General features: G+C 32.4%; 3 protein-coding genes and 2 long non-coding RNA genes across 5 annotated transcripts; 4 read left to right on the top strand and 1 right to left on the bottom strand.

Moving 5' to 3' along the window:
* Nucleotides 1–18,130: 18,130 nt before the first annotated feature.
* On the top strand, nucleotides 18,131–18,565 carry LOC139500200 (toll-like receptor 4). The gene has a single exon (XM_071288939.1). It carries the CDS (start codon nucleotides 18,131–18,133, stop codon nucleotides 18,563–18,565), a length of 435 nt encoding a protein of 144 aa, XP_071145040.1.
* A 12,288-nt stretch (nucleotides 18,566–30,853) lies between these two features.
* Nucleotides 30,854–34,755, top strand: LOC139501142 (uncharacterized). The gene is made up of 3 exons (XR_011658470.1): nucleotides 30,854–30,940; nucleotides 32,544–32,701; nucleotides 34,622–34,755. It is a non-coding gene; the product is annotated as an uncharacterized lncRNA (long non-coding RNA).
* Nucleotides 34,756–38,516: 3,761 nt separating this feature from the next.
* Nucleotides 38,517–46,291, top strand: LOC139500199 (BTB/POZ domain-containing protein 2-like). Its single transcript, XM_071288938.1, has 5 exons — nucleotides 38,517–38,542; nucleotides 39,050–39,140; nucleotides 40,698–40,769; nucleotides 44,147–44,394; nucleotides 45,970–46,291. Exons 1-5 carry the CDS (start codon nucleotides 38,517–38,519, stop codon nucleotides 46,289–46,291), a joined length of 759 nt encoding a protein of 252 aa, XP_071145039.1.
* A 14,926-nt stretch (nucleotides 46,292–61,217) lies between these two features.
* LOC139500198 (toll-like receptor 4) lies at nucleotides 61,218–63,167 on the top strand. Its single transcript, XM_071288937.1, has one exon. The coding sequence runs from the start codon at nucleotides 61,218–61,220 to the stop codon at nucleotides 63,165–63,167; it is 1,950 nt and encodes a 649-aa protein (XP_071145038.1).
* A 5,022-nt stretch (nucleotides 63,168–68,189) lies between these two features.
* Nucleotides 68,190–71,183, bottom strand: LOC139501404 (uncharacterized). Its single transcript, XR_011658550.1, has 2 exons — nucleotides 71,089–71,183; nucleotides 68,190–70,364 (listed from the first exon to the last, which is right to left on the bottom strand). It is a non-coding gene; the product is annotated as an uncharacterized lncRNA (long non-coding RNA).
* Between the last annotated feature and the right edge of the window lie 906 nt (nucleotides 71,184–72,089).

Genomic DNA, 72,089 nt, shown 5'->3' with positions numbered 1-72,089 from the left:
GTAGTGGTCAATTATCTGAAATGATTAGTTAACAAAGTCATATCACTAGCCTAGGGTAGTGGTCAGTTATCAGGAATCACCAGTGAACAAAGTCATGTCACTACCCAAAGGTAGTGGTCAATTATCAGGAATCACCAGTTAACAAAGCCATGTCACTAGCCTAGGATACTTGATCAATTCTCTGGAATGACCAGTTAACAAAGCCTATGGTAGTTGTCAGTTATCTGTCATATCGCTAGACTATGGTTGTTGTCAGTTATGTGCCATATCACTGGACTATGCAAGGCCGTAACTAGGCATCTTATTTTAGTGAGGCAAAATAATTGAGCCGAGCGAAGCGAGGCGAAACTTATTTTTGGAGAGTATGAAATGAATTGTGCAAAATCCTGCATTCTAGGCATTTTTAGAGAGTTTGATAATGTTTTGAATTTGGACACTTTTTATATAAATTTTTCATATTTTAAGACTTTTACTAACACCAAATTTTTAACAACTTTATTTAAATTTATATGTAAGATAATCATCCAAATATCACTGATTTGAGTCTGCTGCCAGAACATAGAACATACATCGATTCAGTAGAGTTTTCAAAATTTTTCTATGGACGGTTCAATCAAATCGTTTTAGAATCATAATTTGGTCTGCTGATATCCTTATCGCGATGAACATGGAGCATGACAAGACCGCACAATCTCTCGACACTCATGCATGCTCTTTTCCAAGTTTTCAGTTGTTCCAGGGCAGTCTGTGTTTCTAAAGGTAGCACATCATCATCAACACAATGATCAATGTCTTCTTCCAATTCCTTCTCCATCAGCAATTCGGTAGCAGCATCGGTAGTAACAGTTTTGTTTGCAAAAGGGAATTTAGCTTTCCTGTAAGCACCATCATACGTGGTATTTTAGTTCCAGAATCTATAAATTTAGGGGTTAGGGTTTGGGGGTGTACGATTCCGAAACCCCGAATATAAAGAAATGAAATTCCGTAGTCCCGAATAAGTAAAGAAAAAATCCTGTGTTAAAGGTTCTTCGATTCCTCAATAATATCAAATTGGAATATGGGATATTCTTTCAACTTTTAAGGTTAAAGAAACATGGATAAAAACTAATCCATGCATTCATGTTTCATATTATTTATATTTCATTTATCTGTAAAGAGAAAGTTTAAAGTTCGTGAAATGAATACGCAGACAGGATTTGCCCCCTTGCGATGCCCAGTACTTGATTTGTCAAAAGTTGGTGAAACGGAGAAATGAATGCGCAGACAGGACTGCCCCCTTCCGAAGACCAGTACTTTATTTGTCAGTCTACTTATCGTTTTTTGATTGTTCTAATGAAGTTATATGCAATACTCAGACTCTGTTCACAAAAAAACTAGTTTACTAGAATTATTCCTTCTTTACCTTCCTTTTTCTGCAAGAGCCTGTTTTAACTAAAGATCCATGATGATTATCGTTACTAGGTTAATGTAATCGAGAAACATCACCCGTTGAGATGCTGAATTATATACAGGAAGAATAGTTTAAAAGGAATGATGACAAGTTATAGAAATTAAGGTTGAGACAGAACAACAAATGACTATTATATTTATATATATATGTATTAAAAAAAATAATCATTGTCGAAATTTTAGTGAGGCAATTGCCTCACTTGCCTCAAGGGTAGTTACAGCCTTGCTATGGTAGTTGTCAGTTATGTGTCATATCACTAGATTATGGTAGTTGTCATTGATGTCTCCTATCACTAACAAGGGTAGTTTTCAGAAATGTGTCATATTACTAGCCCATGAAAGTTGTCAGTTATGTTTCATATCTCTTACCCAGAGTCATTTTACACTTACTTAGGGGAGTTATCATTTATGTGTCATACCACAAGCCTAGGCATGTTGTCAGTAATGTGTCATTAGCCTAGTGGTGTTGTCAGTAATGTGTCACTAGCCTAGGGATGTTGTCACTTATGTGTCATCAGCATAGGGGTGTTGTCAGTAATGTGTCATTAGCCTAGTGTGTTGCCACTAATGTGTCACAAGCCTAGAGATGTTGTCATTAATGTGTCACCAGCCTAGGGGTGTTGTCAGTAATGTGTTACCAGCCTAGAGATGTTGTCATTAATGTGTCACCAGCCTAGAGGTGTTGTCAGTTATGTGTCACTAGCCTAGGAATGCTGTCAGTGATGTGTCACTAGCCTAGTGTGTTTTCAGTATTGTGTCACTAGCCTAGGAATGTTGTCATTAATGTGTCATCAGCTTAGGGGGTGTTGTAAGTTATGTGTCACTAGACTAGTGGTGTTGTCGCTTATGTGTCACCAGCCTAGATATGTTCCCATTAATGTGTCACCAGCCTAAGGGTGTTGTCAGTAATGTGTCACTAGCCTAGTGGTGTTTTCACTAATGTGTTACCAGCATTGAGATGTTGTCATCAATGTGTCACTAGCATAGGGATGTTTTCACTTATGTGTCACCAGCTTAGGGGTGTTGTCAGTAATGTGTCACTAGCTTAAGGATGTTTTCACTCATGCACCAGCCTAGGGATGTTGTCAGAAATGTGTCACTAGTCTAGTGGTGTTGTCACAAGCCTAGAGATGTTGTCAATAATGTGTCAGCAGCCTAGGGGTGTTGTCAGTAATGTGTCATTAGCCTAGTGGTGTTGCCACTAATGTGTCACAAACCTAGAGATGTTGTCATTAATGTGTCACCAGCCTAGGGGTGTCAGTAATGTGTTACCAGCCTAGAGATGTTGTCATTAATGTGTCACCAGCCTAGAGGTGTTGTCAGTTATGTGTCACTAGCCTAGGAATGCTGTCAGTGATGTGTCACTAGCCTAGTGTGTTTTCAGTATTGTGTCACTAGCCTAGGAATGTTGTCATTAATGTGTCATCAGCTTAGGGGGTGTTGTAAGTTATGTGTCACTAGACTAGTGGTGTTGTCGCTTATGTGTCACCAGCCTAGATATGTTGTCATTAATGTGTCACTAGACTAGTGGTGTTGTCGCTTATGTGTCACCAGCCTAGATATGTTGTCATTAATGTGTCACCAGCCTAGGGGTGTTGTCAGTAATATATCATTACCCTAATCATTGAAAAAATGTTGTAAATAATTAAAAAAGATAATTTTTTCTCAGTTTTAGACAAGTAGTATGGAAATATGTTTTCCAAATATTTAAGCAGATGAATACAATACCCTAGGATGGTGATATGGCTTTGATAACTGATCCATTGCTGATAATTGTCGATTACCCTAGGCTAGTGACATGGCTTCGTTAACTGGTGATTCCTGATAATTGGGCACTACCCTAGGCTAGTGATATGACTTTGTTAACTGGTGATTCTTGATAATTGACCACTATCCTAGGCTAGTGACATGGCTTCGTTAACTGGTGATTCTTGATAATTGACCAATATCCCTAAGCTAGTGATACGACTTTGTTAACTGGTGATTCCTGATAATTGGGCACTACCCTAGGCTAGTGACATGGCTTTGTCAATTGCAATAAATTGGTGATTCCTGATAATTGACCACTACCCTAGGCTAGTGACATAGCTTTGTTAACTGCTCATTCCAGATAATTGACCACTACCCTAGACTAGTGACATGGCTTTGTAACTGGTGATCTCTCATAATTGGGCACTACCCTAGGCTAGTAACATGGTTATGTTAACTGGTAATTCCTGATAATTGGGCACTGCCCTAGGCTTGTCACATGACTGTTAATTGGTGACTCCTGATAATTGACCACTACCTTAGGCTAGTGACATGGCTTTGTTTACTGGTCATTCCAAATAATTGACCACTACCCTAGGCTATTGACATGACTTTGATAATTGGTGATTCCTAATAATTGACCGCTACCCTAGGCTCGTGACATGGCTTTGTTTATTGGTGATTCAAGATAATTGACCACTACCCTTGGCTATTGATATGACTTTGTTAATTGGTGATTCCTGATAATTGGGCACTACCCTAGGCTAGTGACATGGCTTTGTTAACTGGTCATTCCTGATAATTGACCACTACTCTAGGCTAGTGACCTGACTTTGTTAATTGGTGATTTCAGATAAGTGACCACTACCCTAGGCTAGTGATATAACTTTGTTAACTGGCGTTCCCTGATAATTGGGCACTACCCTAGGCTAGTGACATGGTTTTGTTAACTGGGGATTCCTGATAATTGGGCACTACCCTAGGCTAATGACATGGCTTTGTTAACTGGTCATTCCTGATAATTGACCACTACCCTAGGCTAGTGACCTGACTTTGTTAATTGGTGATTTCAGATAATTGACCACTACCCTAGGCTAGTGATATGACTTTGTTAACTGGTGTTCCCTGATAATTGACCATTACCTTTGGCTAGTGACATGACTTTGTTCACTGGTCATTCCAGATAATTGACCACTACCCTAGGCTAGTGACATGGCTTTGCTAACTTATCATTTCAGATAATTGACCACTACCCTAGGCTAGTGACATGGCTTTGTTAACTGGTGATCCCTGATAATTGGGCGCTACCCTAGGCTAGTGACATGTTTTGTTAATTGGTGATTCCTGATAATTGACCACTACCCTAGGCTAGTGACATGGTTTTGTTAACTGGTGATTCCTGATAATTGGGCACTACCCTAGGCTAGTGACATGGTTTTGTTAATTGGTGATTCCTGATAATTGGGCACTACCCTAGGCTAGTGACATGACTTTGTTAATTGGTGATTACTGATAATTGGGCACTACCCTAGGCTAGTGACATGGTTTTGTTAACTGGTCATTCCAGATAATTGACCCCTTCCCTAGGCTAGTGACATGACTTTGATAATTGGTGATCCCTGATAATTGACCACTACCCTGTGCTAGTGATATGACTTTGTTAACTGGTGTTCCCTGATAATTGGGCACTACCCTAGGCTAGTGACATGGTTTTGTTAACTGGTGATTCCTGATAATTGGGCACTACCCTAGGCTAGTGACATGACTTTGTTAATTGGTGATTCCTGATAATTGACCACTACCCTAGGCTAGTGACATAGCTTTGTTAACTGGTCATTCCTGATAATTGACCCCTTCCCTAGGCTAGTGACATGACTTTGATAATTGGTGATCCCTGAAAATTGACCACTACCCTATGCTATTGATATGACTTTGTTAATTGGTTATTCCTGATAATTGGGCACTACCCTAGGCTAGTGACATGACTTTGTTAATTGGTGATCCCTGATAATTGACCACTACCCTAGGCTAGTGACATGGCTTTGTTAACTGGTGATCCCTGATAATTGGGCGCTACCCTAGGCTAGTGACATGTTTTGTTAACTGGTGATTCCTGATAATTGACCACTACCCTAGGCTAGTGACATGGCTTTGTTAACTGGTCATTCCAGATAATTGACCACTTCCCTAGGCTAGTGACATGACTTTGATAACTGGTGATCCCTGATAATTGACCACTACCCTATGCTATTGATATGACTTTGTTAATTGGTGATTCCTGATAATTGGGCACTACCCTAGGCTAGTGACATGGTTTTGTTAATTGGTGATTCCTGATAATTGGGCACTACCCTAGGCTAGTGACATGACTTTGTTAATTGGTGATCCCTGATAATTGACCACTACCCTAGGCTAGTGACATGGCTTTGTTAACTGGTGATCCCTGATAATTGGGCGCTACCCTAGGCTAGTGACATGTTTTGTTAACTGGTGATTCCTGATAATTGACCACTACCCTAGGCTAGTGACATGGCTTTGTTAACTGGTCATTCCAGATAATTGACCCCTTCCCTAGGCTAGTGACATGACTTTGATAACTGGTGATCCCTGATAATTGACCACTACCCTATGCTATTGATATGACTTTGTTAATTGGTGATTCCTGATAATTGGGCACTACCCTACGGTAGTGACATGGCTTTGTTAACTGGTCATTCCTGATAATTGACCACTACCCTAGGCTAGTTACCTGACTTTGTTAATTGGTGATTACAGATAATTGATCACTACCCTAGGCTAGTGATATGACTTTGTTAACTGGTGTTCCCTGATAATTGGGCACTACCCTAGGCTAGTGACATGGTTTTGTTAACTGGTGATTCCTGATAATTGGGCACTACCGTAGGCTAGTGACATGGTTTTGTTAACTGTTCATTCCAGATAATTGGGCACTACCCTAGGCTAGTGACATGACTTTGTTAATTGGTGATTCCTGATAATTGACCACTACCCTAGGCTAGTGACATGGCTTTGTTAACTGGTCATTCCAGATAATTGACCCCTTCCCTAGGCTAGTGACATGACTTTGATAATTGGTGATCCCTGATAATTGACCACTACCCTATGCTATTGATATGACTTTGTTAATTGGTGAATCCTGATAATTGACCACTACCCTAGGCTAGTGACATGGCTTTGTTAATTGGTGATTCCTGATATATGTCCACTACTCTAGGCTAGTGACATGGCTTTGTTAATCTGTGATTCCTGATAATTGACCAATATCCTAGGCTAGTGACATGGCTTTGTTAACTGGTGATTCCTGATAATTGACCACTACCCTAGGCTAGTGATATGACTTTGTTGACTGGTGATTCCTTATAATTGGGCACTACCCTTTGCTAGTGATATGGTTTTGTAATCAATCATTTCAGAAAATTGACCACTACCCTAGGCTAGTGATATGACTTTGTTGAGTAATCATTCCAGATAATTGACCACTATCCTAGGCCAGTGATATGACTTTGTTAACTGGTGATCCCTGATAATTGGGCACTACCCTAGGCTAGTGATATGACTTTGTTAACTGGTGATTCGTGATAATTTGATCCTACCCTCAGCTAGTGGTATGACTTGTAACTCATGCTTATTCAGTTATTGACCACTACCCTAGGCTATTCATATGACTGATGGCTGATGACTCATGCTTATTGACCACCACCCTAGGCTATTCATATGACTGATGTCTGATGACTCATCCTTATTGACCATTAGCCCATGCTATTGATATGACTTTGAAAGCTTATATGACAACCTGAATCTGTGTACCTTCAACTGCAGCTGTCTAAAACCATTACGGATGTCTCCAGTTTCTTTTTCTATAGATGAATATTATCAACCTATCCAGTTACTCAAAAGTGTTATAGTCAATTGCAAATAAATACACAACACATAATAAGTAACTGGAAAGGTACAGCAATTGCTGAAACAAGAAATGTAGAAAAATAAATACATGTACTCCTTCATCTTAGTTTTTTGTATTAACATGATTAAGTGGACTAGTGAAATTGATATATTTGACATAAGGTTGATTTTTTATTTTGAAATTGTCTGAATTCCCTTACTCCTAGTTTTTCTTAGAACTAAACAAAAAGTGATCAGCCTTCTTTGAATACAATATATCATTTGGTAAATTTATATTTTAAGAGCATATATAAATATATTTAAACTATTAATAAAGATACTTCCTTCATTCACAAATTTAGAAGGACAGAATAAACTTAAAGCCATAAAGGGTATATATGGGACCAGGTAAATTTTAACCAACAGGCTTGTGGTGCATTTCCTGTTTAGTTTGCACACCTCGTAGCAGATTTCTACTGCATTATGTCTTAGTTTTCAAGTAGACTGTTTAAACCTTAAATATTTGGTAATACTGATAAGTTTTGCAGTCACATTTGTAAGGCCACACTTAAAAGATATTTAAGGTAGAGTCAGTGGGTAGGTTGGTAGGTACAAATGTATTTTCTTTTTTCTCACAGCAAAGGGAAATTGGAGTGTCAGATGTATTTTCAGTCTTCATGTCTATCAGATTAAAAGAAAAGAAAATCACATCAGAACAATAAAAGTATTTGAGTAGGCAGCTATACATGTATATATACATATGGATTTTTACATACAAAAAATGAATGTAAAATAGATGTATATTTTATGTCTGGTTTACAACAGCCAGATGTCTGTACCAAACCATGGTACCAAAACATTTAACTGTGCACAAGATGAAACAAACACTGTAGCCCCCATCCCCTTTATTATATGTTTATGATTGAATCATTAGTAGCAGTAGCCTTTCTAGACATCATAATTATTGGTCTAATTAGTTACTGAGTTAGGCTAAGGTTTAGTTCTAATTACTTTATTCTGAGATAAAGATACAAGTGTATAAATTATGTGTCTCTAACACTGATTTAAGGGGCGAGCAGGGTGCATTGGTCACCCTTCTAGTGGGGAAAATTTGGTGGTCTATAAATTATAAATAAGAATCAACCAAACATGACTGGAGCATATGGACTGCACTACAGATCAGACAAATAGCCAATAAATCGTATGCACTAGTGCCAGAGGCAAACGTTTTTTTAAATGGATGTAGACGATTGACATGGACCACAGGGGCTTGTTACAATTGCCGGGTTTACTATCCATACGAACCCCTAAAGTGTTTTTTTAGGGGTTCGTATGGATAGTAAACCCGGCAATTGTAACAAGCCCCTGTGCATGGACTGGAGCTACTCCCCCCACCCCCCCCCCGCCCGTTATGAAAATTTCTGCATGTTACTGTCGCTCATTTAATATAGCTCTTCTGTATGTTTTCATGTGTAACAAAATGAATAGCCCTCAATTTGGCGCAAATGCATGTACACCCCCCTTTTTTTATAATCGCCATTTGAGTGCCTATATGCCGTCTCTGTACAGGCTAATTCAGTATTCAAATTACTGAATTTCTAATTTTTGTATTGTCTCTGTTCCAGTGATATATGTCCTACATCTTGGGTATTATTTAAGAACTTCTGATATTCGTTTGTTTTCCGCTATCTGCAAGTTCTGGGAGATAATCGCCCCAATGACGTGATCTCGTATCTCGCGTTGCTTTATATGGGGACGAAGTCCCCAATAACAGTAGAAAATTCAATAAAAAAAAAAAATTCGGGAAAATTTCCCGAATTTTTCATTGTACTAATGAACTCAAAATCGTTCAATTTTTTTTATGTCATGTTTTGAAATCCCGGACCTGCGCAGAAATGTACAATATACTTCCTTTTTCCGGTCTCGTTTGTATGAAACTTTGAGTAAAATATATATTTATCAGTCTAGTATAAAATAGGAAAAAACGCGCAATACCAATTTCATTTTTAATAATTCCTTGATATGAAAAAACGTTACCTAATGATAGCGTTTCTTTGTTTACATTGCATATGACGTCATAATTTAAATAACGTCACAACTAAAATCCCTAACAACAGAACCAAACTCGGAAACGTTACGGTATTTCCGTTTCTTTTTTTTTTTGACAAATAATTAAGTTACAAAAAAATAATTCATACAGACTTCGTCCCCATTTACAGGTAATGCCTGCCTCATATTAAAACTCATGAATATTCATACTACTCTAGGCTAGTGCTACGTAGGGCTTACCACATTTTCGGCGCCGGAAATTGACAACGTTGATCTATGTATTGACACAACATCGGATGGGGTCGATTCCGGCATATTCTGTTAAAAAACCCAATAGCACTTAAAATTTATTGATGTTTAAAATATATTCATTTTGTTTCAATGATATTTAGTTGATAATTAATTTCGAGAGATGAATACCTATCGTGTACTTCAGAAACAAGTGAAAGGAGGACCACGCCCCCATAGTGGGGACATACATAATAAAAATGACCGTTCTCCATTTCTACTCGATAGAAGTGCCTAATTCTTTCATAACATCTGCATTAAGTACCAAAGATTATAAAATGAAAGTATAAAAAAAATCGAGGCGGAGATTTTTTAGAATCATCTAATAATTATAGCAGACCAATAGAAGTAATAGAGAAATAGGCGAAAATGGCGCCGTCTTCAATTTCGAAAAAAAAATCTATAATTTTACAATTTATTGACACATATTGATATTTTTATAGGGGTTACACATATAAGGATTTAGCTATTCTTGATAGTTGAATGAATATTTACTTTAATAACAGAATCTTTTCCAATTTCTAATTCTACCGGCCATTCAAGGAAAAACCTTCAAAAAATGAGACCCCTACTTTAAAATGGGTACAATTTTTTGCCCTACTTTGGACACCCCTTTTCTTAACGGATTTCGATGTGAAAAACTAGCGAAATTTCGATGTAAAAATTTTAGGGTAATTGAAGGATATGCTTTTTTTTTGTACCCCTTTTTAATATCGCTATTTAATTCTACAGTGCAGAAAATCGAAATCCGAAATTCTATGTTCAGATGTGAAAAAATAAGATTTTCTTTTATTTTTTTGTTCAAACATGAAAATAATAAGTAAACTGATATATTTTTCTCTCATAAATGTGTTTACAATCAACAGCATTTACCGCCGGTACTTTACTGTAAACGAATGATTTTTTTTTACAAAAGAGCGCCATTTTACAGCTGACGTCGGCCGACGCAAAAAAGTGCAATTTTCGGCGTAGGACTACTGAGCGCCGCCGAATCACATTTTGGCCAAAAAGGCACATCCGGTTGTCCTACTGTTGTTCTAGTTTCTTTTACTACAAGAACTATGATATCATTCAGTACTTTGTGTCTTTAATGTTTTTGTTAGTTTTTGTGCTTTGTAACGATCAGATGAATTACGCCCTTATCAAATTGCTATACAGTTTCCCTTATGGAAATATAAGCCCTCTGGCACATAGTTGCGGCAGCAGTATGGATATGCTGCGGCTTTGTTGCTGCAAACTGTTGCGGCTTCGATGCAGCGATAGCATATTTCGTATGCAAATTAGTTTTCTGGCACCATAATTGCGGCTATATTCTGGCACCGTTGCGGCAATATTCTGGCATCATGTTGTGGCACTGATGCGGCTATAGCGTATTTCGAATGCAAATTAGTTTTCTGGCATTATGATTGTGGCGCTGTTGCGGTGCTAATACGGCTATATTCTTGCATCATTTTAGTGACAAAACATGCGAATAGGCCGTGCTTTGTATAAAATGTATTGTGCCGGCAAAAACAAGTTGTCAATGCATATATATGACATGCATTCATGCATTATAAATTTGTATGCACACATGCAGGCACATAAAATAAATGTCAGCGGTATCTGCATAAAAAATAATGAAAATTTTTAATGTGCCCTAAGTTTAGCAAATAATATTGTGTTTTTTACCAAACTACAAGTATGCAATTAAACTGCTGCAAAAAAAACCAACACAAACTTCACCGATACATGTATAGTGAACTCAGATTAGGCCATGTTATTGAAATACACAATGCAAGATTGATCTTTTCTATACATGCAATTACTTGATATGAGTTTACTTACAAGTCTTCAAATCTTCCCAAAAAAACCAGCTAGAACACCAAATTCTTCAATACAATTATAATCACAAGCAACATGGTGGATTTCTAACACCTTAGTACAGGGAATAGCTAAAAACGCAGGAAAATGACATCATCAAATTTTCTGGCTATATTGTGGTGCTCATTAATTTTGAAAGGAATAAGTGTCGCAATGATGCCAGAACAATGCCTCTAGAAGCATCATTCGGCACTACTCCGGCAACAATCCTCTGGCAACCTGATTAGGTTGCAGCTTTAAAGCCGCAACGCTGCGGCAATGCTGCAGCAACATTTTAAATTTCATAAGGGTTACACTTTCGATGTACTGTTTCACCAATTACGCAGATTCGACAGAGGGATTTGCGCGAGCAAACATGCTAGACTTCTTAAAACTCTGTATGTGCTTATCCCAAGTAAGAAGAACATGATTCAATCATACGTGATGACTCGGTACTTTTCGGACTTTTACTGAAACCACATTGTGATTTTATTCATGTAGATTTAAAATATATGCATACTCACTCAAAGCATACCAGTACTTAAAAATGTTTATAAATATAGATTGCAATAATTTATAAGACATTTGTATAGTACCCTTCGATCATACAAAATACTAATAATTGCGGTTTCAACTACAACTATTGTTTCGATTACTGTTGTCGTAGGCTTGGAACTCGAAAACAACGTCATCGTTACAAATATTGGTAACTCGTATGACCGACGACACGATTACGTCGATGTTTTTATAAGAGAAATATACCTACTCGCGTTTAAAGACTATCAATCAATACATATCGAATCGGTTCGAAACGAACCTCTTCAAATAAGATTGAACTTGCCTAGTGGCCAGTCGTACAATTTCATTTCGCAACCATGACATTTGCGAAAAGGAAAATCATACTGTTTATCAATATAGGGAAACTAATATAAAATAGTTAGTTACATGTAACTCAAAATGACATAAATGTTTATTTTTATGCGGCACTGTTCAGTTTTGTCAATTTGCAAATTACGTTACAAAACAAGTAATTAAGAACATTACAAATAAATAAATCAAAGCAACGCTAGCTTTAAAATCATCTATAAATCGATTTATTAGAACAATTATACACTAAAAACACTAGACGTGAAATTGTAGGACATCTATTCCCGTTAGTTTTGAGATGCGTGTGTATAAATTTTGCTTAAGGGGGTACAGAACACCTAAGAAAAGATAACTCTTACTCATAGTCTGATTCATTGCTACGTTTTAAAATTATGTGCAATATGCACGCTTTTAAAAGATCGTGATCAGAATGTTAACATTATTGCTGTACACCCTTTGTTATTCGTTTAATCTTTTAATTCATTTAAAGTTACATATTCCATAAATGAATCTTCAATGAGACATAATAGGTAAATTTCAAAGTGAAATAAATTTACCAAAAGAAAACCAGGACGTTAGAAAAGGAGAGAAACAGAAAGAGAAAGGACCATAACTGTTATCGTTTTTTACTTGGCAATGCCTAGGTCTTAAATAAAATGAAATAAAGTACGAAAAGTCAGAAGTCTAAGGGTTCTACCATTTGATTTTAGGGGGGGGGGAGGACTAGGATTTAAAATGTTGTCCTGCATTTTTTTTTTATAGTTGTAATCATCATTATTGTCCTCCATTTTTTATTTTTCATTCTTTACGGACCTGCAATTTTCATTAGTTTACTGAAATTGTTTTCATAAATTGGCATCCTGCTTGTTATGCCAAATTCCTGATCCTGCCTTTGTTTTTCAAATTTCATCCAAGCCCCCCTCCTCAAATGAGGGTGATAGGACCTTTATCGGGACTCCTGGGTCGAGGTATTTTAAGGTCGGGATTTAGGGATTGACCCTTTCCAGATCCGGAAATTCTTTTTTCGAATTTCGAATTTATTTAAATTCGGGACCTCGGGATTTCTTGTTTTTAAGTCGGGATTTCGGGATCACGACCCCTCCTACACCCTCTCTCCCTCCGACAATAAAATTTTAACCAAATAAATAAGAATCCCTGGACAATTACACAAAGCTTATGTTCGTAGATCTTCTTATCAAATTGATTAAATCAAAACTGAATTGACTCCACAATACTTTTTTTTAAACGAAACATGTAGTTTAATTTTTAATGAAATACACTATGGCCTTAGTAATATATGTAGTAATGTAAAAAAAATTACGAATAATTTATAATTTTATAATTGCTGTCATATTTTTTAAGTGCAATTGAATATTTCATTGCATGATTTATATTCATGTAAAAAGATACCCAGAGGGATAATCAATCACCAGTGCATCATTTACATGTCACGGAACAAGGCAAAAAGAAGAAAAAAAAACGTCCGATTCAGTCCAAAAAAACACTACACATATTTTTGCTTTCTTAATTCATCTGAATGAGAAAAAAAAAAATATATATCTTTCTAGCATCTTTTTCCAACCTTTATCCTGACAGGTGTACAAAATTAACGGGTGTCTTCTATTCCGTCCGCAATTTTAAGGAAAGTAAAGTCTATATTTAGAATTATAGTTGAAACTGTAACTACACATGCATGACATGTATGATATAAATAGAACATGTCATTTTCGCTTTATCAAATTTAAATTTCGAAGGGATAGCAAAATTTGTTATTTTCTTTTGTTGTGCTTTTGTCATGTTAACTTGTGTATCTTTCCTAATTTTTTTTATCAAATGCAATTTTGAAATAAATATAAAACAGAAAGTGTGGTGTTATCGCAAGTGACAAGTGAAAACGTTTCTTCTCAAGTCTCAATTCAAGATTATTACTGAATAGAATAATCATTCTTTATAATAATAAGGGCCCCCAAAATAATGTGAAACTTGTAACTGCCGTGCTTTTAACTAAAAACCAATTGTATCTATTTTTCAGAACCTCTGCAGAAATAACTAAAAAAATTCTATGTTTAACGAACTTGATTTAACAGTATAAGGATTTTTTCACAGTCAGCTCTATTTCATCTCTCATGAGCCGTGGTTCTTTGCACCAATGGTTGTGTCGTTAAGTTTTGAATTGTATATTTTTGAATCTGGCCAAAAGATCAATAAATTGAATATCGTGATCTGCCAACTTTAAAGCTTTTCCCTGTGTATCATGTGTATTTTTGGCGTGTCATGCTTTTAATTTCAACAACTCGTATCACAAATCAAAAATCATTCTACATCCTTTTTTTGCCCTTGCAACTGACAGTCGAGGGGGGGGGGGGGGTATTGTTTTACCCCTGTCCGTCAGTCCTTCCGTCCGTCCCATTATTGGTATATAGTTATTTGGCATAACTCCTCCTACTGTTTGATTCCTAGGAAGTTTTCACTTTGCTGTCTGTTGAGTAGTTAAATACGTACACTGCGCTTCAATAGAAACGATTCCCTTTTCAAACAATTTTATGTGAATACATGTCCATTATGTATTCCGTGTGCATTGAATGGGGTGACATGTCAAAAATGTGTCTATATTGTTGTATGGTCGATAAAAGCTTGTGTAATATGATTTTTTTCAAATAAATATGAATTCATAACCCTGTGATGATACATCCACATGCCAAATAGCTAAGGCCTAGTTCATATTTACGAACAAAAATATGGCCATTATATACTTTTTGAATAGATTTTGCTCTTATTTAATGAACCAATTTGAGGGTGGGACGTAATTTAAACTTAAATACCAAAAAATCTAACGGCTATTTTTTTTTTAAATTTGCAAGAACAACCGACTAGTATAGCACTCCAAATGCTTAGTTTTATGAAAAAATTAAACGACACATTTTTTTCAAAAAAAAAAAAATCCTCTTCAAATACTAGAAGAACAGCATTCACCTTTCGGGGCTGATTCTATTAAAGTTCTGGCAAAATTTTAAATCCGGAATACAAAACTTACAAGAAAGGGGTATCAGTGAACTAATATTGACCTCAGCTATCATTATTAGCTATGCTATTGTCAATTTAGGATTAAATTTTATCAATTTTAACAAATTCAACCCTATACCCATATTTCAGAAACTTCAAATTTTGGTCGATACTAGTGTGTAAAAGATGCCATATTTGAGTTGCCAAATCTTTTAAACCTATGGTTCAAATCTTTTAAATTGTTTACAAGATGTTTAGGTTGGCTTAGTTTATCAATGAAAAAAAAAAATAAGAAAAATCAAACGACAGGATTTTTTTGGGGTATAGTGTTGGGTACCCCCTTAATATATATGTGTACAAATGCAAGTTGGTCAGTTATGGAAGGATCAGTCTGTATTATTTCGTAACTTCCTACTAATTTATTCAATTGGAAGTTTGCGTCCTGTAGAATATTTGTTTCTTAACATACCAATTATCGTTTATAAGATGCAAATAAACTCATCTTAAATACCATGATTGAAATTAAGTAATCGCGCCAGACGCGCGTGTTGTCTACAAATGACTTATCAGTGACGCTTGAATCCAAAAATGTTAAGAAGGCCTAATAAAGTACGAAGTTGAAGAGCATTTGCAACCAAATATTCGTAAATGTTTTGCCAAATACATATAAGGTAATCTATTCCTGTATCAATTCATTCCGTAATTGTGATATATATATAAACATATGAATAATATAACGTTTGAAAATATTGTTATTGTACTGTATAAATTGATTTCGATTGCTTGGTATTTTTCTGTAATTAAAGTTCAAATATTTCCTTATTATAATAACTCTATATATTACTTGTTTGTCTCACTAAATGCACACAGTGAGGAAGTTTGTGGCTGTGAACGTTAATTTTTATGCGGTAGGTTTGTTGTTGTATTTTCGTTGAAATTTCACCAAACAAATAAATTACTATAATGTATTATTTATAATTGTTAATCAAGAAATTGTATGCTAGTTATAAATTAAAAATTTGGCTTTGATTTAATTCGATAATATATAGAAGTTTTAAAAATTAACTTCGTAATAACTCTAAAGTGTACACTGTTGTAAAATCATATTTGACATTTATAAAGCAGATAATTGAAAGAACAAAACTGCAAATGCCGCCGGTTCATCTTAATTTAGATAGGGGAACTTAATTTGATCAATTCGGTGCAAGTATTAGCTAACCGACAACATTATATTTATATTTGTATAAACCTAAACATGAATAACCGTGTTTCTGATTTCAGTGTTTTTGGTTTAATGGCGATTATCAAGTGGATACATGTGTTGGCAATTATTCAGTTCGGACGAGACGATTTGGTTAATTCAAACAATTGTGATTTTGATAAGCAATGCCGATGCGTGCTTAGGAAGGATCGCTTAAATGTTGATTGCTCAAATAGTGGGAAAATGTCAGTTCCAGCTGTTCCGACAAATGTGTACACATTCAATGTATCTCATAATATTATTCTAAGAATCCGAAATGGAACTTTTAAAAATCTTTCTCAGCTAGTTACACTCGATTTGTCTTGGAATAATCTTAACACTTTAGAACCATATGCTTTCATTGATCTTCACTCTTTGAAACAATTAATACTGCAAAACAATCAATTGCGATATGATCATGCTGTATTTCCAACACACATCTTTAGACCATTAGTCCGTCTTCAATCTCTCAATGTCAAACGCAATAGTATGCTACATGAACATACCTTTCCTGACGATCTCATATCTGATATTTTAACCTTAGAGAGTTTTTATGTTGATGCTTTTTTTGTTAGACGGGTTCTATCGTTTGGTGAAGGCTATTCTCGGTTGCAGAATTTGACAAAGATATTCCTTGGATATTGCTTATTGACTGAAATTGACAAAACAACATTCGTAAATGTACCTTATTTGGAGCATTTGCAAATTTCGAGATGTTCGATTAGAATTTATAATCCGTCTGCACTGCAAAGTTTGTTCAGAATGAAAATTCTAAATTTATCAAACAATGAGATGGACTTCGTAGGGTTTTCAAACTTGGTTAAAGATACAGGGGAAATGCGACTTTTAGAAACACTGATATTAACAAACACATTTCCATACCAAATGATTTTACCGAAGCTGTTTTTCTATTATTTAAGTTCCACCAAAATACGTGAATTATATATTAACGAAAATTGGTTTTTTAATGCCACACCCGAAGGTGAACACATAGAAAGACTTCCAGACACGCTTCAATATTTGGATTTTTCTAAAAATAAACTTATAGACTGTCGTTTTGATATGCCGAGTTTAAAACAAATTGATATTCAGCATAATTATCTAGGTAAATTTTTGGCATCTGAGTCATATGCCCCAATGATCGAAAACGACACAAGCTACTTACTTGAATCAGTGGATCTGTCTTTTAATGAAATTCATGATCTAAAATGGTCAGTGTTTAATAACCAACTAAAATTAAGAATTGTTAATTTAAGTAACAACTTCTTATCAGACATTGCTTTTGACATTTCTCAATTAACGAAGCTTGAAATGCTTGATTTATCAAACAATAATATAACAAGCATATCGAACATGCAAGCAAAGGAGGCAATTACCGATATCACAATGAAGTCAAAATTCAAAGTAGATTTATCAAATAACATTCTCCAATGCATATGCAAAGAGAAAGATTTTCTCAGTTGGATGATTAAGCATGCCACTGTTTTTCATAACATTCATCGTTACAAATGTAAACTCGATAGCGGAAAAGTGCTAAATAGAAATTTTGTTCAAAATGCTGAACAAATTATCAAAGGATGCAGAGACTACACGATTTTAGTAATTTGTATATCGCTGGTTTTGTGTTTGGCCATTGTCACCGTTGTTGCTGGAGTACTTTATCGATATCGTTGGAAGCTTCGTTATATGTATTATATGACAAAGAGCAAATACTATCGATATAGACCCCTGGATACGGAAGGCATGTACACATATGATGCCTTTATATCGTATTCTGACAAAGAAAAGGATTTTATAATTAAAGAGTGCCTTCCAAATCTTGAAGTGAAAAGAAACCTAAAGCTTTGTATTCATCAGAGAGACTTTATACCGGGAGAGGACATTACGGTGAATATTACAAGTGCCATTCATGACAGTAAGAAAACGATTTGTATAATGACAAGATCATTTTTAGATTCATATTATTGTAATTTTGAATTCAATATGGCTAGGATGGAAAATATTTATCATAGAAATGGACAAAATATATTATTTTTAGTGTTCTATGAGCAGATTCCAGCACAAGATTTGTCTTTGGTGATGTTAGAACTTGTCCAGAAACAGTCCTATATTGAATACCCAAATGATGAACAAGGCAATGTTGTGTTTTGGGACAAGATCAGAGAAGCAATAGAATAACAATTCTCTTTTATATATATATATATATATATATATATATATATATATATATATATATATATATATATATATATATATATATATATATATATATATATGACATATGTACTTTTGACGTAATTGATTTTGAAAACTGATTAAGACGTGTCTTGGAAAAATAGAATAAAAATAAAATAGTCAGAAACGGATGCGGACTAGTATATAAGTGTTTCGTGGATGCCCAACTATAACTGTTTTGTGTCTGATTTTTTTGGAGTTTGAAAGACTAGAAAATTATGGATTCTCATCATAATCTATCCATCAATCCAACTTGCAAGGGCATGAATAAAACATAAAAGGATAAAATAGTTCACCAAAAACCAAAAAACAAAGTAGTATACACCACATCAAACATCTCAAACATTTAAAACACCCGAATTCTTTGACAAAAATAAACAAACAAAGTATATATACAATAGAAACGTGACCGAATCCGGTGTTATTATACGTGCTCTTTCCGATGTGTATTATTGCTCCTGATAAATTCCGATGCTTGATAATTGCAGGCGTTAATGAAGTTAATATAGCCTTCGTAGTACAGATGAATGTAACATTAAGACTATTTTGTAGTTCGTGCTGTGATTATTTTTCACAAGAATACTCCATATCATTTATATTTTGATTATATTAAATCTATTTAAGATACATGTAAAATAATTATTAACATTTAAAGATGATTCTTGACTTTTCGAGTTGTATTTAGTTAACATTTTTGTCTCGTTTTGATGCTCGATAACAATTGGATGTTTGTCTTTAGACTGTTTTGATTTTATCGTTTTTATTGAAAGTGATTCCATATCACATGTTGTACGCACTATGTAAAACCGGTTACATACTTTCTGGTATATATACTAGATTCAACAAAATAAAACGACTTCAAATGAAACAAAATGCTGTTTTTTCCGTGTATGAGAGATGCTCATCGTGTTTCAACTGTTCACATGCTATTGAGCAGACGTGGCATGTTTGCCAACGTGACACACACCTATCAATTTCATATGTTTCTCACGGGAATCTCAAATAATGCAAGTACAGTATAACCTTCATGTGCAACGGGTGGTAGTATCCTTTTTATCTTAGTATTTTGAACCAGATATGTTCAGTTGCTACACATACGAACATTATATTGATCAGGAACAGACTGAACAATAGATGAAAGAGTCTTTTTCAATGCTTTAATCTAAAGATTTTCCGAATCAAGTCGTGTTCAAACTATGCGCTTGCAGTAAACCGATATATGTTTGGAATCACAATGTGCATTGTAGTCTAAAATACTTATACAAGTGTAGTTTATACATGTATATACACTTGTTCTGCTGTCTCAGGTATGCATAACTTATAGTAGATATAATTATTTAAGGAACTTTTAAATTGGATACAATTCAATTCATTTGATTATAATTACACGTAATAAATGTTATTTAAGGTAATTTATTGAGGTTAAAACGTGGTCTCTTAGCTACAAAATGAACGTTAACATCTTTATTCACCCTGTGAGTGAATAAGCCGAAATAACAATTGAATAAACCCAACAAACCATTCACTATCATGTATTTGCATATCACAGAAACTAACACTAATTTGAAATACCAATGCGGGTAGGCCCTCTCAAAAGATCATAAAAACGTATATTTGAACTGTTTGTAAGGTAATCTCACTTTACGGTATACATATTACAGTAAATGCTAGATATACTGATATCACATTGAGTAAAATTGAGAATGGAAATGGGGAATGTGCCAAAGAGACAACAACCCGACCATAGAAAAAAACAACAGCAGAAGGTCACCAACAGGTCTTCAATGTAGCGAGAAATTTCCGCACCCGGAGGCGTCCTTCAACTGGCCCCTAAATAAATATATACTAGTTCAGTGATAATGAACGCCATACTAATTTCCAAATTGTACACAAGAAACTAAAATTAAAATAATACAAGACTAACACAGGCCAGAGGCTCCTGACTTGGGACAGGCGCAAAAATGCGGCGGCGTTAAACATGTTTGTGAGATCTCAACCCTTCCCCTATACCTCTAGCCAATGTAGAAAAGTAAACGCATAATAATACGCACATTAAAATTCAGTTCAAGAGAAGTCCGAGTCTGATGTCAGAAGATGTAACCAAAGAAAAGTACCTATTTTTTTACATAGATTTGTCTGAGGTTTTTTTTATTGATTAGCTTTGTATTCCCTTGGTGAAGTTGAACAATTGTAGGAATGACATTTAAAAATGTTTAACTTTGCTCCGACCCTTAACCCTGTGTGCAGATTTCATGGTTGTTATTTGAAAAGATATTATATTAACTTCGCAATAGCATAACATAACAATGCACGTAAACTTCCGTCTGTAATAGACATAGAGGAAACAATATTTTGTGTATATATTTGAAATAGTATTTGGGTCATTTTCAAAAAATGTCGAATTTTGAAATTGAAAAATTCAGTAAAAGTTACTTTTTCAAACAACCCTCTACATAAGCAAATCAAAACAAACAGTACTTTAAAAACAACATATTAAAAGATGCAATCTAAATGATGTCATACAAGAATATCTTGAAACATTTTTTGATCGGTGGTACAATATTTTGTCTCTCCTGTTACCATTTGCAAAAGAAATTTTGGGTTATTAAGAATAGGTTTAGATCAAATGTTAAGCTTGTTTTACGTATCCAATTAGATTGTTTTCAAGAGAATAAACTTCTATATATATTCATTCTGTAAAATAAAAGATTATTTGCCAATTTTCCAGGTTGTACTGAAAAATGCCTCTAAAAATTGGTTTTCAAAGGTTGTAAAAATTACCGCCAGTAATGCAAGTCTTAGATAGGAATTTATTTTGTTCGGCATTTTTTCACCCTTTCAAATAAACCCAATATCAAGTAAATCCCTCATAAGTTAGTTTACTTTTCTTTTTGTTTCATTGGTAACAAGAACGTACGTTTATGGTATATCACTATATAAAAGTCTATCCTGTTACCTTTTTGTCTATCCTGTTACCGATATCAGTACTGCACCTGCAAATGCTTAAATTGGGAAGATTAAGACGTTATAACCTTCAGATGAGTTCAAACAACGAAATATTTCATTCGTTTTGCACCTATATGTTAAGATAAAAAATTAAACGACGTTTTTGTCTACAATTGTTTATCCTGTCACTGTAACCATACTAACCATAGTAACAGGATAAATATAACAGGATAGACAAATTTCTTCGTTTTTTATTGCTGTTGTGAAATAACTACTCCCTTTGGTGAAGTGATTATGGGTTTCTATTGTGAATTTGGTTTTCTACACGTTATTGCACTTTTTACAAGCATACTGTTGGTGTAATTAATCAAAATTGTTGGTAACACCATAGACATGAAAAAATACCCTCTAATTTTTTTCACTAAATGTCTTGAAATTTCTTTTCTTTACACTGTCGTTCAAGAAACGTGGCGTTTTAAATGTAAAGATTACTTTGCACTTTTGAAATCAACACTGACTGATTCAATATTCATACGGAGAACAATTTAAAGGTTGATTGAAGTAGCGGTAACAGGATAGACATGAACCTCCCGTACGCTGATTGAATTTAGTTTGTAGATAATATGTTACATACAATGATAAAGAAGCTACGATTTATCGTTATAGTAATATTCAACATTCTTAATAAGTCCCTTTTGCAGATATCAAGGCGATCAGAAAATCGGAAAAAAATCATTTGCAATGTGTTTTTCTGACACTGTACGCACACAGATACCCCCAAAATCGGACTTAAATACAGATAAATCTTATCAAAACAGATGTAAGATGTGTTAATTATTAATGTTCTGAATCATAAATCCGTCAAGCTTTCATTTAAACCATTACAACTGAAATTCCCATTAAAAATAAAAATTTTAGCATGGGTGTACTGAAAATTCTACATTTTTTGAAAATGACCCATATAATAACCGGGAAGTTTGATTTCCTTTTTAATCATATACAAATCTGATCAAATATGGTTATTGCTTGTTGCGGAAACAAACAGTGACTAATAAATAAGTGGGAATGATGCAATCAATGGATTTTTAATTGGTTACATTCAAATATTCTTTGAAAAAGAAAATTTGCAGTGTTTGATATTAAAAAAAAATATGAATCTGTCACACGGCTCAACAAGTATCGCCCTGCCCCCAATTACAACAGTAAAAAACATTCTATTAAATTGACTGATAAAAAAGGAAGATGTGGTATAATTGTCAATGAGACAACTCTCCACAAGAGACCAAAATAACACAGTAGTTAACAATTATAGGTCCGCTACGGTCTTCAACAATGAGCAATGCCTATAGCGCATAGTCAGCTATAAAAGGCCCCGAAATAAAAATGTTAAAAAATTTCAAACTAGAAAACTACCGGCTTAATTTATGTACAAAAATTGAAGGAAAAACAAATATGTAAAACATAAACATATGGCAACAACTGAATTACAGGATGCTGACGTTAAACAGGCACATACATACAGAATGTGATGGGGTTAAACATAGCCTCCCCTAACCTGGGACAGTGGAATAATAGTACAACATAAGAACGAACTATAAAAATCAGTTGAAAAAGGCTTAACTCGTCAGGTGGACAAAAATACAAGTGGACGTGGACGGGTACTTGTACATCCTAAGAACAAAAAGACGCTAGGTACAAATCTGAGAGTTCTCGCAGTTAACTGACAGCTAGTTCAAAGACTCTAACAACTGATAAAAAATCATGCACCTAAGACTAAATTATCAATCCGTACACATCCAACATCCAATGGATTTCGTATAAAGACGTCATAAACAGTCAGTGAAAAACATGACCGTGTGCAATGCCATGGCAAGATCAGGTATCGACAGATTGTAGAATTAGTATGTATTTATAAATATTATATTTATAGAAAAATATCAATTGTGTGTATTGAAAGACAGGGTAATGGATGAAGTTACTCATATAAGACTTGAAAAAAAAAACAAAAAAAAACATGCAATTGTCAATTGCCTTGATTACTGGGAAAACATCTGATTTTAAAATGTAACGTACTGTCAGTATGTGTCATACAAAGTATAAGCTGATGAAATTCAATTAAACTAATTGTAATTCAATTTGAACTTAATACAGAAACTAAAATAACAAAAATATTGAACTCCGAGAAAAATTCAAAACGGAAAGTCCCTAATCAAATGGCAAAATCAAATGAAAAAACTCATCAAACGAATGAACAACACCTGTCATATTCCTGACTTGGAGCAGACATCTTCAAATGTAGAAAATGGTGGATTGAACCTGGTTTTATAGCGCTAAACGTATCACTTGTATGACACTTGCATAGAATTACGTTAAAATTAAAACGATTTGTGAAAAAACAGCCATAATAGGTAAAATTGTCAAAATAGAGGTACAGCAGTCATCAATTTGTCACAATCTCAATCAGAACACAAAAAACCATATAGGATTGAAATATTTGAAGTCCTGTGACTGAATGACTAGTTTCATACCAACTCCTGTAAGCTACTAGTTAAATGATTTGTCACCAAACATTAAATCAAAAGATGCAGTAGAATAATGGAACAAACATTATGATAACATTCAAACATTGATACCTCATGTGGTGCTAACATAAACAAGTCATTTTTTTCTTTTTACATGATGTCTTAGTAATGTACTTGTGATACATTTAAAAACCCGTCACATGCTGTTTAGTAATGTACTTTTGATAATTTAATAACATACTTATATGTATTGATATATACAGTCATTGTGGGTATATCATTACATGGTAACAAAGCTGTCTACAGCTTTCTTTGTATTTATAATTAAACGAACACTAAAATATTCAGTTAATTAACCCAGAGAAATCATGGAATTTATTTACTCATATAATAATAAGTATGCGCAGTCTGTGTTCTCATTATATGGTTTTAATGCTTTCTATATCTTTCTTGTAATTATAATTAAACGAACCCTCAAACCTTCGGGTAATAAACTCGGAGCAAAATTATTGAATTGAGAAGTATCTACCTAATTTCTTTAAAGAGCTATTAGCTGTTTCACCTTAGTTGTATTTGGCAAAACTTTTAGGATTAATGTTTTACCCGCAATGCTCGTCAACTTCGTACTTTATTTGGCCTTTTATAACATTTTTGATTCGAGCGTCACCATGGTCACTGATGGGTCTTGTGAGGACGAAGCGCACGTCTGGCGTAAATAATTAATTTTATTCCTGGTATCAATATATACTAGTCAACAAAAGAAACGATACAAGACTTTTTACAAATTAAAGATAAAGTTTTCCGTTCATTGGACAAATATTGAAGGAAGTAATACTTAATCATTATGGAAATATAAATCCGTTTAAAAAAAATATTGTTTTGCTTTTGTGACGTTTTTTCGCGATTTTTTTTTACAAAATTTACATAAAACGACAATTTTAAAAACAGAAGTTGCAACTAATGATGTCAACCTCTCATTTAAAGGTAAAGACAGTGTTTGCCATCAATTTGTTTTTAAAAATCATACAGTTTCTTCGTTTATTAGTTAAGCAAAGTTCGGCCCCACGAGAAATCGTTAAAATGTATACATTATCAACTGATTTACGGTATAGACAGTATGTGTAAAGTGATATTCAAAAAGCGGTAACAATCTTAAAACTAATCCGAAAGGTTCCAAATTTATTGTGTATTGTTTTCATATCTAAAGCATTGATTTGAGACGAAAATAAAAGAAACATTTTTGCAATTTTTGAGATTTCAAAAAACACTTTTTTTCCCCAAAATTTAAAAAAAACAATATTTCAACCCATTAGTTACAACATGAACATAACTTGATTAGCATATTGAATATTTTTAAACAAATTTGAAATTTTATTTTAAATTAGTACTTAGAAAATTATGTGTCGATTTTTTATTCAACTTTCCGCAAAACTAATTTACACCCTATGATCGTTTACACGGAATTTAGATACTTTCCGAAAAGTTTTGATTTTCATTATCACATGTGCATACATTGCAAATGAAAGCTTTTTAAAATAGTGTATATCATTTTGTTTTATATGTAACATTTTTTGATAAATTTTATTTCAAAGTCGTGTATCGTTTCTTTTGTTGACTAGTATATGATGAGTTTATTCCCACTATCTATTTTATTGTCACGTGTACAATTATTCGTTGGATACTACTACTTTTGTTAAAATCTTGATATTTAAGACTCAGAACTGTTATCAGAAACTTGAGACAACAAGATTGGTTGCGTATCATCAAAAAGACTTCGACATAGTTTAACATATTTCATCGGAATTTAATGATACATTTATGTAACCACAAAGATGGTCCAACAATTTCTATTGATGCCAGACTCATTTTATAGATTTTATAACAATCCAAACTAGCTGTAGCTATCCCACTCTTTAATTTCATTCCTTGTATCTATGATGAATTTATTTCCAATATCTATATTATTGTCACGTGTACAATTATTCATTGGATACTACTATTTTTTTTTGCATGAACCCCCTGAGGGGTTCATGCTTATATATTGGCAAGTTTTGGATGTGTCTATGGGCCACTCGATACCTCTCGGCCGGAAGTCAGAATAAAATTTCCGGAACGTCTCGAAATTTTTCGATCATTTATACAGGTCTTAACAGGTTGTTATCTACGTCTTTGATATGGTCCCTTGATGTCCCTTGACGACGCAATTATATTTGTTTTAAAACGACCGCTGTACACTGTGTATATGATACTATCTGGGTCAATTATAACGTGGTATTGTCTGTTGACTCGATAACATGTAAACTAATTATGTTTGAAGATTTAACCACGGAAACTGTGTATTTCATCATAGACTTATAGCGGGAGAGAACATTCTGGTTAAAATATTAATATTAGATCGGAAAACAGAAAGATAATATTCTTATCAAAAGTATTTAATTCAATTGGAATCAAAGAAATATATATACGAAATATGTACAGTATTTATGTTTCTGAAGAAACTAACAATGATTGAAATCAGAATATTTCAGAATTACAATTAAGAAATAAGTGTTTCATATGACATTATACTCTGCTTTGGTATATTTAAATATTCATTTGTAAAGGAAGCATAAAAATTAAATCTAAATAAATTCTTGCATCCTACAAAAAAAAAAAAAAATGTTTATAAAAAATAATTATTATATTTCTACGTTAATTATTTCATACCATTTTAGTATTTAACTTTTATGAGTAATTATTATTTTTTTTTTTTGTATTGTAATATATCCATAAAACGGAAAGTAAGGCAATTTATTCAATATTTAAATTTTAAACGGTCGTGAATAAAAATACTTGTGTGTTTTCTAATCATAAAGCATGATTTTAAATCCTTGCAGCTCACAACAACCGTAAAATGATTTACAATAATCACAACAAAATTTAATTACAATTATATTAATGTTGATTATTTTATACTGTTTTAGTATGGATTTAGAAGTCTTTGCTTATATTTTGTATAGTAATATATTCACAAAGTGGAATGTTAGAATTTAAAAATAGATTCATTCGATAAATAAAATGTCCAGCCGTAAATACTTGACGTTCTTGTTTATTGATATTATATATATTCAAAAGAATTTGAAAAAAAAAAAAAATACTAACAGGAACGTTAGTTTATTATAAAATTTTGATTCAATTTTTGTTTGTTTGTTTTAATAGTTTAACCTTATAGCATCTACATATTTGTACTATGGTACTGTTTTGAAAATTGTATTCACTGTGTTGACCAACTATCCTTCACGTCTTGATTCATTCACATTATAGATCACATTTTTCGTTTTTGTTATCTATAAATCCAGGACACAGTAGAAAGAGCTTCACATGTGACTTTCAAGCACGGTCATCATTACTAACGGTATTCTAACCTCGAGTTGTTTCTCTTTTGTTTCTTTTTTGAGTCACTGTTCTATTATAAACTTTGACCTTTTCGAAAAGCTAAGGATTGTCTACCCAAGGAATAGATTCCTTAACTTTTTAATGTATTTAGCCGCCTTTTAACTTTTTTCCTTCGAGCATCACTGATTCTTTTTTTGTAGACTTAACTCGTGTCTGGCGTACATCATTTTAATTCTGATATCTTTTTATATCTACATACCTTTTTTATATAAATTGGTTATTTTAAAAGTGTGTACAGGTATTCATAAACTTCCGAATTAATAAATTCTTCAGCAAAACTAAGTTTCCCTGTAAAATCAGGAAACCTTAAAATTTAAGATGTTTTATGAGACCAAAATAAGTCTCTTCATAAGAGTTCTAAATCAATTGCATGCCACAGGTTTCACCGCATACAACATCTACCATGAATAAAAACAGCTTCAAATACGAGTTGAGAACATATAGGCATTCATGTAGGAAACAAAATATAAAGATATGATAGTTAAAATAAATGCATCCAGAATTCGAGATTATAAAGCAAAACTGCATAAATTTAAATTGCGATAGTTAAATTGTGCAATTTGCATAAGTCATCCGGTTAGTAGAAATCAGCCAAAGGGTTATAATCGGAAAAATTATGTACATTCCAAAGTAATAAATAAAATAAACACAAATTCAGCAACAATATTTTGGTGACCCGGCAGTCAGCAGTCATAGGTTCATGTATTGCTTTTCTTTTTTAAAGAAAGCAACTTGTTTAAATCTTGATATTTATGACTCAGAACTGTTATCAGAAACTTGAGACAACAAGATTGGTTACGTATCATCAAAAAGACTTCGACGTAGTTTAACAATTTTCACCAGAATTAAATAATACAGGACGACAATAACAATCAAAACCAAGGAGTAAACAAAGACCCACAAAACCAAAGGACATTTACATCCACAGTTTTAAATAATAAACATGATAAATGAGAAACAACACGGAAACTAATCATTTATGTAACCACAATGACGGTCTAATTATTCCAATTTATATTAATGCCAGACTCGTTTTATAGATTTTATAACAATCCAAACTAGCTGTATAGGTTGCAGTTCTGTAAATATCGACAATACAATTTCCCATAGGAACTCCTTTTACGGCTAAAACTGTACCATTTTTACTGTGAAGTTTTGAAAATAATCTTATCCTAGAATTGATTTCAGAATTGAAAGTTCATATGCAAGGTCAAAATATAGGGCTGTGCGGCATATTTTCAACGTTTATATGCCCTGGGGCGTGGGGGTTCCCACTACATGTCACCATTCAAATGCATAAATCGCCGCAAAAGGGGGTTCCAACCCCCGGACCCCCGAATTTGCCACTGGTTTATATAAGTCAGTAATTAATACATTGTGATGGGATTTTAGATTTATCACTCAACAACTGTCGGTTTGTTGAACACTAAGTCTTGTATCATTTTACACACTATAATCAAGTTGAAATTTTTTGTCACGATTTTCTCAGGAATTCAATACAAAGATTTCTGAAATCCCTTCATGATTGACGTATACCAACTTTTATTATGATTAGTTTCGCTATTTTAAACAACAGTTTTCGGTATACATTGGTAAAATTATGATTTAAAGGCTATATATATATTATCTGGATTTTCATTAACATTAAATTTTACTTAATATTAGATTTTGTTTTGCTGTATATTTCTTTTCTGGTTTCAGTTTCTCTATATTTACAACAATGTTTACCAAACATGAACATAAAAAGGTTATTTAGGCCACACCATTTTAATTTCGTGTTCTACAAATTTTTTACTCCAAAAATTGGGGCAAGCGAGCAATTTTAATTTTTTTTATAAAAATATATTTGCAAATTTTGTAGGCGAAGCTTGAAAAGTGAAGGCGAGGGATTATGTATTAATTTTTTTTTGTAACATAAGATAATAGGTTTTGACAATACAAAGTGTTGCTCCTTTTTGTTTTCTCATTAAGTACTGCGTATTTTCTAAATTTCATTGTACAGTATTAGTTTGTTTTTTAATTATTTATTTATTCCGCGTTTTGAAAATACCGCATATTTTCATCAGATTTTGGAGCAGAATAACAATTAATTAAATTCACGATCCGATAGCAATGTTTGACCGTCGTTAGCTACAGTATGCTTTCAAGATATATATACCGAATTCCGGCCGTGTAGAAGTCTTTGCTCGATCATGACTTAAGACATAACATAAAATTACAATATCAAAACTTTATAAATTCAATAGTTTCATGAATTCAACTTTTTTTTTTTTTGGTATTAATTTTTATCTATGTTATCATAAATGATAGATATAATGTTTAATTTTTATATTTGTTGGCAACTCGACCTGTTCGAGGAAAAAAATCTGATCAAATCACTTTTCGTGGATTACATGTATTGACCCAGTGAGAATCGGGATGAACACAAGTCATTCGTTACAGTTATTTCCGGAACGTAATATTGCGCGCTCTTTTCCCTTAATAGTTATCCAATTCGGACTTGGTGTGTCAGTGTTAGATCACCCTCTGGCAGGATGTAATTAATAGTTATCCCATAAGGACGCGGTGTGTCAGTGTAAGATCACCCCGATGGCCGGAGGCCAGAGGGTGATCTAACACTGACACACCAAGTCCGACTGGGATAACTATTTTACATCCCAGCTGTTTTAGATTAGACGAAAAACCATTTACAATTCATAAAATCTAGTTTAGAACGCCACACAACCATAACAATATACTTTATATATTACTATATGATGTATACCCTTTTTGACCCCCAAACACGATGAGTAGATATCAAACAATGTCAACTCGGCCCACTTGGCAATCGGCCCACACTATATCGCCACTTTATAAAAATATCGTCCCAATCTTGTTTACCGACTTGCCCCACTTTGAAAAAGTGTAAAATCAAATTGAACAATCAGTCTGAAAACTCACAAATTAACGTAAAAGGTTAAAACCCCACTGAATAAAGGTTTGACAACTCGCCCCACTTATAAAAATATCTTGCTTCCTTTAAGTATGTCAAATTACTATTATTTCGTATCAAGTCGTCCTGGTGTAGTGGTATGTGTCGTGGCTTGATATGCTAAAGGTCTTGAGTTCGAATCCCAGCATATCTACTGGATTTTTTCTACGTGAATTTTGATAGATAGTCTTTTCCGAAAAATTAATTATAAGTTTTATAGTGGATTTGACATTCCCGCCAAAATGTTACAGAACAAAGGAAAGCATGCATAACAAAGAAACTCAAACTAGGGTGATCTGGCAGGGGTGATCCGGCTCAGATCACCCCTGTTAGAACAAAGGAGCTGGGATGTAAACCTGGTGATTTCACATAACATTATACCTAACAATGTTTATAATAGTGAGAAATCCAATATTGTTCATTTAAGAACATTGACAACACAAAGTAAGTACACGTGTACAGTTTAAAATGCAACATACGCAGGATCCCCACAGAAAACAGTGTTTACACCAATTAATTTCTATTTAAAACATGAGAAGACTATACCGTACATCAAGATCTTACAAATCTTTTGCGCAATACTGTGTAATTAAAATGTATACACAATGCTTATGACCCCATAACTCAGATCAATTACAAATGTTGGTAGTGTCACATTTAATTTACAGTTCTTGAGTTGTGACCCTTTGTAACGTTAATGCTAGCGGGGGCATCATTTGTGTTCAATGGACACGTTCCCTATTTTATTTTTTATCAAAGCCTTTAATATAAATTTACTTTCATTACAGTTGTATTGATTTAAGTTACCGTAACTGTCTTATTTATCAAAAAAGATGAGGTATTTTTTGCAAAGAACCAATGCTATCCAAAAGAGTTCAAAGGAGGGAAATGGGCCATTCCAGTTAATCTCTGACAGGTGGGGATGGATGGGGAGATTTTTTTTATAGGTATCAGAAAAAACATCATGAAAAACTACCTATCAGATCTAAAAATTTAGACACATAAGATGTAGAGTGTCTGTTCATACTAGGCGGATGGGCTTTCATGGGAAAATTACCTATTGCTGCAAGACTCTCAGAAGTTTTTGGCGTATAATTGTACATGTCAGATGGAAAAAAAATATCACCCTCCATATGTATAAATTTTACATCCCTCAAAAAGGACCATCCATCCCCCATTAGCAGAGATTAACAGGAATGGCCATATGTATTAATAACTAAAGGCCACCATAATGTCGTCAATAATAAGAAATATTTGTACCATATACGTGTAGAAAGCTATAAAACCCCGATATGAAACTTGTGGAACAATAAAAAAAAAGAAAACTTACTTGGTAATCAGTTACAAAACATTTTACTAAAAACAAATATGAAGGACCAATAGAAACATATTAATTCACAGGCCCTTGAAGTTGACATGGCATGGGTACTTAAAGAAATTAACAGAGCTTTCTGTATATTTCATTATTTTAGATCTACAGTTTTAGGTTGCAATAGAACAAAAAAAAAAAAAACAACTTTTTATGATAAACATGAAAAAAAAAGTGATACTTGATAATTACTGACGAGACAATGGTTTAGTTTAAAACATCAAAGCTGTGATGAAATATATATTTGAAATAATACACGTCTATAACCTTTTTGGAATAATACCCAGCTACAGTTGTAAACTTTCCAGAGGTGCTATCCAGGACTTTGATTTCTTTTGTTGAAGAGTATTACATGTATATTTTTAAGTAATAATTCCATGTAGTACAACTATTGCATCTATAGTAGATCGTCTGGGTCTGAAGCCAGACATATTGTTATAAATAATAAGTTCTTCCTCCTCTGACCACGAGAATAAATGGTTGGTTATTATAGTAGTGAATTATTAGTTTGGATAAAAAAACTAGCTCTCTAGGTGAACAAACAGAATTTTTAAAATAGGTACAAATAAGATTGGACAACAATATAACATTTTCCTATTTATCCCATCATTTATTCCGTGTATTAGTGCTTTGATATTCTCTTGCCAATATTAAAATACAATGATTTTTCTTATCCAGGATGACAAAGTTTGCACTGGTTTTGTTTGATCTTGACGGTTACACCTCAGTCATTGAAAGACGACATCTTATCACTGATAAAGAGCCCACTGTCTCAACAACTTTGAATGTGAAATATGGAAGAAAGAAACTATTTGGTGAAATATTGTGTCTTAATGGTAAGTAGCAGTGACGGATCCAGCCATTTTAAAAAGGGGGGTTCCCAACACAGAGTAAAAGGGGGGGGGGGTTCCAACTATATAACACAGAGTAAAGGGGATTCCAACTATATGCTCCCATTCAAATGCATTGATCGGCCAAGACAAGGGGGGTTCAAACCCCCGGAACACCCCCCCCCCCATGATCCGCCACTGAGTAGTAAACAATGTAATACATATGCTTTAAAAAGAATTATAATGCAAAGTTTGGGTCACCATGGTCTTTGGTCTAATTACATAATGCTTATATATAATACTTTCAAACACTGATTAAGTTTGAATTTGGACGAGACCCACTTCCACTGTCTCACGTTATATGTCTCTTTGTAATTTGAAAAAAATGCCATATATACCATGGATACATTCCTATTTTAATTAATTTCATCTCCCCTTACTTAGTAAAGTTGAAAAAAAATCTGTTAAACCAGTTGAAATAATGCATTGAATTACCAATTAATTAATTTCCTAGTGTCTTTTTGTTGTTGGGATGTTCAAGTTCCCAGCCACGTCCACTTGTATTTTTATGCCCCACCTATGATAATAGAGGGGCATTATGTTTTCTGGTATGTGCGTACGTTCGTCCGTATGTCCCGCTTCAGGTTAAAGTTTTTGGTCAAGGTAGTTGTTGATGAAGATGAGGTCCAACCACCTCCAAACTAAGTACACATGTTCCCTATGGTACATGTATGATCTTTTTAATTGCCAAAATTAGATTTTTTTACCCAATTTCATGATCCATTGAAATGGAAAGTGATAGTACTTTGGACACATTTTTGTTTTCCATCTGGTGAGTTAAGCATTTTTCAACTGATTTTTATAGTTCGTTCTTAGTGTTGTACTGTTATACCACTGTCCTAGGTTACGGGGGATCCTGCGAACATGGCTAACCCCGCCACATTATACAAGTATTTGCCTAGCTGTCCCAAGTCAGGAGCCTATAATTCAGTGGTTGTCGTTATTCTATGTGTTACATATTTGTTTTTCCTTCATATTTTACATAAATAAGGCTGTTAGTTTTCTCGTTTGTCATTTGGGGCCTTTTATAGGTGACACTGCGTCATGGGCTTTGCTCATTGTTAGAGACTGTACCTATAGTTGTGAATGTCTGTGTCATTTTGGCCTCTTGTGGGAAAATGCAGTTTTTGGCTCATATCGCTGAAACCAAAGCAGTTAGGGCAAATCTAACTACATAAGATTGTTCATTAGGTTAAATTCTATCTGCCCTGATATTTTCAGACCATTCAGACAACCGGTTGTTTGGTTGCTGCCCCTGAATTTGTAATTTGAGAAAACTTAGCAGCTTTTGGTTATTATCTTGAATTATATTCAAGATAGATAAACTGTAAACAGCAATCATGTTCAGCAAAATAAGATCTACAAATAAGTCAACTTGAACAAAATGGTTAATTGACTACTAAAGGAGTTATTGCCCTTTATAGTAAATCTTTAACAATTTTCATCAATTTTGTAAATTTTTACAATTCATTTTCCACTGTAACTACTGTGCCATTTTCATTATAGATAGATTGTAAGCAGCAAGAATGTTCAGTAAAGTAAGTTCTAAAAACACATCACCATCACCAAAACACTATTTTGTCAAAAAACATCTATGTGTCATTAGTTTTATATGCACAAAGACTAAGGTGAGCGACACAGGTTTTTTAGAGCCTCTAGTTAAAAAGAGGAGTCATTGGACTTGTTTTCAAGTTGAGCCGGGATGAAAAAAATCAGTAGAAAACATGCATTTATTAATTAGATGTTTATACTCACTGTAGTGTTTTGATTAGCACGACAGTGGCCATGCATTCTATGGTTTATTAGTCAATTTTTCAAGAATACACTGACATTTAAATATTAATCAAATTTTTTTGGTTATTACAGATGACAAATATGCCATTGATGTGTTTCAAGAAAAATGGGAGAAGACAGAAAGAGCCAAATTTCTTTCCAAAGAAATTCAGAAAAGAGAAACAATTGGTACTTCGCATACTGGTGGGTTCTTGGCCTTAAGGCCTCGAGATAATATTGAGGTATGTTACAGTATTGGTGTTCCTTAATTAAGGTGGTACCTAACATTACAGGGAGATAACTTTGTAAAAAATCAATTGAACTTTTCAATGATCAAAATTAGTGTTTGTCAAACTGCTATATAATGAATGACATTTTTCTGATAAAGTGATTGGTTCAAATTGTTTTGAATTTTTTTTATTTTTGTCAAAGGGTCAGGGTAAATGTTTAGTCAAAATATTTAGAAGAGCTGAACTCATTTTAGTGTGTGTGGTAACTTGGGTACCACCTTAAAAAAATTAGTTGCATTGTATAGATTTGCCTCAAATACCATCATGGTAGTTGCCATTTTGAATATTGCTTTTTTACCCTCGCGAGCGTCTACCTGCCAAAATTATTAAAAGAAAAAAAGGCAACATGGTTAAGCACTATTGATTGAGTTAAACCAAAAACTTTTCCAACAAAAATGTCAGATTTCAATTTGAAATTCAAAAAAGACGTCTATTCAAATAAACGATTTAATGATGGAATAACAATGACGTTTACCAGTATATATAGATACCATGATGTTACAAAAAGATTGTACTAACGCATGTACTATTAGTACATGCATAATCCCCCATGCAGTACTCCGAAATCCCTTCTCTGTACAGACAGTTTTAATCAAAATCTATCCGGTGTCATTAAACAGATACATGTATATCATGGTATGGAGGGGTATTTGATAAAAATACCAGTCTTTGGAGCAACATTCTCTCTAGTCACTAAACTGGTATAATTTTACTATTTAAATGAAATACCCCTCCATAACATGATATATCTGATCATTATACAAAAACAAGAGTATACCAATAAAAAAAATTGTTCTTTGCCATAATAATGACTTTATCCCAAGCATAAAAACATAGCCGTATTTGACCCAGCCTTTTTCAACTTTTGATCTTCAGTGCTGTACAACTTTGTACTTTTTTTTGCTTTCGATCTTTTATATCTGGGCGTCACTGGTGAGTCTTGTGTGGACGAGGCGCGTTTTTGACGTATTGAATTTTAAACCTGATGCTTTTTGTTATTCATTAATCATGTGTTTCTTTGTCTAATACGTTCTCCTATTTATTTGTATTGTAGTCCTGTAATATTATGTTGTCATTTCAATGTTATATTTAACATTGCCATTAAAGTGCGAGGTTTGGCATGCCACAAAACCAGGTTCAACCCACCATTTTTTCCTTTAAAAATGTCCTGTACCAAGTTAGGAATATGGCCATTGTTATATTTATTGTTCGTTTCTGTGTGTGTTTCATTTTAACGTTGCATCGTTTGTTTTCTCTTATTTTTGAGTGTAATTTCACATTGCGATAAGACGTGTCACGGTACTTGTCTATCCCAAATTCATGTATTTGGTTTTGATGTTATATTTGTGGGATTTTGTCTGATGCTTGGTCCGTTTCTGTGTGTGTTACATTTTAGTGTTGTGTCGTTGTTCTCCTCTTATATTTCATGCGTTTCCCTCGGTTTTAGTTTGTTACCCGATTTTGTTTTTTGTCCATGGATTTATGAGTTTTGAACAGCGGTATACTGCTGTTGCCTTTATCTAGGGAGCTACCATTTGATTTTTATGGGGGGGGGGCTAGGATGAAAAATTTTGTCCTGATTTTTTATTTTTCACTCTGTTTGGTCCTGCTTTTTTTTTTTAGTTTATCCTGACTTTGTTTTACCTAAATTGTCGTCCTGACTTTTTTTTTTTGGCAATTGTCTCATCCTGCCTTTTTTTTTACTCAAAACTCCTGTCCTGCCTATTTTTTTTTCAAATTTCATCCTAGCCCCCCATAAAAATCAAATGGTAGCTCCCTTAAGGATAGATAAGATAGATAAGATAAGATAATTTTATTAACCAATCATGGTGCCCAAAATTTGAGCTATACAATCAAATGAATTACAAAATAAAGCACAGAAAATGATTAGAATGATTAAAGTACATTTAAACAAAAAACCACATGAATACACATTTACACTAATTAACCTGATATAAACCAAGTTATTGACAAAACATAGTTGTTATGGGTGCCACTGTGACCTGGAGAAATTACATAAATCTTTAGGATAGTTCTAGGTCTATGGGAGACAACTCCTGATCAATTTTATTTCCTATATATATCATGTATATATCTATATATATTTTTCTTCTATTTTTTTTTTCTTTTTTTTTCAAACAACAATATTTTCTATAATTCTCTTTCGTTCTTCAAAAAGGGAATGCAATAAATTAAATAAGTTTGAAGTAACAAACAAATCTTCAGATGAAAGAATCCAAACAAATTTCATTTCATCAGATAATCTTGAAAAATTTTTGAATTTAGAATTTAAATTAGATAGATGTTGAGATCGAGTATCTTTTAGAACAGGACATTTTAAAAGAAAATTTAGTTCGTCTTCAACTGCGTTTTTACATAGCTTACACTTTCTGTCTTCAGCTTTAATTCCAATATACCTCCCTCTTTCAATTTCAAGATCATGACAGCTAGTTCTAAATCTTGTGATTATTTGCCTGTCTTTTTTTGAATTCATTTTTAAATATGGTTCAAACATAAAAATATTTTTAAATTTTCTGTAAGTTCTTAATTTATTGCCAGATTGTAAATTAGTACACTTCCCAGAATTGCTTTCTAAACTAGCTAACCAGCTTTCTTTAAATTTAATAGTTAAAGATGTTTTTACTTTTTTTAGAACATGGTTTTGTTTAAAATAAAAGTTTGACTGGTTAACAAATAGATATTCTAAGTCTAGAAATTTAAATATATGTTTAATGCTTCCTATCCAAGATTCCTGGATATGTTGCTATATGTCAATGGAGCAGCAACCCAGTAAAAAAAGACTCCCCCCCCCCCCCCCCCATCCCAATGAGACAGATGTGTCCATATAAAACAATGTTTTGGCGAGGATTTCATTCAGTTTATACCAATATGAAATTTATAAAAATATTTGTATAATTCAGTAACATCGAAATTAAGGTACATTGTATGCATGAGTATAAAAAAAAGTTTGAGTAGGAATTTAGCATTTATACGTTTTTGTAACGTTCATGAAAAATGAATGAATTGTATGCCAAAGCGCAGTTTTTCAAAAGGAATATTGTAGAAAATATTATACCTTCGTTTATATCATTTTTTGAAATGTGTATGCATTTTGTATTATGTATTGATGTGTGCGTTTAATGTAAAATTTATTTTAGGGCAAGTGTATCAAATGAAAAATTATGCATATAAGATAATTTAAGAGCAAAGAACATGATATATATGATTATAATTTTTCGCAAGTCAAACACATATCCAGTTCTTTATAGAAGTTTTGATTATTTTGTTTTTAGATTGATAGTGTAAGCCAAAAAAGTGTCCCATGAAATTGTGTCCTCTAGAACATTATTTCACAGTTCATCTGTGAAATTTTGTTCATGGGACAGAATATCACATTTGTTAACTATAAAATCGTGTCCCCCTAAGTGAAAAATTGTCCCTAGTATTTGCACATAATTTCATGGATGTTTTATAAAAATATGTCACAAAAGGCAATATTTCATAGCGTAGCTATTTTTTTCTGTCCCTAAAGAAGGGAAATAATTTAGCAATCATTGAAATGTTTTAATCAATTAGTTAAATCATAATTGAAATTTAAATAAAGACAACACAGATGTAAACAAAAATGGAAAGTGGTGAATATAAACAGCTATATGACTTTCTGTGTGATGATCAATACCCTCCAGAGTTTGAAAATAATGATAGAACATCATTTAGAAGGAAGGTAAAGCAGTTTCAAATTAAAAGCAATGAAATGTATTATATACATGTTGACAAAAAAAAAACACAAGAGAAAACATTAAAACTTGTAATTCAAAAATGTTAAAACAGTTCATAGTCGATAGATTCCTGTTGTTTATTTAAAAACAAAAGTCAATTTAGTCTTATTATTTTTTGTTAAATATTTTTTTTGGTATTAGACAATATAAAAAAGATGTGGTATGATTGTCAATGAGACAACTATCCACAAAAGACCAAAATGACACAAACATTTAAAACAACTATAGGTCAGGCAAGACTTTTATGCAATATGGACATGATTTCATTATGAAAAAATGTTCAACGAAGGTCACAATACTATTAGAATCTCTTGTCAACGGACACTTTTACATAGAAGTGGACAATATTTTATAATAAAATTATGTCCTGGACCAAATTTCATAGGTTATATCTGTGAAATTTTGTCCATGGGACATCATTTCATGGGGGACACTATTTAATCCTACAATAGCAATGTCCAGAGAGTAGAGAAACATGTTCCAGAAGATGTTGTAGAAGGTACAGAAGCTATGGAAGTCACTGAAGAAGTATCACAAAATGAGGTAAATACTTAATGTGTGTGTATGTGTATATCTATATATACTTAGTAAAAAAAGAAGATACAATATGAATGCCAATGAGACAACTCTTTAAAAAGACCAAATTACACAGAAATTAACAACTACAGGTCACTGTACACCCTTCAAGAATGAGATGAGACAATACCATATAGTCAGCTTTAAAGGGAATGTAAAACAATTCAAAGGAGAAAACAAACGGCCTATTTAAGGAATGACTGTAATATTTTTTCTGTCTATGAAGAAATAACATAAAAAATTTGGTGCACACTGAATAACGCGCGTAATGGGTTATTTAACAGTGTGCACCACATTTGTTATGCTATTTCGAATAGACAGAAAAAATATTACAGTCATTTCTTACAATTTAATTCTAATAAATTCCATTTTAAACCGTAGAAAACCATGAAAAAACGTTGATGACGTCACGGTCACATGACTAAATTATGTCTATGGGCACATAACAAAATAACGTCAGCCAATCAGAAGACACGTTACATCCAAAATTAAATTATATATAATTAATATAACGAATGTGCAAAAAAAATGAATGTAAAACAAATATGTAACACAACAACAAACCACAACCATTATAGGCTTCTGACTTGTAATGTCACAGACACATAGCAAGGTTAAACATGTAAGCTGTATTTCACAAATTTGGAGGCCTCACTTTCATTGTTCTAGAGTTAGGCCATGGGAAGGACTTTGTCCTCTTATTTAGTTTGCTTCGACCAAATGCAATGAAACTTATATGCAATGCTTATTTCCCCAAAAGTCAATTTGTAAGTGTCACTTCAATTGTTCTTTAGTTATGTCCCTATATAAAAATATTGCTCAATTAAACCAGCTAAATTTTCTTTTCCTAATAATTACAAATATTATAAAATATGTGAATGGTAATGGTGGTTGATTTTTTATCTTTGATTTAATGTTTTATTAATTATAATAAGAATTTTAATGGGAGTTATTTTTGTCGTTGAGTGAGGTCTATTTGCTGGAAACTAGGTACATTTACAGCAAGTTCGTCACTTTCCTGAAGCAATTGATGAAATTTATTTGGTTTAAATGCATATACAGTAAAAATGTATAAATAGTAAAAATGTGTAAAAAGTCAACAAAATTTGAAGGTTCAATTTTGACTCTTGGAAATAAAATTCAATGGAAGTAGCATATTACACCCTGACACTTACATTTATTGTATGACTTTTTTTAAAATAAGTTTGGAATTACCGGGAACCACTATTATTTAGTTCTTTGAAATAAATACGAATTTAGGTGTGACAATAAGGTTCTTTTTAGCTTATGAGCTTTTACAACCATTCTTGTCAGGCCGTGGCTGTAAATAAAGATAACAGGTGAACTGCAAAACTTGTCTTATGCTTTACACTTAAAATGATTGTCCAATTAGCATGCATACCTTTACCAGTTTGCCTTCTACATGTCGTAGTCTCTTGATGTTGTTTAATGCACAATAGGACAAACACATGTTACTTGATCTCAGAATAAATATTAGATACTGATACAGGTTTTTTTCTTCAGAATCAACAAAACCAAAAGACATCACTGGACCCCGAAAGTGTTGAAGAAGTGCATACGGAAACTGTTAAAGAGGTAATTGAAAGCTTCAACCCAAAAATAGGAATTTAATTTAAATCAAATGCTTTTAAATTGTCAATAATTGTAAAATTCATATAAACTGGATTGCCAGATTTTTTCTGTGCATTTGCCTTTGTTATAAAATCATATCTTCTATGTCAATATCTAATAAAACTTCCTATAAAACTATTTTAATTTTAATCTATTAATTTAAGTGTATGTAAACAATAAAATGGTCTTATATAAACAAAACAATGATATCAGTTACATTTGTACCTGGAATAAAAAAAGGAAGGAATGAAAAAAGGCTTACATGAACAGCAAATTAAAATTGAATTTTTTTGTGAAATCATGGTCAAAAACCTATTAAATCATCTTGACATCTACATATTAAATCACATAAATCATTGATATCAACTAAACATAATTACTTAGATATAATTCTGGAAACACAAGCCTTCGACAAGGATCAAAACCTACACTGTATGAGTCGGTTAAAAGACCATCAAATAATTTAAATGGAAACCAAAATCCCTATTCATGTACAGAACAATATAAAAAAAGACCAAATAAGATTACCAGCAACCGACAACGCTTTACTTTCAGCAGGTTCAAACCTAATATGCTAGTCAGGTTAAACATGTTGTGCAATCAAAACTTTTGAATGCCTTTAAAGTAGGAAAGTCAAGTCAGTGAAGATTTACTATTTTATTACTTGTTGGATTTTGGGACATTAATCAAGTACTCACTCAGTGGTAAAACATTAAAAAAATGGAAACACAAAATTATACCCATTTATGTATTGTATTGTTGGTTGTTGTATTATGATCATAAAACCCCCAATCGTTTTAAATGACACTTAAACATTCAAATAATATTTTATTTCTTATTCATTTTGATTAAGGAGGCTCGAGGGTATAAACATTTCGGAAAAAAATGAAACAGTTATTTTTCATTACAAATTTTATTTATTACTTTTATTAGTTGTTACTTTATCATATGGTACAAAAAACATTAAAACAAATCAATTTGTGTTGGCCCCAGATGAGTTTTGAAATGTATTCCGAATTAACGATATGACAAATGTACACATACAAATATGGACTTAATCAGTTACACCTTCTCTCTAGAAGGCAATTTCTTGAATTGCAAAGATTGTTTAGGGCTTTTTGTAAACAATTATTATCAAACAAGAGATATATTTTAAGTGATATAACGAAAATCTATGTAGAATCGGGGGATTTTCTGGAATTTTGGCTTCAGAAGCCGCAATATCCATAATTTCTATTAAATGCAATGAAACAATAAAAATATAATTCCCGTGAACGATATCTTTATTTAGTTTAATTCTTTTGTACATAAAAGCACGTCTCTTTAATTCTTTTGCTGTTTTGATAATTGCATTATTTTGAAAAAAATCGTAATAAACAGGCCTTCATTTGCCAAAAAAATCCAGAGTAACTGTAACTATGAAAATATAAAAGCAATTACACAAAATCTATAATCTCCGTGAAAGACGTTTCCTTAAAATGTTATCTGTAAAAAAAAATGCACGTATCTCGTTGTTTTTTCAGTACTTGTTGATATCAAATTACACATTTCTGTAACTACTGGGCCAAATTTAACCAAACCTCGCCACAATCATCATTGGGTTATCTAGTTTAAAAAGTGTGTCTGACGACCGTGTCTGCCAACCAACATGATCGCCCTAGCTAAAAAAAAAACATAGGGGGTAAATGCAGTTTTTAACTTATATCTCTTAAACAAAAGCATTACGTACATTTGACATGGGGTAAACATGCACATCAGGTAAAGATGTATTTTCCCTAATCAGACAACCAGTTGTAGGGTTGCTATCCGTGAATTAGATATTTAAAGGAAATTTTGCAGTTTTTTGTTATTATTTGGAATATTATTATAGATAGAGATAAACTGTAAGCAGCAATAATGTTACAGTGCTTATCCAGTGACCTTTGGGGTATCACAATAGCAATGGCTAAAACAGTTTACCAAATTGCAGTTTGATTTCTTCTCCCACAAACTGATCAACTGGTAAAATATTTTAGCAGATTGCTCAAGTGAAATGTTGTTAGTATGAAGTGAGTGCTGTAAAATCAAAAATAATACTTACCATCCAGATCCAGTTAGTTTATATCTTTGTCATTCTTTTCAAACAAAATAATGACTTACTATAGTATGAGTCACTGAATAAGGTCTATTATCATATACTTAGACTAAATAACATATAAATTTTACCGTATGATAATAGCATTAAATTGACGTAAATTCCATATTTTTCGAATTGGTGCTTAGCGGGCTGATATGAAAAGTTTATCACATGCTTCGATTGTTATCACATGCCTTTCCGTAACGTTATCACATGGCATTCCGGTAATACTCGGCCAATTCCGGAAAATACACCTTAATGTTACGTTTTCAGTGAAAAACATTACAAAGTAGTGTACAAAACAATTTCTTGAATACTGGAAAGCATATTATTTAAAATGATAAAAAAAAACAAAAAAAAAACAAAAAAAAAAAACACAAACAAATTAATTAATAAATGCATTGTTTAAGTTTTTCTGAAACATAATTTAGAAAGTTTCTTTAAAAAGTTGACTTTTCCAAACAATGATCATTATGTATATTGTTGACTTTTTTTTGTCGATTCGTCCATATTAATATGTTTTTTTTTCTTTCTCTCTTTCTGTTGAGGCATATGCTAGAAAGATTTCAGATTGAATGTATCAAATTTTGGGTCCGACGGCCGTGAACTTTTTTAATCTTTAAACTTCGAGAACCACGTAAAAGGATCAATATATGAATCTGTTATTTTTCTCTACTGTTGAAGCATATGATAAAAAGATCATAACATGTCATTTTTCATATCGCATGTATTATCAGCCCTCGGTCAAATTCAGCCCTTGAGCCATGCGGCTCTTGGGCTGATATTGAACCTAGGGCTGATAATACATGCGATATGAAAAATGTCATGTAATAATCTGATAATATTGACATGGAAACTTCTATCATAAATAGATTTTATAATAAAAGTTTAAGTTTCACGGTTCAAGTTTAAGACGGCCATTAGCTTGAGCGGTATTCTTTGCAAATTATTTCGGATATGTTTTGTCAGATGTAACAGCACCAATTCGAGCCCGGTCAAAAAACAACATTCTGCGATTTACCCGACCTAAATGTACATGTAGCACTGGTGATTTTAAACCAGCTCCGTGTTGAAAACTGTACTTTGACCTAAAATGCTTAACTTTTATAAGTTTATGAGTTGGAGGGAGAGTTGTCTCATTGGCACTCATACCACATCTTCTTATATCTATTGGATGTTGATTGGGATTTATAGTTATGAGTATGTATTTATTTTCTCTGCGTAGTTTGTGATGGAAATGGACTGGCAATCTGGAAAGTCATTAAAAGAGAGAATGAAATTGATGTTGGAAAAACAGTTAATGTGTGATGTCATCTTTTTAGTTGGAGAAAATGCTGAAATTATCTGTGATCATACGTACATGTTGGCTAGTGCTAGCAGTGTCTTTTACACTATGTTTGAAGGTTCATTGGCAGAGAAAGGAAAGGTGACAATAGCTGATATTGAGCCGGCTTATTTTAAGTTGATGTTGAAGTAAGTCAAATTCATTGAAAAAAAAATAAGATTATTACCAACGATCATGAAACAACAAGGGCAATTAATTACTTAAATAATTTGCAGAGTCCCGTAAAATTACAGAATTATCTTGCATTAACGACTGCAGCCTGACTGGATCTTATATATAAAAAACTTTATATCAAAAGAATATGTTTTAGATTTAGATAATTATGTTCCTTTGTCGCAGTTAATGACAATAAACTGGGTCAAGGGAACATATTTAAAACTAGAATATGAAAGACAATTTAGGTACTTTCAGCGGTTTGTGTTTTTGCACCGGCCGGCAAAGTAGTCAACACTGTGATGGTGGTATGCCTTAAATACAATGTACTACACGAACGTTCTTAAGAATAACATTTTGAATACACCTGTACCAAGTACGTGCGCTCCACAGAGAGTCAAAGAGTAATTTTTTTTATCATAAACATCAAAGCTAAGGCCTTTTCTGGTCATTTGAAGATCCCTTCTCTTTATTGGTTACCTTAACTCCTAAAAAAATCAGTAACATATTCTTTCATCTCGGCCTCTAGTAAATGTTGTGAGTGCTCAATGCTCAGTATTGAAGGCCGAACCTATATTCTTAACTTTTTAAACATTAGATTTGGATTTACAGTTGTCTCATCAACACTCATTTGATATCTTTTAACTTATACAACTAATCTTTAAGTGTTTTTAACTAGATCATTTATCATAGAACTTATTGTGATGAGCTATATGAAAATGGTGAAATTAACCTTTATTGGAGTGTAAAATATTCTTTGGACGTTTTAGATACATGTAAGTTACGTACTTTTAATGGTCCTTTAGATTCTGTTGACAGTTTTGACTTTTCTACTCATTAAACTTCCCTTCAAAAAATTTTATCAAACAAAAGTTTCCTATTTAATTAAATAGTGGTAAATCTGTATGCAATTATATTTGCTGCAATTCATTTAAAAGCCTGTTTTACTCAGTAAAAATTGTACAAGAAATTACTTCAATCTACAATTGTAGTTGTGCCAATAATTATAACTTGTATGATGGCTTCATTCAAGTCATTACTTGTATAAAATGTTTGTACAAGTAATAACATGTACATGACATAGATAAAGGAAAACGTGGTAAAAGTGTAAATGAGACAACTCCCGATCGAGGTCACATTTTGTAAAAGTAAACCAATATACATTATATAGGTCTAGCTGTGGTCTTCAACACGGAGCCTTGGCTAACACCGAGCAGCAATCTATACAGGACCTCAAAAAATTACTAGTGTTAAACCATCCAAACGGAGAAAGCAACGATCTAATCTATATACAAAAACGAGAAACATGAGAAACGGGAAACACTTATGAATTACATATATCAACTAAAAATCATTAGAGAACACATTCAACCACCATATCTTGAATGTTCGTGTATTACAATATTTCTCCATTCTTAACAGTTATATCTTAAATATTTAAAAAGGTCGGCAATTTAGAATTTAACAGCATATTAAACGAGAGAGAGAGAGAGAGTGAGAGAGTACAAATGTGTATTTATGTAACGAGTATTATTCTTTGTTATTTACAGATTTATTTACACAGATGATGTGGAGATAAATTATGAAAATGTGGAGGGTTTGTTGCTTGCTGGAGATAAGTACTGCATCCAGGTGCTAAAAGATAAATGCGTTTGCTTTTTAAAGAAAAAAATGAACACAGATTATGTGTTCACTGTTCTGAAAATAGCTTTTGGCATTAATTTGGAAGAATTGAAGTCTTGTGCATTAGAATACATTTTAAGAAATGGACACAACTGCTTAAAATCCGTTTCTTTTGTGAAATTACCAAGAGAATATGTGAAACATATTATCAAATCTGATGCATTGAGATGCATGTTTATGAGCAAATGATTAGATGGGCAAAATTTAGATGTACGAAACAACAAATACCAACGGCATATAACAACGTCAGGGTATGTCTTGGCGATTTGTTATATCTGATCAGATTCCCAACAATGAAGCAACATTATTTTACTGAGAATGTTTCGAACAGCGGCTTACTGACATCTATTTAAACAATCAATGTTTTCCATTCCTTTACCAATAATGGGAACAGTATTTTTATTTCACAAAAGAGACATTATCATGATTATAGGGTGCGTTTTCGAAGATGTGTTTGTAATTATAATAAAGTTAATTTCTACAAACGTACGTCTAAGTATGACTGTGTTGATTTTCAAACATCTTTTAATGGTAAGTTGTGCGCTGTCCTCTTGTTTGGATCAACAACATATTCAGGATCTAACGATGTAACAATCAGTATTTTACTTGGAGATTCTCTAATCAGTACCACAAAAAGAGAGCTGAAGTCTGAGGCAAACAAACAAGTTTATGAGATTAATTTAAGCCGCACAGTAGATATATATAAAATGAAACGATATACAATCAAAGTTAACATGAAAGGACCCAGCACATTCGTTGGAAAAAGAAAAAGTTACAAACATCTAGTATACTCAAGTTGTGGATTTACAGCAGAAACAGTGACATTTTTACCACCATCTCTTAAACCATATTTTAAACATGTTAAAAGAAGTGAAATATGTGGACAAATACCGGGACTTACGTTCTCTTTTTGAAACACAAGTATGAAAATGATATTTCATCAAAAAGAAGCATGAACACTGTGCCTGGGATGGTTTTGTGATTTCCATTCATCTTAACTTTAGTGAGATTTGGAGAACTGCTAATGGAATTCAGCCATTTGCCAAATGCAAAAGACATGCTATTTCTTTTCTTTCATCATACGAATTGCACGATTTCTTACTTACAGGGAAAATAGAAATTAGTTTATTTAAATCAGTTCGTTCCATTCGAAACACACTAATTTGACTAAAAGCTTTATAGATTGAAGGATTACATGTCATCATATTTTCTTGACCATACTATATTAACATATATTATATTGAAATACAAGTGTGGACACAGATGAGTGTGGATAGTATGTTTGGATGTTTGACAGTGTTTTATGATAAATGTAGTTCTATGCTTTTCCTATGTGTGTTATTAACTGTGTTGCACGATGACAACCAACCTGAGCATTAGGAGTATTGTTTAATTAAAATATATATTTTAGTTTTTATGTTAAAGACGGGCATGGAAGAGACACTAATTGCATTAGTTACCAAATGATTATGATAGAATATGTTCCACATCTTTGATTTTGGATACATTTTATAGCTAGGAGAGCAACACATAATAGGTTCAATTTTTCGTGATTTTTTTAAATTGGGAGATGATATCTGAGAACATAATATAAGGAGCCTGTAATTCAGTGGTTGTCGTTTGTTTATGTGTTACATATTCGTTTTTTCTTTATTTTTTGTACATAAAATAAGCCTGTTATTTTTCTCCTTTGAATTGTTTTACATTGTCATTTCGATACCTTTTATAGCCGACTATGCTGTATTAGCTTTGCTTATTGTTGAAGGTTGTGCGGTGACCTGTAATTGTTAATTTCTATGTCATTTTGGTCTGTTGTGGAGAATTGTCTCATTGGCAATCATATCACATCTTTTTTTATATGTATTTGCTAACTATTTGTATGGTTCTATTTATATATCTTTGTGGTGGCTTGTCAGTATCATTAGTAAAACACTTTAAAATGTTGAATTGATCCTCAGATTAGAAGACATTTATTGGTTTTTGGTAATGACAATGTCTAACATGATGCTTGGGCCTGATGAGCTAGAAAGTAAGCTTCTGTGCTGTTTTCTATCAACTCTTTAATAATATCTCCTTCAAAGCTGGTGAAAGCAAAACAAAATTTTGACCAATATGAAAATGATATCATCGAAAGAACCTTTGTGAGCATGCTTCAAAGACTCATAACTGCTCCAAAAGTTATCTGAAAGAAATTCAAGCATGTCAAGTGGATATTATAAACATTTACTTAATATGTCCAAATATCTAAAAAGTTATAGTATTCAATATGAAAATGGTATTGCAAAACTAATAGTATTCTCTTTTCATTTTTTTTGTTAATATGTGGATACAAATATAAGTGATACCAATACAGTATTTGTTGTGGTATGAAAGAGTTACTGTTGTAATTAACATTTACTGTTACAATGTTAATTCACACAAAATAAACAAACGAGTGAAAAATGTTGAACATGTACAATGAAATATATTTTCAGAAATCAATTAAGCCAGATAGGCCTTATAAATTTTGGTCTAATTTTTAACATAATTGAATGGCCATTTACACTCAGGACCGAGTCATCAGTAGGCATTACAGATATATTAATACAGCCTAGCATTATTTTGCTAGTAGGGGGAGTAGCATATATTGTTGTGTAAATTTGTTCTTTTTTTTTTAAATTTGGTCAATGGACAAATAATGTTTGGTTCAAACAAAAAATAAAATGCTTTTATCTCCCTGTTACTTACATTGTACATAGAAATGATAATACTTTGAGACATCCTTGTACATAAGAGTTGTCTGTAAAATCTTTATTTCACAAAGAATGAATTGCATAACAATGAACCGAGCTCAAAGCAAAGCACTTTAATAATACACTTAGACAGAGAGCTCAATCCAGTGATATACTTTGTACTACATGTCCTTCATGAACATCCATCAACCAGAACCATATCTCAATAACATGCCATACTACATGGTTGGATCAGAAGTCCTGAAAAAGACATGATTGTTTTTTTATCGTATTTAAAGTATATATGCATAGGTTAAAACTTTCACAAATTTGTGGTATAATCATTCAGTGTCTGGCAACTATCAATCGCTTCATGCACAAATTGATATAGGTTGAGATGATAATTTTGATTGCTCCTCTGTTGGAAATAAAAACATACCTCCACCTAATTTTAGTCAACTGATGAAAAAACATTCAAAACTATAAAATGTTATCTAAGACTTGTCAGTGTCTATATATAGCTATTCACCATCGCCACTGAATCAGTGATATATGTACACATATATACATGTAAGACTAAAATTTAAGTACATATATAAGACTAAAACTGACATTCGGTCTTTACCTTCATTCCCAAAGTCGTGTTCAAATCTGATTCATGATAAAATAAAATTACAAAATTACAACCAATGAAATCAAAGGCGAATTAAGAGCCCCCCCCCCCCCCCCCCCTTTGTCTGGAAAAAAATGGTTGATTATTTAGAGAACCACTGGATCATGACCGGAGTGGGCCCTCTCTTAGGCAGTCAGTGGGCCCCTCTTATGAAATAATTGGATTCGCCACTGGACATATCCCTCTAATAGACTAGCGTTTAAATCCCAGTTTTCTAATATGGTAGCTAGGTGGAACCTAAAACTAAAAAATTTGAAAAAAAATATTTTAAATATTTCAAATGCATGTACATGTGATAATATAAATTCTCCAAATTTCACTGTATTTTCCCTTGTGATGTTTTTCAACTACAGCCAGTTTAGTGTGGGTTGATGTTTGATTGTTGTACATGTTATATATCGACATGAGATTTGTTTATATAAATAATACTTATTTCCCTAAATTCAAATAAAATAGATGTGAGAAATTAAAGGAAACCATATGCAAATATTAAAAAAATTATTCGCATTTGTTCTGTTTATTGATAGTGGTACACATATGAAGAAATGGTGAAATCACTTATATATATAGTTCTGATCAAAAGTTTCATGATAAACATGCATGGTAAATAAGTAGTAGGTTGTTTGAAGTTTGCAGCATATTCAACTTTGAACATCTTTTTCAGGTCTACAATCCATATAAAAATCTGTATATATGTGGTATAATTTCCAATGAGACAGCTTTTCAGAAGTTAAAATAACAAAGTAATTATAGGCAACCATACAGCCTTAAAAAGTGAGAAAAAAACAGTCTAGACATGTTAAGTAAGCAACAATTAAATTAAGAAAAGTAAAGGCCTGATTTGCAACTTATAAACAACAGGTTTGGAACCCTCCCCCCCCCAAAAAAAAATAAATTTTCCAATGAAGATAAAGGAAGATGAAGGCAAGTCTGGACGGTATTCATTACATTTGGAACAACTTTTCTGAAGGATGGATACGTATAAAAATTAAAATATGTAATAAGATTGCCAATAAGACAACTACCCACAAATGTTCAAATGACAAAGCAATTATAGGCAACCATACAGCCTTCAAAAATGAGGGAAACTGTCCCAACATGAAAAGTATGCATTAATACAATTGAGAAGAGTAATGGCCTGATTCACAATTCCACTAATAAACAGGTCAGAAACATCTACCCTTCAAATCAACCAGATGCTCCACAGGGCGCAGCTTGATACTACAGCAGAGGTCGAACCCTGAACAGTTGGGGCAAGTATGGACACAACATTAAAGCCTGATACAGCTCTGAATTTGGGTTGTGATCAAATAGTCAAAACAGAATAGGTTTCTGACACAGAATGAATGTAGTAATGAATGTAGTCTAAGAACTTAAAACATTTAATTTTAAATTGGACTTTTACCTATTGCAGAAAAAAATCCTACATATAGACTTAGGGGTTGACCATTTGATATTATCGGCGTTTTGCATTTGCGCCGATCTGCATTTCATTTGCGCCGATTTTTTCTTTCATTTGCGCCGATTTTTTTTTTCATTTGCGCCGATTTTTTTACAGGTAAATTACAGGTAAATTACAGGTAAACAGATATAAGAGGATATGGTATTAGTGCCAATGAGATAACTTTTCATCCCAGTCTTTGAAGATACATCTCCAGACTTTTCCTTTACCGTACTCGTAGATCTTCAGCCTCGGTCTTTCGGTCAACTGCCCCATGGTTATGTTCTTTCTGTGTTTTGGTTTGACAATAGTCTCCCAATCAGAATCCGTTGTGACTCTGGCTTTACACGATTTAATGGTACATCGGCAAGATATGTTATTTTTCTGGACACTGACCCTCCGATATGTATGGCTGTCGAAGATTAAAGAATTGACTCATCGGGTCGTTACAATATGTCCATCGTGTTACAACGAATTTCCAGAACAATTAGAATCAAAATAAACTTAAAAATGGTTTACTTTCATAAATAGTCTTCCAATCAGCTTGGATGGAGAATTGTCTCATTTGCATTCATACCACATCTTCCTATATCTATTAAACATAATTGAACAACGTTTATAATCAGATATACCAATAAATCTTCAAGTTATAGTACATGTAAAAGTATTAACTTATTTTTACCTGTAAATCCAATTAGGAGAAATTATAAAATCGGCGCAAATGAAAAAATGAAATCGGCGCAAATGAAAGAATGGAAATTTTCAAAATCGGCGCAAATGTCATACGCCCGATATTATGCGGGGGGGGGGGGGGGGGGGGGGGTTTATTTTTGTAATCTAAGAGGACAAATTATTCATTTTCTGCACTATTGAAGCAAGATTTTTCATTTTCATTAAAGCAAGGGACTGATTATTCATTTTCACAACTGTATTTATGATATTCGAAAACATACAATTTTTAAATGACTTGTTTATTATAAACAACATATTAGTGTTTCCTTTAAATTTTTATTTTAACATTTTTTTTTTGCATGCCGAATGCTATAAATTTTTATTTTGACATTTTTTTTTTTTGCATACTGAATTGATGTGCACGCAACTGCGTGTTGGCGTATAGGGAGCTACGCGCCTGAATACAATTTAATTAAATATATTAAGTAATTGGGAATCCTCCCCCTTTATAAGTAGAGAGAAGGGAAAGAAACGGATAAAACCATGTGTGTTACAAACACTGTTTATTCAAGTCAGAATCCTGGATCTCAATAGTACTTTCATAATGTCAAATAAAAACATGAATATGATAGTTACATACAATACTACATGTATGTATTAAATGATATTAAAATGACATTTATTTTAGTGATTGGTAATTAGGAAAAATCTGAAATTCAGGTGTAAATTGAGACAAACAATATCACTGAATGCAGTTTCTAGTCAAGACTTGACTAGAAACTGCATTCAGTGATATTGTTTGTGACCTTGAAGTGACCAGCAAACATGGAAATCTACCTTTTGAATGAAAGGAGAACTCTTACATTGAAAATGAATGATGTAAATCTAGATTCTAATAATAGCCGAAGGGAGCTCACATTCACAACAGTTAAAGCATTGCTGAATTAGTGAACAAAGCATTTTTCCCATTAACTTGAAAATCCACCTATTAGAATGGATAAAACCCGAATTTTAAGACATAAATTATAAAATTCCTGATAAAAAGCGGTGCGTAGCATGCATGTAATATGCTTGAAACATATTCAAATAAAGTTTTATAACTTCCTAATGTCACATCCAAAGTTTATCAAAACCTAAAAGGGAGTTATCTTACTGTGGATTCCTATATTTTTTTCGTGGATGTCAATTCTCCTGGATTGTTGAAAACTTGCATATTCATCGATATTTGATTTTGTGGTTTTAACAATCCAGACAGACAAATAGCAATAAGGTGTTTAGGAAAACATGACCTAAAACCTCCTTCATATAAGACAAAATATACCTGGAAACTCATACTGAATGGTCAAATGTGTTCAATATGAAAATTGCAGTTAAGATGGTAAAATCACAAATCAGCCGTTACTGTAAATGGACTAAAAGGATGACTTTTGAGCAAATTTAAAGGGAAATGACAGCGAAGGGGCCAAATAGTGTTCAAGGGGAGCAAATGCCCTTTAATTTGGTATGCAGGTTTCAAAAATAGAGGGAGAATTCTAATTCTAAAAAAAAACCCACACTACTCAGAACTATGTCTAATTCACTTTGACTACTGATATGCAAACCTAAAAACAGAAAAATATATCATAAAATAGTGATTGAAAGATTCATAACACTTTGAAAAGATAATTCAGACACGTGTTACACGGGGAGCATGTTTATTTACAAATAATAATGTCACGTGATCGCGCAGACCTCACATGCTGCATCTCCCAAGTTACAATCCACTGATACATAACCCATTATCATGCAAACATGCAACGTGAATGTGATTGGTTATCAAATAATACAGAAATAATGCATGTACAGTTTATGAAGAAATTAGTTCATCAAATAGATCGATTTTCACTTTTGACACGAATAGGTCGGGTTGACATTTCTGTCATCGGGGATAATGTTGAGATAAATGGGATACAACTGACCGTCAAAAAGGTCTAGAGAAGCACATCAGTAGAACCTTAACATTAATAAGTAATACTTACCAAAATTTCTCTAATTAATAAACTATATAACTGAAATTTCACAAAAATAACGGTAAATAATTTGATGATGGTGATGATGCCGGTTAAATTGGCGCGAAATAATATTCTTACTCCTATTGCTTTACGTAAAAAAAATGTATATAATTGAATTTGACTAAAGTTGAACATAAAAAAACGTGAATATGCAAAAGCCTGGTAATATATTAATGATAAAGTGTGTATAAATTTCCGTAAACGAATTTACCCGTATACTTCACTAAGAATTACATTTGAGCGCAAGGAGATCTTTATTTGTGAATCGGTTTATACCCCGGTAGAACTCAGGGTCGAAGTTCAACATGTTTATATTAACGGAATTTTTTGCGTTGCTTTTAAATCATTGAGGCCATCTATTTTTATTACGTCGGTTTCCACATCTTTAAATCAGAATTATAGAAAAAATGGAATGTTGTTAGCAGAATCAAAACAGAAATGATGAACACTGCAACATTTTCAGCAAAACATAAATAGGATGGAGGATCTGTGTATTCATATTATTTGTAAAACTCTCCGTATTCCTGTGAAGCGTGTGCTTTACATCGAGGCTTGTTATGCTTATCATCGACGCCACAGTACTTCAACCAATCAGAACATGTTTATTTGGGGCATTCGACCTATTTTAACTCATATTTTGGAATTTTTTAATCGAAATTATAGAAAAATGGAATGTTGTTATATAGTACATATAAAATAGAAAATGATTATACTTTTAGCTAAAAAAAATTTGGATGGGGTTCTGTGTATTTACATTATTTGCACAACTCTCCTTACTGATGCCATATTTTGGAATTTCCGTGACCTAAATGGTTCGCGAAAATTAATATTTTTATATATAGTATAGTAATTATTTTGATTTGAATTTTGTTTTTGTGCGTGAATTATTTGAATTTGATGATTTTGTCTTTAAAACTAAACAACCTTGGCAAAACCTTTTGGAATTTTTGGTCATCAATGCTTTTCAGCTTTGTACTTTATTTGCCCACCTAACGATATTTGTTCAACATTATCACGGGTAGTAAGGTAGTCATATCGAGGAGCGTTTAGTACAGTGATTTTGTTATAGTTTGGTTAAGTTGGTCATGGATAAGTTATGTTACTTCCCGAAACGATTGCCTCAGTTCTTTTAAAATGAGCAAATAAAAAGCAAATTACATGTTTGAATGACCTTCTGCTGTTGTCTTCTCTATGGTCGGGTTGTTGTCTCTTTGACACATTCCCCATTTCCATTCTCAATTTTATTGAATCTTTATTGTAAGTCAAGCGATCTTAATTGAAATTGTTGTTTTAAGAAATTAACGCAGGATAACCAAAATATCGAAATTGGTATGGTTTGGTTAAGCGAATGACATGGTTCAGTTAAGAGTCTAGAAATTCGTCAGGGTTTTGGTTACATTTTGGTTACATTTGTCATGGTTTTGATCCAAATAAATACATAATTGTGCCACCTTAATATTGATAGTTTGTTTGAAGTCCATTGTTAAATATTAAAGTAACACAATAAACTAATTGACGAAAAAGAAAAAAAGCCTTTTGAGCAAACTTGGTGGGCGCAAACGACAAATCGTAGATTGATATATGTTTGTACCCGGCGTAACGCATTGCGACGTCAATGGAAATATCGGGCGTTTGTCCTTCCGTCTGTCCGTAGGTCTGAGCGTTCGTACGGCCGATCTCACATGTATAATTTTTGCCAGATTATTTTATGTAACTTATATCCTACGTTTTTTAGCAATATATTGGGCTAGTTTGAAATTCAGTCCTGATCATTTACTTTTAAAAGAGTTCTGCCCTTTGGATGCATAAGTAATATTAAAAATTGCATCGTTTACACTGTCATATGTACAATTCTTGACAGAATTTTATGAAACTTGCATCGGAGGTTTATATTAGCAATGACTTGGACGAATTAGAAAACTAGTGTCAAACAGTTAATTTTAAAAGAGTTATGCCCCTTGGAAATATAATTATATGGAGAACTGCATTGTAAGCGCTCTCATATCATATGTACAATTCATACCCGAATATATGAAATTTAAATCATAGCCATAGGTTGATATCAGCAATATTTAGGACTGATTTGAAAATTAATACCGATCAATTTTTTATGAACGAGTTTTTTTTTTTATTTGGAAAATTGCCATATGAGCACTCTAATGGGTACAACTCGAAGGTTTACATCAGCAATGTATTGGATACTTTTGAAAATAAATTGTGATCAAATATTGTTAATGAGTGATGTGCCTTATAAATATAAACTACAATGGAATTGGCATTGCATTGGTTCTGAAGCCTTCATTTTTGTAAAGATATTTTTAAAAAGTTTTAAAAAGAACAGAACGGACTTGTTTAGTTATTGCCCTTTGTTCCCTAGATAAATACGATATGTGCAACCGGGAGGAAATCAGAACTCTGTTCTTTTGTTCTTTTTGGTGTGATCCCAACATGTAAATATGATATAAGAAACGATAAGATAGGAATATTATTAAATGTAATCAAGAACCCACAAAGGGCATCATTTTACAACAATGTTATGCACAATATGATTGAAAAAAAAAAACAGAAACCTATATATAGCTAATAACATACTATATGGACTTTATCAAATAATTATTTCCTGTGTTCATTGTATACAGGACAGTTTACTGTAAAATGAATCTCATCTTCAATAGAATTTGATCAATGTGATAAGCAGTGATGAAATAGACGCTGAGTTCTCTATATGCATTTTTTTTTTAACTATATCTATATTTCTTACTTCTGCGATTATGAGCACTTATTCTCATTTTACATATAGCTCTTTTTATATTAAAATCTTTAATTGACAAATAATCCTCCTTTACGAAGTCAGTCTTGAGGTTGAAATATTTTTCTAATTTACTATTACCTTGTGATAAGGTATCAGATCTTTTGACCTACCAAAATGATATATCAAGGAGGCTCGAGGGTATAAAAATTTCAGAAAAAAATCAAACATTTGTTTTTCATTACAAATTTTATTTATTTCATTTTGTAGTTGTTACTTTATCATATGGTACAAACATCATTCAAAACAATCAATTCGTGTTGGCCTCAGATGACTTTCAAAATGTATACATCATTGAAAAAGTTCCATTTTTTGGCTCTAAAATTGAAATATCTTTTTCAACTCATCGGTGACCTATCTTTTTTAATATAATTTCCATATAAGCTGTACTTAAACTAAATTATTGTAAAATTTTAGCGATTTCTGTAATAAATTTCTTTTTTTTTTATTTCGATATTACCTTTATTTCTCCTATTACTTCAACAGAAAAAAAACACCTTTACAAAAATGTATGCTTCTTTCGAAGGCAGATTGTGACCGCAAATGAACGGTGACCCCACTTTTTTATTTTATTTTTCTATTAACTATAAGATAAAGTTCATTTATAGAAAAATATAGAGAAATCCTATATAAATGATTTAGACCCGCGAACCCCCTTAAACCACTGCTTTTATTTACTGGCTTTCGAATTAGAAATAGGTCCATAATGTATGCCATAAAGTTCCGATAATATCAGAAAATATTTATTTAGTATAAATAAATGTGATCAAAAAACATAATTGAAAAAATACACGTATTATTGTGATTAGTACAAGTACATTCAAACTGTGTACGGCCTAATTTTTGACACGACAAGACGACAAGATGAATATTAATATCAGTATTCCATTCTGAAATAAAAAAAAAAAAAACAAACAAAAAAACATTTTGTTTAGATTTTAGCTTTTTTTATTAGTTATCAATGGCTTGGAATATATTCACAGATCAGTTCTTTCTTCAGTGTTTTTGTTACTTGATTACTTTGCTTTGAATCGATCTGATTTGTACAGTTTGTTTTACTGTGACATGTATTCCATGGTTAAGACAAGGGGTGACTTGGAGCACGCAAACATTGAAACCACGCCATATTATGTCTGACCTGCTATAAAGTCTACAGTCGGTTATGCACTGGCTGTATATCATATTTGTATTTTTGCTTATTGTTTTGAACCTAAGTCAGGCTGTTAGTTTCCTTTTTTTAAATGCTTTATCTTTAATTTTGTCGGAACCTTTAATTACTTGCTGAGAGGTATGCGTTTTGTTAACTGTCGAAGGCCGTACGGTGGCTAGTTGTCTCGTTGAAAGTCATACTGCGTTTACTAATTGTATATTTACCTTGTGCTTTCTTAGGTCATATCTGGAACTGTTATAGTATATAATAGTGCCAGGTCATATTGTAATCCGGATACAACTGCTTTTAATGAAAATTGCTATAATTGAAATGCATTTATATATACTTTAGTGGTCTCTTTACACGTGCTTTTAACATGTTTAACCCTGCCACATTATTTATGTATGTGCCTGTCCCAAGTCAGGAGCCTGTAATTCAGTGGTTGTCGTTTGTTTATGTGTTACATATTTGTTTTTCGTTCATTTTTTTACATAGATAAGGCCGTTAGTTTTCTCGTTTGAATTGTTTTACATTGTCTTATCGGGGCCTTTTCTGGCTGACTATGCGGTATGGGCTTTGCTCATTGTTGAAGGCCGTACGGTGACCTATAGTTGTTAATTTTTATTTGTTCTATAATTATGATAACTATAATGATCGAATTTTAGATTTACTGTAGGCGACTTTGTTCTCAAGCGATGTTTGTTTGCGAGTTAAAGATCTACTCGTATGGGAACAAAACAACACCATAAGAAAATAGCGACCCCATATTGCCTCAAAATAGGATAGAATGGGTTAAAAATCGAAAAAAATATCATCGAAGATATTGTTTAATAATATTGTAATAGTTGTACACAATATTTGTTTATTTTGATAGTACCATTTCCATCATTCACGACAGGAATCACATAACTGAACCATGTCTAACATGAACTAAACCATGACACTAATGAACCAAACCGTGACACCAAATTTTCTGCAATCTTAAATTGTGTGCAAATGTAGGGGTTTTAAGGAATATTTTACGGCAGATGTAGACCATAACGAATTATGTGATATAACAGACAGTAAAGAAATCACTGTACTTTATGCATTAGAACCGAACAACAACTTATAAATTTTGACATACGCAAGCACTATTCTGTGTCAAATCATAACTATATGATAAAAACTTTTGTGTACTAACATACTAACTATAAACAAAAATACTGACCAGCTTGAATTTATATTCAGAGGTTCCTAAAGCGAAAATTCCGACTGTTTGTATTGTGTCATTGTTTATCAATAAAAAAAGACATAACACAACCATGTCTAACTTATCTAAACTATGACAAAATCACTGTACTAAACACTTCTCGATATGACAACCTTACTACCCGTGATTGTAGATAAGTCTTTTGAAGACACAACTGGTGTCTAGATTACACACTATCAATTTAATTCGAATTGAAGACGAATCGAATTCGCTAATCACGTTCACACACCTCTGTTCACACACTATCGTTTTTATTTCGAATTGATTCGAATTGCTTAAATCGCATTATCTAATTCGCATTATGTCTTGTTCACACGTCGTATATTTAATTCGAATTGAATCGAATTCGCTTATCGCGTTTACACACTCTTCCTTTTTTAATCGAATTGATTCGAAGTGGCTAATATGAATTATCCAATACGAATTATAAATGCGTTTTTGTTAATGCGAATTAAAACTCAACGTCGCTCAGACAGTAAAGCAAATTTGACGCGCATTGCATTCGAATAAGAATATACGTTTGGATGTAAAACGTTTCTAATGCGAATCAAACTAATTCGAATTAGTTAATGGGAATCGAAATCGAATTACGTGTAAACGCAACATGAACATGTTTTGTCGTGAATATAATTATATAATAATTCTATTGATGTTTTTTTTTTACTCTGTTTAACAGTTTCAACAACAATATTGAACTCTAAGGTAAATACAAATAAGCAGAAGTCGATAAAATATCAAAACCTGGCAAAATTAAGCACTTGACAATATCAATTTCATCATCTCTAAATTAATTATTAATAGATATGCAAATATCATTGGCTCACACCGAACAGCAAGCTATAAAGGGCCCATAATATCACTAGTGTAAAACAATTCAAACATGGAAACCAACATTTAATCTATGTCAAAAACGAGGAACTATAAACGTCTTTGAACCACACAAACACTGAACAAACAGGCTCTTAGACCGCAACAAGAAGAAAAACGTTAACAATTGCAATAATTGTAAATTGAAATGTTCTTTATGATCCAATAAAAAACAAAGATGTTAAATTTACATGCATAGATATATTGCAGTACATTTTAGCATAAAAAATCCAAATTGGCAATACATTTATCAATATTTTCCCTAGTCGCAAGGTATTTGCAACTGCATTGATCGGACATTTACATGATTAATTATATACAATATCGATCATTTGTAATGCTGTTGTGATAATACTGTAGCATGCGATTTCCGGCAACATTTTGAAAATTATGAATCAAAGTGATTGTATATCCGTAATAAAACTATTTCCGTAATAAAACTGTTTATACATCACACTAATTAAACACATCGAGGAAATGTGTTAATTTGCAATTGATTTCACAGAGCTCGAGGTAGGTTGCGTTTTTGAATTTCTTAATTTCAGGAAAGCACAAATGTTCTATATACTGTCTTTAAGAATTAAGCAGGGATGAAACGTTAATTTAGATTCACGTGACTCTTATGTAAAATTCACATGAATATCATCGTCTCAAATGAGTTAATACGTGTACTGATTTCACATCAGTTTCATATGAGTCTAATGTGAAATTCATGCAATTCACATGAAAATTACCGGAAGTATTTTACGTGAAATAATGGGTTATATTTTCAAAATAAAGTTATTCACATATTATCTTAATTCTAAAATTTGATTAAAACATGAAAACCGCCATTTGTTTTTGGTAAAAATTTGAAAGAGTTATCATTTTCATAATGTGGTTCAAGTAAATATGTTGACGTGAGTTTCACGTATAAGTTCGTTTGAAGTGAATCTCACACGAAATTTATGTGAAATTCAGCTGAGGAAAATTCACCATTGTATTAAGAAAACAATTAATACTCTTTGTGTAATAAATTATAGCACTAGATTTAAATGAATTCATTAAGACGATTTAGAAATGTTAACACCGATAATAAAAATGAACAGATATGCCTTGCAACAATCGTAAAAAAGCCATTGAAATAATTAAACTTGACAATTCAAACAGTTATCATGATTATGATTATGTTCATTTGTAATAAAGCATAATTCGTAATTTATTTTCACAATATGGTGATGTTTTGAAAAAAATGGTAAAGTTATCATTCAAATTAATAAGGTGAATAGTATTCTAAAATCATGTTTGGCATTGAAGAGAGGAATAATTTTTAAAAATGTAAAACTACCGATTTTTAAAAAGTTCATGTAGATTAAGATAGATAGAAAACATTGAATTCTAACTGTCAGTGCATGCCTATGTGTTTCGACCTAATTATATCTTTAACTTGTATGTTTATGATAATTTTAATATAAGTAATTATGTTTCTGATTTCAGTATTATTGTTGTCATGGCGTTTCTCACATGGATACATTGGTTGGCAATTTTGCATATCGTACCATATGGTTGGGCTAATTCAACCAATTGTGATTTTGACAAACGATGCCGATGTAGTCTTAGAAACGATTTCTTAAATGTTGATTGCTCAAATAGTGGGAAAATTGCAGTTCCAACTGTTCCGACAAATGTGTACACTTTCAATGTATCCCATAACGATATTCTTTTAATCCGAAATGGAACTTTTAAAAATCTGTCTTACCTAGTTACCCTCGATTTGTCCTCGAATCGTCTAAAAACTATAGAACCAGATGCGTTCATTGGTCTTCACTCATTGAAACAATTTATACTGCAAAACAACAAATTGCGATATCATCACGCTGTATTTCCAACCAACATCTTTAGACCAGTTGTGAGTCTTCAGTCGCTTAATGTCCAAAACAATAGTTTGAAATATGATCATACATTTCCTGATGATATCATATCTGATATTTTAACCTTAGAGAGTTTGTATGTTGATGCCATCTTTGTTACTCGGGTTCTATCATTTGGTAAAGGCTATTCTCTATTGAAGAAAATGACAAAATTGTTCCTTGGAAATTGCTTATTGAATGAAATTAACAGAAATACATTCGTAAATTTACCCTATTTAGAGCATTTACAAATTTCGAGATGTTCGATTAGAGTTTATAATCCATCTGCACTGCAAAATTTGTTCAGAATGAAAATTCTGAATTTATCATACAATAAGTTGGACTTCAATGGGTTTTCAAACTTGGTTGAAGATACAGAGAACATGAAATTCTTAGAAACTTTAATATTAACCAATACATTTTCAACCCAAATGAATTTACCAAAGTTATTGTTCTATTATTTGGATGCCACAAACATACGTGAATTGTATATTAACGAGAACTTTTTTGTAAATGCCACACCTGAAGTTGAACACATAGAAAGACTTCCAGACACGCTTCAATATTTGGATTTTTCAAATAATAAACTGATAGACTGTCGCTTTGATATGCCGACTTTAAAAAAAATTAATATGCAGTATAATCTACTTGGTAATTTTTTAGCATCTGAATCATATGCCCCAATGTTCGAAAACGATACCAGCTACTTACTTGAAACAGTGGATCTATCTTTTAATCAAATGCATACACTAAAATGGTCAGTGTTTAATAACCAACTTAAATTAAGAATTATTAATTTAAGTAACAACTTCTTATCAGACATTTCTCAATTAACGAAGCTTGAAATGCTTGATTTATCCAACAATAATATAACAAGCATATCGAATATGCAAGCAAAGGAAGCAATTAGCAACTTCTCAATGAAGTCAGCTTTCAAAGTAGATTTATCAAATAATCTTTTTGAATGTGTATGTAAAGAGACAGTATTTCTAAGATGGATTCTTAAACATGTAACTGTTTTTCATTACATTGATCGTTACACGTGTAAACTCGATAGCGGAAAAGTTGTAAATAGAAATTTTGTCCACAATGTTGAACAAGTTATTGAAGGATGCAGAGACTACACGATTTTAGTAGTTTGTATATCGCTGGTTTTGTGTTTGGCCATTGTAACCGTTGTTGCTGGTTTAATTTATCGATATCGTTGGAAGCTTCGATATATGTATTATATGACTAAGAGCAAATGGTATCGACATAAACCCCCGGGTACTGAAGGTCAATACAGATATGATGCCTTTTTATCGTATTCTGACAATAAACAGAATTTTATAGTTAAAGAGTGCATTCCAAAACTTGAAGTGGAAAGAAACCTAAAGCTTTGTATTCATCAGAGAGACTTTATACCAGGAGAGGAAATTACCGTGAACATTACAAGTGCCATACGTGACAGTAAGAAAACTATTTGTATAATAACAAGAGCATTTTTAGACTCATTTTATTGTAATTTTGAATTCAATATGGCTAGGATGGAAAATATTTATCACAGATAGGGACAAAATATATTATTTTTAGTTTTCTATGAAAAGATTCCAGCAAAGGATTTATCTTTGGTTATGTTAGAAATTATTCAGAAGCAGTCCTACATTGAATACCCTAATGATGAACAAGGCAATAATTTGTTTTGGGACAAGAAGAAGCAATAGAATGACAATTCATTATCCTTATGTATAGACGGCGTGCATAAATCTGAGTCCACAAACGTAACGTCTTCAAATAACTGAAATCATTTACGACGTCGACATTTCCCCCCAGAAAACGTTAAGCGTAACAAAAACACTGGACACTTAGTTTATCACATTACTTTCAACATAAACGTTCATTATACTCATCTTTTTTTTAACAACGAAGTGCAGCAAATGCACTTTCTGGAAATATAAATAAATATATGCTAAGCGCAGTGTAATGGAAATGATTAGCGACTATGTCGGGAACACTATTCGGAAAATAGCGTTAAAACGTCATTTCTTTTTATTGTAACATGATAGTTGGACATTAAGAAGGTTCAGGTTATCAGTCTGGACTATCGAATCATTCATATTTTGCAGATATTGTAAAACCTCTTGATATGCACATTTGGAATATCAAGTTATTTTGTAATAAAAAAATAGCAATTACATATTTTTTCTTGCCGATTCTTCCATTTTCGAAAATTAATCCTCCCAAATTACTACTTCTTACACATAGCGAACTACGTTCCAAACTCATTCACTATGGCCGTTTTTGATTTTTTGGGGGGTAAATTTCGAATAACGTCATTGTCCGAATCCGAAAAATTCTATTATACGAAAATGCGGGAAATATGTTGAATTTGTATAAATTTTAGGTAAAAAAATCTATTTGATGCTTATTTAATGTTACAAGTTACACATATTTTTGCCGTTTTCTCTAAGTTCGTTTAATACTTTATATATTGAATTTTGATAACTTTACTAATAATGTGGATTTTAATGGCTAGCATTTATTATTTTATCATTCAAAAACCCTTCCTGTTTAAAATATTTTTAAACAAGGTTGAATAAAACATCTTTTAAAAGCGCATTTTACAGTTGCCGTCAACTTTGTGCACGCCGTCATAGTAATACAGATGTCCTTTTGACACGTATATGATTTTTGAAACTGATTAAGATTTGATTGAAAAATTAAATAGTCAGAAATTGATGCGGAACTAAAGAAGTGTTTTGTGAATGTCACAATATAACTGTTATACGTCCGATTTCTGTTTTAAGTGTGCATGCTAACAACAACCTAGGTGCTCACTATAATATATCTATCAATCTAAGCAGCAAGGGCATGAATAAATCACAAACAGGATAAAATGATTCACAAAAAAACTAGACACAGTAGTAAACAACAAATAAAACACTGACGACCGAATTCTTTTTGAAAATAGACCTGTCAAGTCTTTCTACAATTGAAACGTTAACGAACCCAGTAATATTATTGGCGCTCTTCAAGAATTGTATTATTGTCAAATAACGAATGATGGATAGGTACAGGCGATAATGACGTTATTATAGCCCTTATAGAACCGATGAATGAAACATTAAGGCTATTTCATTAGTTCGCATTTCGAATATTTGAAACAAAAACTTTCCATCCTTTCTATTTCATCATAGTACTCAATTTATTGAAGATGCATGTAAAAGAATAATCATTAGTTTATGGTGATTCTGGACTACTAGGAGTGGTTTCAGTAGAATTTATTTCTGTATTGTTGATCGATAACTGTTGGATGTTTGGATTTAAAGTGTGTTGATTTGCATTTGCATATGGTATAAACACACACTAATTTGGTATGCCAAATCTTGTTGGCCATTCATAGAGACGTTATATTTGTTTGTTTGCATCAATTTTCGCCGTTAAAAGATTCGTTGAATAACGTACGGCAATAATACATTAAAAGGTATTTTAAACAGCTCATAATACATGCAGTGTCTCACTTTGTATACGGTATATTGCAGTAAATGCTTGATATACTAATTTCACATGCATGTACTCTACATGTTACTTGATGGTGGTTTACATATATTTGTGTCATTCTTTTTCATTGATTTGCATACCATGCCACTGGTGGAATTGAACAATTGTAAGAATGACATTTAAAAAAAAGTTATACTCTGACATTCCGTAAACCATTTTAAATAGACTCGAGACCAGAATTGAAATTTTGTATGTGCGCCTGACGCGTGTTTCGTCTACAAAAGAATCATCAGTCACGGTCGAATAAAAAAAGTTGACAAGGGACAAATAACAAGTTTTCAAAGTTATCATTGGAAAAATTTGATATATTACACTCGACAATAAAATTACATTACAATGCACTTATACTTCCGTCCAAAATAGAAATAAAGGAAGTATTATTTTTGCCCCAATAATTTCACATTGTACATGATAAACCGGAAAGTTTCGATTTCCTATTTAGTCGTGTACAAATCATATATAATTATGGCTTGTTGAGGATATAAACAATGACTAATAGGTAAAAGGGAATGGTTCAATCAAATGTTTTGTACTTAGTTACATTCAAATATTCTTTGACAAACGAAACGTTGCAGTGTTTGATAATCGAAAATAATATTACAATAAAAATATTATAACAAAAAATGAAAACTGATTGGTACTTCCACATGACCTAGTATCTAAATCCTCGAGATAGCAAAACTTTCCAACAATGGAGAAGGGATGCGTATTATGTTTAAAATGACAGAAGGCCTAAAACCAAATATCAGTACATTATTAACTACAATTACACCAATAGAGGATGTCATTTAAAAAAACTATTTTTTTATGAACTTGGTTGGTTTATAGTGCATTTTCGGGGTTTTTTTTGGCAGTTGTGATGACATATTTTGTTTACTTCTCAGATTTTAATCCCCCCTTGTTATTTTCCACCAAAATTAAATTCGTTTATTGGAAAGATCGGAGCTGATATAACCAAACCGTACCATAACTATTACCATATATAGACTAGTAATCAGAGGGAGGTATTATACATTGCAGATGATATGAAAATTCAACAAAATAATACATTCATTGAATGGACAAAATTTTAAAGAAAAAAACAACCAGCAATAAACGTGTTATATGACCGTATATTGTGTAATGCACAACAATCAACAAATATGGATTTTAGGCTACGTCTTTAGTGACACAATACATATGATATTTCAATATTCAACATAAGACGTAATGACATCTTTGTACTGATCACTCATTAATCAATTTAAATTCTGACAAATATTTAGCTTTAACCGTGTCAAATCACCAATTCAAATTTCCTATTTGTTTAAACAAATTTTGCAATTTTCACAGCTTTCTTAATATTTGACCTTCAGTATAAATTAACAGAAACCAGGTGTATCCTGAATTGTACATGTATTACTTTCGACATGCCAAAATGTCAAGCCATGTTAAGGTTTTTTTCAAACGAGTTATCTTTGAAAAACAAGTCCTTCTAAAAATAACCCCTGGTTTTCTTGATATCTAAAATTAGTATTTTATGGAACGTATTTATCCTCAATTGTTAATGCAAACTCATTAACAATAGACAACTAAATTTTGGATCAAAAGGTTTTAAATATATTTCTCTTTTACCAAAAGTGTCTTTTTCTGCAAATTTGACGGTAAATTTAAGTAAACAATGCCATCAAAAGTACTTTCTTGTGTCATATAAGGGCTTCTTTTACATCCGTTCTAAATTAGAGGGAGTGAAATGGTGGTCTGACTCCTAATTTTAAATCAAACAAAAGTAACACAAATAAAACTTGTTATCATATAAACGCATATGTCTTTTTTGGAATACATCTAACATCACTTAAAAAAACACTTGTAATTTTTGCCATTTTAGATTCAAATAACTAGTATAACAAATATATAGCAATATAAATTATGTTATGTTTATAATCGTCTTTGCCCTTTCTGTTCTTTAACTGTTGTTTGCGTTCCTTGAACATGTTGAAGTTGATATTGTCTTTTTATTTACGGTAACATAGATTGGAATATTTTCTTTTTTGTTGAAAGACCCATCAGTGACGCTCGAATTAAAAATTATTATAAAGACCAACTAAAGTACAAAAATCCTAAACTTTTTGCAAAATACAGCTATTGTAACTTTTTTCCTGAGGTACACACTAAGGACTGTAACACTATTTTACAAAGCTCTTCATGTATGTGCCTGTCCATATTCAGGAGCCAGTAAATCAGTTGTTTTTGTTTGTTGCTGTATATCATATTTGTTTTGTTTTTGTTTGTTTTTTCGTTTGAAGTGTTTTACATTTGTAATTTCTGAGCCGTTTACATGTATAACTGACTATGCAGTATGGTATTTGTTCATTGTTGAAGGCCGTTCGATAACCAATAGTGTTAAATTTCTATGTCATATGTTATATGACTCTAATTGAAGAATTTTTTTATTGGCAAACATAACATATCTTCTCATTTTTGTATAATAAATGTGTATGTACGTCATGCATGCATATTTGGATCTAAGTAAACATCACAACTCCTTTGCACACACAAAAGTTCAAACAACGGATAGAAAGAAAGGAGACAAAGTACACACTGTATATATATATATATATATTCATCAATGTACATCAATATTGCATAAAACGGTTGGGATACCGCTAACATGTTTAACCCCGCAACATTATTTATGTATGTGCCTGTCCCAAGTCAGGAGCCTATAATTCAATAGTTGTCGTTTGTTTTTTACTACATATTTGTTTATCGTTCATTTTTTTAATATAAATAAGGCCGTTAGTTTTCTCGTTTGAATTGTTTTACATTGTCATATCGGGGCCTTTTATAGCTTACTATGCGGTATGGGCTTTGCTCATTGTTGAAGGCCGTACGGTGACCTATAGTTGTTAATGTCTGTGTCAATTGGGTCTCTTGTGGACAGTTTTCTTATTGGCAATCAAACCACATCTTCTTTATATTTGTTCATAATTCAAAGCATGACGAAATCTCAGATGAATATATACACCACAACAAAAGAAACGAACCACATCATGAATGGCATGCTAGTTAATAAACTATTAACTTTTATTCAAATGATTATACCTAACTGCTCATAATAAAGCTTCCTTAAGTTTTTCCCAAAAGACAATATTTCCCTGTTCATCTCTAGGATACTCTATGTAAGACTTCTGTTCAACGAATTCTAACATAACCAATGGCATGTCTTTTAGTTGAATTTCCTCATATAGTATCAAGAAAAGCACATTTTTACCTTCTCTTGCATAGATGCTCTCCATTCTTGCCATATTGAATTCAAACATGCAATAATACGAATCTAAAAATGACTGACTTAAAATACAAACTGTCATTTTACTTTGGTGAATTCCATTCGTAATGTTTTGGGTAATGTCTTCTCCTGGTATAAAGTCACGCTGATGTATGCATAAGTTCAAGTTGTGATTTTTTTCTAAATTTGGAATGACGTCATTCATTATGAATCCAGTTTCAGAATTCGCATAAGAAATAAATGCGTCATATTTATAATTTTTGTGAGATTGAATGCTTTTGTATAATTTATATTTATGTCTCGTCATGTAAAGCAAATAACGTAGTTTCCATCGATATCTGAATATTAGTCCTGCACAAAGAAAAATGAGCACAATCAAAATTGCTACCGTAACACCAACTATCAGTTGTGTATATGTTCTGCAGTCTTTTCTTAACAACATAACTATTTGACTTGCATCTCTCATGTCAGCAATTTGTCCATTTTCATAACGGCAAGTGTAGCCTTTACTCTGGACCATCATGTTACGATTTTCTAGAAGCCATTGAATAAACGGTAGGTTTTTACAACTACACTTTAGCCTATTATAAGATAAATCTAGCTTTGCTGTGGTTCCCAATTTGTGTAAAATGTCGAGCGAACTTTGTTTAGAAACACTCCAAATGTTGTTATGCGAGAGATCGATAATTTCAAGTTGGACTAAATGTGAAAGATCAAAAGATATATCTGTTAACTTGTTGTAGCTTAGATTTATTTTAGTTGTATTGGCGTGACCATGAAATATCGGAAAAGTCAAATCATGTATTTCATTTGAAGATAAGTCAACTTGTTTTAGAGTAGTTTCATTCGAAGAAGTATATCTGTTTGAAGCAAGATACACACCTAATGAGTTATTTTGTAAATCTAAGGCTAATACATTGGCCAAGTCAAAGCAAAACTTCATCAGTATATTATCTGAAAAATCAGCAATCCTTAATGTTGACGGTAATTTTTTATCTTTATCACCGAGCGCATAAATAAAATTATTTTCATTAATGTAGAGTTCCTCTAAAGATGTTTCATCTGAATTAAAGATCATGTTTGGATTGAAACTATATAAATCCCGAATTGAGTTTGAAATTTTTAATATTTTCAATGAATTAGGAAGTGCAAAAATTACATCGATTATCAAATTATTATTTGATATATCCAAATATATTAAGTTTTTGTTCGCCCTGAATGTTTTTATCTCTATTCTCATTAGTGAACAGTTTTGCAGATCTAAATACTCAACGTATGGAATATTTACAAATGTTTCTTTGCTTACCCCTAGCAATATACAATAACCAGCCTTCAGTCGTTTGAAGTGTTTCAGGGACAGATAACCAAGTCCAAACTCCGGCACTGCAATTACTGGTCTTATATCAATGTCAACACTCTCAAGACTGGTGAGACTAGATATTATAAAATCAGGAAATCTTTTACAGTTTTGCATGTTTGCTACATTTAGATATTTTAGAGACGTAAGTGATTTGAAAACACTTTTTGGAAGTGCGCCTTGGCTACAGTTTATAAAATTGCCTTCGAGATGCAATTCTTGTAGACTATATAAATCATCAAATGTTCCCTTTTCTATGACAGTTATTTCATTCCATGACAAATCTAGTTTCGATAATTCGTGCATCAGATTAAAAGTATTGTTTGGAATTTTCACCAGAACATTAAATCCTAAATTAAGTTGGTTTACATTACGGGGGAAATATGGGATATGTTTTCCTGTTATCTGTGTGTTATTGCAATCTATATCAAGAATAGGCGATGTTGAACAAATGCATCGATGATCGAACGGACACCTAATATAAGGTATAGTTGACGTGTTATATCCTGCTGCAAGAGTGAATATAGTTGTCAAGAACTTCAGTGATGTTATATGCATGGTGCTTTTTAGACAATAATTTCTCTGAAATGAAAAATAATAAAAAGGAGAATGAAAAGAAATTACGACATGAAACTCAGAAAATACAGGTAGAGGTAAATATTGTTAACAAAATCAAAATGGCGCATTGATATTCTTCGTGTTTATATTTACTTTATAAACATTCAAGTATTTAAAACAAATCAAAATATAGTCTTTAACAGAAAAATCTCAAACATATCATGCTGCAGAAAATTGATCGCCTTTTTTATTACTTTCTTTATCAGAAAAATTGAAAAGATAAGATAGCAAGGGAAACATTTGATTTAATATGCTACTTTTGGAAACACATTTCATTATTTTTTTATCGTAACAGCATTGAAAGTAATACACGAAGGTAGAAATGCAAACATATCACAGGCCTTTAATAAAAAAAAAAAAAAAACAAACAAACAAACAATAAAAAAAAAACAAAATCAAAACAAACAATAAAAAAAACAAAATCAAAACAAACAAACAAAAAACAAGATGATCAAAAGACTAACGGACAAAATAAATACAATTGCCGAGATATCAATACATTCACCCTGAACAATAAGTTATACACTAATCCAACATGAAACTACATCAACATAGACAAAACAATGAATAAATGTAGTTTTCAGCGAAAAACCGTTTTATGCATGCTGGCAAACTAAACCTTACATAATCATATTTTTCAGCAGTACTAACGAAAATAGATGCGTGCTGAATAGTATGTGTATCTTACCTTAGACTATCTGATAATGAGACATTAATATAGTTTACAACTTGTACAATTAATAATCCGAACAGTGTTAATTCTACGACCAGTCAAAATGAAGTACACGTCTTTTGACCTCAATTGTAAAGGGTGTGTTTCCTTTCTAATACTATGTAGAAAGATTCACTTTCATTAAATGTTGGAGGAAGTATTTCTTATAACTTGAAACACACTTAGCTTGTGCATATAAATTAAATACATTGCATATGCTGAATGAATGATGGCTGCACACTGCCGTTTCGTGGGGATCGAGTCGACATGCCGTTGTATTGTGATATACTGGTGAACATTTCAATGTTAATGATATCGGCATAGTTTTCTGTCCGAAAATATTTTATTAAATGTGTTTCTCAGTGTTAAAGGTCGTTCGGTAACCTATAGTACTAACTGCTGTGTCTTATTGTCTCTTTAAGAGAGTTGTCTAATATTGACAATCATATCAAATCTTCTTATTTTAATATTAGTAGTGGTATTATTTTTTCATGAATTAATTAATAAGTAAAGGTACTAAAAGTATTTTTGTAAAGTTAATTTATCTAGATGAACCAAAAGGTGTAACTTAATTCATAAATTTATTCGCCGATTGAATTCCACTGTGTTTCCGTTCATTAACCTTTATAAGATATATCAACTCTGTTTCCTGTATCTTTGTAGTGAATTGATGTATCAAACATTTACCGTTGTGTTGGTAATTCATTACGTACTCGGAACTGGAGGTTAATCAAACAATAATAATTTAAATCAATGCCGATGGTCATGTTTTCCGTATTTAAAGACCTCGTCACAAAAAGGGTTGTTCAAATCCTTTTAATATAAATATTGATTTATCATTGAATATTTAGTTTAACTTATTGTCGGCATCTTTTCACTAAATCTATTGGCTGTATACTGATTGATAAGTCATCCTGAATGCATGCTGTTTATATCACTATTAGTTATTAATGGCTTTCTACTTAGTTTCAGTATCT

Source organism: Mytilus edulis, chromosome 13 (genome assembly GCF_963676685.1).
Source record: "Mytilus edulis chromosome 13, xbMytEdul2.2, whole genome shotgun sequence".
Lineage (NCBI taxonomy): Eukaryota > Metazoa > Mollusca > Bivalvia > Mytilida > Mytilidae > Mytilus > Mytilus edulis.
Note: the sequence above shows the minus strand (reverse complement) of the source record. Positions and strands in the feature narration are given on the sequence as shown.

What these genes read in the sequence shown, in the direction of transcription:
- LOC139500200 (XM_071288939.1), top strand. Translation starts at nt 18,131, where the DNA reads ATGTACACATATGATGCCTTTATATCGTATTCTGACAAAGAAAAGGAT.
- LOC139500199 (XM_071288938.1), top strand. Translation starts at nt 38,517, where the DNA reads ATGATAGAACATCATTTAGAAGGAAG. An exon ending in AAGAAGTATCACAAAATGAG is followed by an intron (nt 39,141 to 40,697) that starts GTAAATACTTAA and finishes TTTTTTCTTCAG; the next exon opens with AATCAACAAAACCAAAAGAC. An exon ending in ATACGGAAACTGTTAAAGAG is followed by an intron (nt 40,770 to 44,146) that starts GTAATTGAAAGC and finishes TTCTCTGCGTAG; the next exon opens with TTTGTGATGGAAATGGACTG.
- LOC139500198 (XM_071288937.1), top strand. Translation starts at nt 61,218, where the DNA reads ATGGCGTTTCTCACATGGATACATTGGTTGGCAATTTTGCATATCGTA.